Source organism: Protopterus annectens, chromosome 2.part1 (genome assembly GCF_019279795.1).
Source record: "Protopterus annectens isolate FY-2018-M chromosome 2.part1, PAN1.0, whole genome shotgun sequence".
NCBI lineage: Eukaryota > Metazoa > Chordata > Ceratodontiformes > Protopteridae > Protopterus > Protopterus annectens.
The window spans coordinates 917,314,687-917,386,775 of NC_056729.1; the positions used below are offsets into that span (position 1 = coordinate 917,314,687).

General features: G+C 40.2%; 1 long non-coding RNA gene across 1 annotated transcript; it reads right to left on the reverse strand.

Annotated features, from left to right (window-relative positions):
* Window positions 1-9,787: 9,787 nt before the first annotated feature.
* On the reverse strand, window positions 9,788-33,200 carry LOC122794758. Its single transcript, XR_006363689.1, has 3 exons — window positions 32,672-33,200; window positions 10,072-10,268; window positions 9,788-9,908 (listed from the first exon to the last, which is right to left on the reverse strand). It is a non-coding gene; the product is annotated as an uncharacterized LOC122794758 (long non-coding RNA).
* Window positions 33,201-72,089: the final 38,889 nt, after the last annotated feature.

Genomic DNA, 72,089 nt, shown 5'->3' on the forward strand with positions numbered 1-72,089 from the left:
AGTATGTTATAAATGTTATATGTTATAAATTAGGTTATACATTAGGTTACTAAAATGTTTTAACTGCTCAGCTTTATTATCATTCAGTGGCCCATATCCCCTGCCTAGCAAACCCCTTTAGTTTCCCCGGTTTTATTTTCTGATTAAATCCAAATGTCTTACTTCACACTCTCATGGGTTCCTTGCTGTTTTATTATTGGCTTGCTTTTCAAATTTTTTTCTCACTATTGACTGGCTTTTTTCATTCCAGTTTTAGGTATAGCATCTTTAAAATTAGAACTTATAAACCATTTTCTAAGTCTTTTAACCTTTTCCTTGCTAGACCCCATTTGTAGGGTTTTTTTTAGTAAATAAGCTTATTGTCCTCTGACTATTTTCTTGGCAACTTTACCTGCTTACTGGCTCCTCTCCAGTCTTTTTTCTCAACATTGGAGATAGTTTTCTAACAAAATAGCTTGCTGAGACTTGTGCAAACCTGCTCTGTTTGCCCTCATTTAGCTCGGGCTTACTCCACTCCCCTACCCTCCCCCATTCCCATACACCCCTGCATATTCTAAATTTATAGTTAACCCCCGTTGCAAAGACCCTCCCTTCATCCTCCCATTACCCAATAATCACATTTCCCGGCACCATATACACATGCCCCTCCTCTTTTTAAATCTTATCCTCTTACCTCAGACCCCAATCTCATTTTTCTACCTAACACAATAGAACAACTCAGCATTCCCCTCTGACCACTCTGATTGACATATTCTCACTTCTCTATACCACCCTCTCACTAACTATATTATACACTCTCACTTTTCTACACCATCTTCTCACTAACTATACTATACACCCCCCATATTCATCACTCTCCCTTCTACTATGTCATCACATCTTCTTTTTTCTCTCTTCACTATCTACTGCTTCTCATATATATCTTAATAAAATCTGCCCCACTATAAACAATTTCACTTCCCTCATCACTTACAAAACGCACATACAAGACAATAGCATGCTACTATACCTCCTCTTAATGCCCATCTTAGTCCTCCTCTCTGGGTTATCATCTTATCACACTATCCTACTATACACTCCAATATCACCCACACTTACCCACAATGTATCTCCCTGCTATACAACCCCACACTTCCCTGTCTCCTGCCTCCCTTTTTAATATCTCCTACATTCAGTTTCATAAACTAAAACATTTCAACCTTCTTCACTTCTCTCCCAAACACAGGCTCAAATCCACTACCTACTTTTCTTTTTTCGCCAAACTAACAATAGTCCCTACTAAACTCTTACTAGATGGGGACATCCACCCAAATCCAGGTCCATCCCCTCCCACCAACACTGCCATCTCTGCATGCCCACAAGACACCAACTCTTCTCCTCTCCACCCAAATACATATCACTCTATTCTATAAACCTACAAAGTCTTCCAAACAAAATAACAGAATTTCATGCTTTGGTTGTCCACCACTCTCCCCACATCTTAACTCTCTCAGAAACTTGGCTAAAACTGCATATTACAAACTTTGAAATTCTACCTACCAGATATAACATTTTCTGGCAAGATAGACATTTCTAGAAAAGGAGGTGTTACCATCCTATACTCAGAACAGCTTAACCACCCACCATCTCCTTATCACTCTCAGACTTCTCCCCAGCAGAACTTGTCTTTCTTAACTGTCATTTTAATCCACATAAAAAAACTGACTATAGTTTCTTTCTAAATATCTGCTGGCAACAAGATTTCAATTTTTGAAAATATCTTATCCTGGATCTCCCAACATATATCTTATGAGACAATAATGCTAGGTGATGTTAATATTGATTGGAATAAGGTGTCCCTCAACTTCCCCAGTTCCACTATTAACCTATTTGGCTTCAGTCAACTTTTTGTTTCTTTTCCCACTCGCATATACTAAAACTCAAGCTCTATACTTGATTGGATCTTAACTTCCAGCCCCAGTCAGTATCACAATCCCACCACTTTACCAGACTTTACCAGACACATTAAATGATCACCTCCCTATTTTGAAACTAAGACTACCTTCTCAACCTCCTAAAACCCTTTCTATAGAAAGTGCGGTAACCTGTCCATATTCAGTGCAGAAACTTTCAACAACCACCTCTTCCTGATCAACTGGTCTCACCTGTATAACTTTCCTCTTAATGATGCTGTTCCTGAATTTAACACAAATTTCCTAAACAGGCTAAATGCCCTAGCTCCCATAAGGAAATAAGGATCAAACCAAATCCTAAAGATACCCTTCATGAAACTTAGCGACAAAACATGGAAACAATGGTCTAAACCAGAATCTCCTTCTCGCCTCCTTAAATATAAAGAGCTCAGAAACATCACTAAAAACTTATTATTCAGGACAAAACAAAATTCTTTCAAGAAGCCCAATCCACCCAGTTTTCTAATCCCAAACAATTCTGGCACACTATGAACAGTATACTCCATCCTGGTAAACCCGCTACCCCAACCCCTTCCCTGATGACAATACTCATCTTGAAACTGCCACTCTTCTAAACAACTACTTTATAGACTCTATCAGAAAACTAACCCTCCCAGACAACAACCAAAAACTACCTCTAACCCCCTCAACCAGCCACCCCCAATCAGCCTTCTCCCTGAAATCTGTTTCCACTGCCTATATCAAATCCCTTCTGCTAAAACTGAAACCTCGCTCACCCTCTTTTGACAACCCCCCCCCCCACAATTTCTTAAACTTGCTGCCAACTCTATAGCATATCCCATCTACATTCTTATTAACCATTCTATCAAAGAATTCTCAGTCCCTGAGATCTGGAAATCCTTCTATACAACTGCACTTCACAAGGGACATACCTTCACTGAACCTACCAATTACTGACCAATAGCCATCCTCTACCCTCTATTAAAAATTATTCAGAAATTAATTTATAGGCAATGTCTGACCTATTTACATCATGAAAACCTCCTTATCCCCTCTCAGCACAGATTCAGATTTCACTACAGCACATCCACAGCCCTTCTATCTTTTACCCAGACAGTAGCAGAAGCAAGGAACAGCAATAAACTCGTATCATGTGTCTTCCTTGACTTCTCTAAAGCTTTCAGCATCATCTCCCACCCTAAACTCCTCTCTAAACTATCTCTAAACTATCTGAACTTAATCTCTCCACTCCCACTATCCTCTAGTTCTCCAGCTATCTCAACAACTGACAAAAATCTGTTAGATGGCAGACTTCCTACTCACCCTTCTTACCTATCCAAGCAGGTGTCCCATAAGGATCAATCCTTGGCCCCTTCTCTTTAATATTTTCTCTAACAATCGTTGCACTGTCCGCACCTCTTCATCACTAATTCAGGACACTGATGATTCTACCCTTATCACCCTCTCAGACAACCCCAATGACCTCCACTCCCTCACACAGACTTCCTTTAATACCATTAAACACTGGCTAACTGAGAGTCAACTAATCCTTAACCCAAAGAAAACCAAACTCCTTCTTTTCCTCTCCAAATCTTCATCCCATCTTAAAATTTCTTTCAGTCACTCTTATCTTGACAACACCATTATTTATGCAGACTCCACTATTAAACTTCTAGGAATTACAATTGATGACCAACTGAAATTTGACCATCACATCCTACAGACCATCAAAAAGATAAATCAAAAACTAGGTTCACTATATAGATACAAAAAAGTCTTGCCTAACACTGCTAGGACCTCACTCATCCAAACCTATCTCCTCCCCTGCCTATTCTACACTTCCCCTATATTCACACACATCCAAACAAACCTCTTAACCAGACATGAACAAACTTACAACCAGATAACCAGATTTGCCTGTAATCTCCCCTACAAATCCCATCACTACCTCGCCCTAAAAAAACTACAATGGCTCGAGTTCTCACAACTACTCGAACTTTCACAGCTACGAATAGCATGTTCTCTTCTCTACAAATCTGCAAACTGTCCCTCCCTGTCCACCCTCCTATCCCTTTACAAACCTGCACAATCTCTCCATAGCAGTGACCAAGCATTACTTAACACTCACAAGCCTAAAAAAACTATAGGCAGATTACTTTATAAATGCTCCATATCACAAGCCTGGAACAAACTCCCAACTAACGTGCAACATATCCAATCTTCTCTCCTCTTCAAAAAAGAATTGAAAAACTGCCTTGTCAACTCTCCCTCCTGCAACTGCCACCACCCCACCTAATCTGTTAACAAAAGACAAATAAATATATAAATAAATAAAAAAATTATTCCTCTGCACAAAGGAGGAATTTCAACAGACATTAACTTTAGATGGATAGCCATCTTATCTCCCCTTGTTAAAATAGTTGAAAAATGTATTCAAAAACAATTGCTAGATTTTTTTCCTTCAGGAAGAACTCTTATCCCCTACACAACGTGACTTCCATCCTTCCCATAGTACTAGCACTGCCATTCGAACCTATATAGATACTGTCAATAAAGCTAGACATAATGGCAAACTAGTATCTTTCTTATTTCTAGACTTGTCTAAAAGCTTCGGCACAATTTGTTACAGCAAGCTTCAAATATCCTTACTAGGCCTCTCTTAGCCCACCCTTCTGTGGGTCAAAAGCTACCTGTCCAATAGGTACCAGTCAGAATGGCACTCCATGCTCTCTCCTTACCTCTCAGTCACTACTGATGTACCACAAGGCTCTATCTTTGGACCACTCCTCTTTAACATTTTCACCAACACGCTCTATACTTCCACACAACAGGCCACCCTAATACAATACACAGATAATTCCACTCTCATTTGCACATCTGACAACATGGTATTCCTCCAAAAACTTACTCAGGAAGCTTTAACAGTCCTTGAAACATGGCTTTGTAACTCACAACTAATGCTCAATGCAAAAAAGACCAAATTACTCCTTTTTTTCCCAAATCCCTCTCTCATGAAAAAACAAAGTTTAAAGTCCCCTCTCTTGATAATACAGCCATTGAAGTCACTTCTCATAGCAAACTTGTAGGACTGATAGTGGATGATAATCTTACATTTGACCTGCATATACAAAATTGCATAAATGTTAGGGCAGAATGGCACAAAATACACTGAACCAACCGATATAGCCAACATCCTGGCAGACAGGTTCAGTGCAAACTTTACCCCCCCTCTCACCCCCAAAAGGGCCCATAACTATACCAGAAGAATGTAGTGCCCCTGAAATCACAGAAACTCAGGTTAAAACAGCCTTCTGTAAAGCCAAAAACACAGCATCAATGGGACCGGACAGCGTCCCAGGCTATGTCCTACATGAACTCAAAGATGAACTAACTCCTCACCTAAACACACTGTTTAAACTCAGCCTCTCCACAGGCTACATGCACACAGAGTGGTGCACAGCAATGGTTATTCTGCTCCACAAAGGTGGAGCCACAATGGACCCTGGGAACTATCGCTTTATAACCCTGACTAGCTTGGTCTGCAAAGCTATGGAGTGCATCATCATGGATCTCATTAACAGAGGCATTGGGAACCTCCAAACACTGAACCCTACCTAGTTCAGCTTTGTTAAGGGCAGATCATGCCTCCTAAACCTGGTGGACTTCTTTGAGACAGTTATCAATGCTATAGATGAGGGAAAGGTGGTCCACACAGCCTACCTAGACCTCGCAAAGGCCTTCAGCACCATTCCCCACTCAGGTATTATAGACAAGCTCACCGGTCTTAACATAAACCCCTATGTCATGAGATGGGTTGCCAACTGGCTCATTGATAGAACCCACATGGTAAGAGTTGCGGGAGCTAGGTCTGACTCTAAACCAGTTGCAAGTGGCGTTCCCCCAGGCTCAGTCCTAGGACCCCTCCTGTTCAGCATATACTTCTCAGAGGTACAGGCAAGCACTGGAAGACTATGGCTGACCAGGTTCACAGATGACTGCAAACTAGGGGCTATAATTGACTCTCTGGTTGACACAGACATCCTCCAAAAGGGTCTCACTGAGACAGATACCTGGTGTCAATACCATGGCCTCAAGCTAAATGCCAAAAAATGCATAGTCATCTCCTTTGGAAACCACAAACTACCACATAGGTGGTAGCCCCCTAAATATGGAAGACGTAATAAGGGATCTGGGGACCCAAGTAGATAGTAACCTCTCCTTTGATAATCACATTGCCAAAGTGGTTAGAAAATCCTTCTATGTGGTCCACCTAATCACAAAAGGGTTTGCATCCAGATCGAAAGAGATCATTGGGCCCCTCTATGCATCACTCATCAGACCCATCATAGAGTACAATGCCCCATTTGGGATTTACCTTACAAGACACTTGCAACAACTGGAAAGACCACAGAAGTACCTCACCAAGAGGATCACTGGCCTCAAGCAGATGCCCTATACAGCTCGACTGAAGAAACTCCAGCTGTACTCGGTTGCATACCGCCTACTCAGAGGTGATCTCTGCCTGACATGCAAGGCTATGCCCAACCCAGAATTGATGGACATGCTCCACCTAAAGAAAACCATATCCCCTCGAGCCACATGCTCCAGGTATCTAAACCTCACCACAACAATAAATAGGACGTGCTGGAGGGATAGATTCCTGTCCCAGTGACTTACCATGCTCTGGAACAAGATTCCAATCTACATTAGGCAGAGCTCCTCGCTAACCCTCTTCAAAAGAAACCTTGACGAGTGGATGGGAAACAGAAAGTTTACCCCAGGGATCACTTCAATAGCTCTGCTGGACAGAGGCACAGGGAACTAATCTAAGGGGGTCGCAAAATCCAACACATTCCAGCTAGGCTTATACATGCCTTTGGGCAGATAGCTTAGTACCTACCTATGAATCTATGAACCTATAAGAAAAACTCATCAAAAACTAGGGATACTTTACAGAACCAAAAACCTTCTCACGATGCAACTAAAGCTACACTTGCCACTATTTATTTCCTCCCCACTCTTCTTAAATAATAAATAAATATGTCACACTAAACTAAGATCCCAGATACCTGAGGGTGTGATAGCTCAAGTGGTTTCAAAACATCCCACAGGTCTTAATGAAGGAGGGAATTTTTCTGGGGTCCTAGTTAAATTTTACCGAGTCAGTATGAATACCATTCTAGGTATCCTTTGAAAATAAACAATGCCTAGTGAGACAACAATAAGTAACTAATCAAGTAAATGAATACAATTTTATATCATAACCAGGGATGCCTTTTTACTGCAGCTGTATTACTTCACAGAAAATTATCTGAGAATAGAGTAAGCATGTACTGACTACTTTTAACACAGTAAGCAGAGCCACCAAAAATGCAGAGAGCAGTTTCAGAGAAATTCTGTTAAAATATCAGGGAACTTGTGGGTCCTTCTTTATCTGTGACCATTTTAACTGAGCAGCCACATTGCATGTACAAATTAACAACTTTTGTTCATTCCTAATGTTTGCATCATATCTGTGCTATACATTCATATAGAAAATGGTAGTATACCTGAATTTGTATGAACAAGTTATATGAAGCCACTTAAACAGCTAGAAAACATCCCCTACTATAGTAGGGTCTATATTATTTCAGAGAACACTTAAAATAGCGAACGCTGTTTAATCGACCCATTAAAGTCAAAATCCCTAAATCTCGAACACATGGAAGAGTGATTTTTTTCCCAGTGAAAAAAAAAATGTTTTCCCCCCATCCCCTCTACTTAAATATACCAACTTTGGGATCACATTACAATGGAGGAAATGGCAAAGTCCCGAACACGGCTCAGTGATTTTTTTTCCTTGGGGAAAAAAAATCACTGTTCTGTGTGTTCGGGATTTAGGAATTTTGACTTTATTGGGTCGACTAAACAGCGTTTGCTATTTTAAGGGTTCACTGAAATAATATAGACCCCTATAGTACCCCAAAGCTTTCAACCTCTCAGAACAAAAACTCTGGACAAAGTCAAAAACAGTGTGGGGACAAAGCCCCCAAAATACAGTCAAATTGTAAATATTGCTCTTATAACCTTAGAAAGTTGTTAGAATACAAGGTCATGTGTTGCCATGCATTTTCTGAAGGATATGAAGTGTGAAACTCAAATGCCTGTCATTATTTAATGAATTAATTCCTTACTGACATGCCACAAAAATCCAGAAAATCACACATGTTATGTTGAACAGAATAAAAATATGAGGCAAAAATCTGGACATTCCGTGAAAATCTGGACAGTTGAGAGCTATGTAGCACTCTCTCAATGAGGAAACAGGTGGTGAATGCATTAAAATGTATTATGAAAAAAGATACAATAAAACTTGCGGTATAGCTTATTTTTCTTGAGAATTGTGTAGTAGTGTTTGACTAAATATATATATACATACTGTATATATATATATATATATATATATATATATATATATATATATATATACATATATATGCGTCTACCTGATAACACCGACACGCCAAAACACCGACAACGAAATAACCGACACGACAAAACCGAAAGTTTAAAAACATGAAACTTCACATGCCCGACAAACCATAAAACCAACAATCAACAAAACAAATAACTTTCCTGAAAAACACACACACAACACAAGCACACCAAAAACCTTACAAACCTACACTAAACCTTACATACACAACTATATATGCACTAACCTTAACCCAAACCCTAACCCTAAGGTCCGTCACTATTACACAGTTACCTTACTCACACCCTAACCCTAACCCAGTTAATCTGCCCCTAACCCTTAAGTCTGTCACTATCGCACACTTACCTTACCCGCACCCTAATCCTAACTCACTTAATCTGCCCCTAACCCTTAAGTCCGTCACTATCGCACACTTACCTTACCCGCACCCTAACCCTAACCCTAACCCACTTAACCCACCCCTAAACCTAAAGTCCGTCACTATCACACACTTACCTCACCTGCACCCTACCCTAACGTCCGTCACTATCACACACTTACCTTACCCACACCCTGACCCTAACGTCCATCCCTATCCCACACTTACCTTAACATGTCGGAGTTCTTAGCATTGGGATTCTCAACTGTCAGCCTTCTCTGGTGTCGATCTTCCGGTGTTGGTTATCTCGCTGTTGGTCATTTGCAGTTTTGGTTAGTTCAGGTAGACCCATAAATATATATATATATATATATATATATATATATATATATATATATATGTATATATATATACGTATATATATATATATATATATATATATATATATATATATGTATATATATATATATATATATATATATATATATATATATATACACACACACACATATATATATATATATATATATATATATATATATATATATATATATATATATAGACACACACACACACACACACACACACATATATATATATATATATATATATATATATATTTATATATATATATATACAGAGACATCTATATCTGTCTATCTCCCCATGTCATCATGTACTGCATTCTCACTTAAATGACAGTGAATGCATTCTAAATTAAATACATACCAGCAAAAAATGTAAGGATACAAGAAATACACACTTCTGCAAAGGATTATTTTCTCTTTGCCAATATATTAATGTTATTTCAGCCTGCAGACCCTTTACAAAAAAAAGATAAGACACTGAGGTTTTCAAATGAAATGCTTTAGGGAAATACTGAAACTCTGTGCTTGAAGAAAAAAAATGGCAACATTATACTAACAATAATCTCGCCAATTAAACATGCAATTAAGAATTGTCCAACATGTTTTAAGTGTCTAGCAAACTCCATAAAAATAAATATTTTAAAATAAAAAGACAGTATAGCAGTCTGGCATGTACAAATATGATTTATTTTGAAACAAGACACATTGCCAGTACAGTCCTGTTTGCTGTTTGTATTTATTTATTTCCTAAAAAGTTTAGGGAAGCTCTGCAATGAAGCTCGATTTCCAAAATCCTGAAGATTGGAGAAAGAAAAAAAGAATGAAACATTTATTTATCTATGTGTCTAGATATATATATATATATATATATATATATATATATATATATATATATATATATATATATATATATATATATATATATATATATATATATGTGTGTGTGTACAGTCATACCAGCTCAAAGAAAGAAAGGAGGAATCTCCTCAGAGAAGTGAATAATTGTTGGCACACAGTTAGAAGACTCACTAGCAAGGGTTTCCTGTGGAAAACAGAGATTCTGGTTATGTTCCTTGGCATTTTTTCTTTAGGCTTCATCAAGTTCCAGTGAATGAAGATTCATCTCAGCAAATTCAGCTCAGCAGGACATGAACCTGTTGATAAAAAATAAACACTTTTTTTCTTGTAGGGGTGCAAGCCTCTTTCACTTTCTGTGTAGAAACCAACCTTCTCTCACATGTCAAACAATTATATATACCAAAACCCACAGTCACACAAGCATTAGGAAAAGGTGCATTTTTAGAAAACAAAGGAATTACTGCTGGTACACACTTAGAATCAACTTCAGCAGTGATTTTCTATACTGCATGAGGAATTTTTCTTCGGTCATCTCTAGACGAGCTGCTTAGGGTGATGCACTGTCTTCTCTGAAGTACCTACTTGAGAAACACTACCTGGGCAGTCTGCTTCTGTTTAAAATACAAAGTGTGCTCATTCTTTTTTCAGTAGTTGCTCTATTATAATAACTGCCTGTGCTGTTCTGTTTTTCATGTGCTACACCAGGCCCCCATCATGATAACTCTAGATAGAGCTTTGTGGCTAACAGGAACAATACTGTCATAGGTTCATAGGTTCATAGGTTTATACTAGGCTATCTGCCATAAGGCATTTATAAGCCTAGCCCAAAGTTTTGTGGCTTACGCCACCCCTTATATTAAAAAATACTGTGCCCATTAGTTTGTTGTGCTTCTGTCCAGCAGTGACACAGAGATGATTCCCGGGGTAAACCTACGATCTCCCATCCACCGGTCAAGATTTCTCTTGAACAGAGCCATCGAGGTGCTCTGCCTCACATGGACTGGGATTTTATTCCACAGCATAGGGAGTCTCTGGGTGACAAATCTATCCCTCCAGCATGTCCTATTTATATCCGTGCTAAGGTTTAAGTCGCTTGCTCTAGTGGATCTGGTAGATTTGGATTTTTTGAGGTGGAGCATGTCCATTAATTCCGGGTTGGACATGGCTTTGTATGTCAGGCACAGGTCACCTCTGAGCAGGCGGTATGTGACTGAATAGAGCTGGAGTTTCTTCAGTCTGGCAGCATATGACAGATTTTGGAGTCCCTTTATCCTTTTGGTGAGGAACTTTTGGGGTCTCTCCAATTGCTGCAGGTGTCGGGTGAGATACATCCCGAATGGGGCATTGTACTCGATCATTGGTCTGATAAGTGAAGAGTACAGGGGAACAATGACCTCACTTGATCTGGATGTGAATCCCTTCATGATCAGGTGGGCAATGTAGAAGGTCTTTCTAACCACTTTAGCAATGTGAGTGTCAAAAGAAAGGCCACTGTCCTTCCCCTTATACAGCAGACAGGCACAGCCATGAATGAGAGTGGCTGTTTGATGTAAAACAATCTTCTAACTGCAGCAAGATCTTCATTCAAAATCTCTGAGTGCTTCTGGACATGCACATTAGGTGTTTCAATTTTTAAAAGTTTCAGCATTGTTGGGTTTTGTTGATGCTCATTTGCAGATTTGCAGTCTTTTCATCTCAGGTTCCTAAATTTCGGTGTTATGGTATTTCAGTCTACTGAAGGATATATATATATATATATATATATATATATATATAAATAAATATATCTATATCTATATATATATATATATGTGTTTGTTTGTGTGTGTGTGTGTGTCTGTGTGTGTGTGTGTGTGTGTGTGTGTGTGTGTGTGTGTGTGTGTGTGTGTGTGTGTGTGTGTGTGTGTGTGTGTGTGTGTGTGTGTCTATATATAGGTGTATAATCCAGATGCCAGGGTGCATGTATCTCACAAGTATCTATTTATCTCTCTCTTTCTCTCCCTCTCTCTATATATGTATATATAGATAAATAGATAGATAAGTATATGATTATATTGATTTAGATCAGTGATGAACTTTGATTGACAGTATATATGTTGAAGCAGTTCATCAGCAATCACTATCATCTAAAAGAAAAAACATTGTACATAAGTGATCACAAATGTAAACAAATATGCTCCCCTACCCTACTCCCATTCACACCGACACCCACTTTCCTCAAACTTATACACTCATCTTTAATTAACCACATCCCCACAACCACTCAATGTCCTCCTTCCAGCCAATGCTAGCTAACCAATCACTGAAAAATACCTCATCCACCTTATACTCTAATTAACTCAAAACTACCCTCACTTCTTTCACTCAACATACAATATGTTATTCATCCTACTTAACTCCCTCCTTCTACTCACTCTTTCCTACTCCACCTCCTATCACTCCCACTACCACCACTCCCACTTTTCTCCCTCTCCTTCAATCACTACCGTCCACTAACCTCTATAAACTTCTCAATAGCTCCCTCACTGTTTGCTCACTTTCAAACTCTCTTACATAAATTTAAAATATGTCTTCCTCCCTCTCCCCCCACAAAACCTTAACCCAAACTTCTCTTCTACAGTCCCCTTACCCCAGCTTACAAACTCTCCTTTCCAAGCCTTCTGCTGGCTGGCGATATTCACCCCAACCCTGGCCTACCCTCCAACCCAACCACAGGTACCCATACTCACCCCTTTAACACCTCCACTACATTACCTGACCATTCTCCCTCCTTGCCCCCTATAATCCCTATCCAAACTCTTCAACCTCACACCCCAAAACCTTGAAAATACTCTCCCTCAATATTCAAAGCATTGCTAACAAAGTTACTTCCTTCCATGCCCTTATCTCTTTCTACAACTTTGACATTCTCACCCTCTCAGAAACATGGTTGCAACCCCATATTGCAGACTCAGAAATCCTCCCCCTTGATTACAACATCCTCCACATAGATCGACATAAGAAACGAGGTGGCGGTGTAGCTATTGTATACTCTGACAAACTTTCTCTCAATCCTTTATCTACATCTCCAAATTTCCATCCAGCTGAAATTCTTATTGCACCATAAATTAAATAATCACAAAAACCTAGCCATAGCAGCAATTTATATCCCACCTGGCAGCAACATCCCTACCCTTGAACACTTTCTCACCTAGGCATCTCAATACATCTTTTATGAGACTATCATCCTAGGTGATGTCAAGATTGATTGGAACGCTCTTAATTTCTACTTTCCCAATACTAACATCAATCTCTTTAGATTCTCTCAACTCATTATCTCTCCCATCAGTATCAATAAACACACAAATAGCAGCATTACCATTGACTGGATTAATTGCCATCCATCTATCCTCAACCTCTTTTCCCAGTTTGTACATGGGGTTGGGGTGTCACTTCCACAGTGATAATCATCTCGAGCCAAGGTATACCCCGCTGGGTGGCTAGCTCTGTCATGGCTCCATTGACTGGATTCATCTCTAATCCAAATATGTATCACAATGCCACCACTCTATCTGACTCCCTCAGTGACCATTTCCCTACCCACGTGTTACGACAATCACCTCATCTGCTAAAACGTCACCAAATACAAAGACAGCCAAAATCTCTCTAATTAGTGCACAGATACCTTCAATAATCTTCTCTCCTCTATTAACTGATCCGTTGTCTATGCCCTCCCTCTCAGTGAGTCTGTCTCCAAATTTAACAACACTTTCCTGAATATCCTTAGCCCCCACTAGAAAAATAAGAACAAAAACAGACTTTGCTCCATGGTTAACCTAATCCACCTGTAAACCAATGCTTAAATGAGACAGCACCTGGAAAACCTCAAAAAAAAAAAAAAAAAAAACAACCAACCATCACCATCTCCAAACCTATAGATTAATAAGTTCATAGGATGATGGCCCGGAGGCCCATATAAGCCTAGTCAAGAATTTCGCTCATGTTCCCTCAAAGTCAGCACCTGTTTCTCCTGTCCAGCAGGGACACAGGTGGGATCCCAGGGGTATATTTTCTGTTTCTCATCTAGTTGTCTAGGTTCCTCTTAAAGAGGGCTAGAGAGGTACTCTGACATGGAGAGGGAGTCTTTTCCACAGATGGGGGATTCTTTGGGACACAGATCTTTCCCACCAAGTTCTATTAATGTCACATACCACGTTAAGGCCTTGCATCCTGGTTGCGTGAGTAGAGTTTGTCTTATGGATATGCAGCAACTCCATCAAGGCTGGCTCTGAAATGGCCTTGTATGCCAGACACAGGTCACCTCTGAGCAGTCTGTATGAGACTGAGTAGATGGACAGGGCTTTTAGCCTATCTGTATAGGATAGGTATTTGAGACTCTGGATTTTCCAGATCAGGATCCTCTGTGGTCTCTCCAACTGCGGCATGTGCTTGGCAAGGTATATGCCAAAGGGGCATTATACTCGATAATGGGTCTGATAAGGGAAGAGTACAGGGATGTTATGACCTCCTTGTTCCTGGATGAAATACCCTTATTTATGAGGTTGGCCATGTAGAAAGCCTTCCATACAAAGGTGGCAATGTGGTGGTCAAAAGTCAGGTTGTTATCAACCAGGGTGGCCAAGTCCCTCACGACTGATTGCATGCTTAGTACATTGTTATTAATGTGATAATTAGTGGGGATGACATTTTCCACAAAGGGGATAATGATGCACTTTTTGGCATTCAGTTTGAGGCCATGCTTCTGGCACCAGTCATTAGTTTGGGTAAGGCCCTCTTGGAGGATGTTCACATCACTAGGGGAATTTAAGATAGTGCCCAGCTTGCAGTCATCTGCAGACTTGGTCAGCCACAGATCACTGGTTTTGGCTTGCACCTCAGAAAAGTATATCCTAAACAGTAGAGGCCCCAAGACAGATCTTTGGGGTACACCACTCATTATGCATCTACTGTTAGAGGTGGTTTCCCCTACTCTGACTAAGTGGGTTCTATCAGTGAGCCAGTTAGCTACCCATCTGGTAACATACAGGTTGATGCCTAGCTGAGAGAGTTTATCTATTATGCCTGAGGGGGGAATAGTGTCAAAGGCTTTGACTAGGTCAAGGTAGATGGTGTGCACCATCTTCCCCTCTTTCATGGCTTTGGTGACCGTTTCAAAGTAGTCGACCAAGTTTAACAGGCATGATCTCCCTTTGACAAAACAAGAATTTGGAGGTGGCCAATGTCCTTGTTTATAAGGTCCATGATAATGCATTCCATGGTCTTGCAGATCAGGCTAGTTAGGCTGATGGGCCTATAATTGCCTGGGTCAGTGGACACTCCACCTTTGTGTAGAGGGATGACAGTGGCTGTCCTCCATTCAGCTGGGATGAAGCCGGTGCTCAGGCTTTGATTGAATTGGGTGTCTTAACAGAGCTGAGAGCTCATGCCTGAGTTCATGTAGAATACAGCCAGTAATGTTATTGGATCTCATGGAGATTGTATTCTGTGCCTTTGAGAGGGCATTAAGGACCTGCTCCCTGGTGATGAGGGGAGGAGGGGCAGGTGCTGGGTATGTCCTAGTTTACTGATGGGGAGAAATTAGGAAACTAACCAAGAAACAAGTCGATATGGACAAAAAAGCAATACTATCAAAAACCACTAGATAACCCCAACTCCAACACAAAAAAGTTTTTGAATAGCATCAACAAACTCATCCAAGCAACCCCTCTGCCCCCAGTCCCTGACCTAACAGCTCACCAACAGACACTGCCTCCTTTCTTAATTACTTCTTCATCGACTCTGTAAAACAGTTAACTAAACCTGACAACACCTTCTCCCCTTCTGATCTCCTTCCTTCTACCAAGTCCACCCAGTTTTGTCTTAAACCTGTCCCTACTGCATATATCAAATCTCTTCTTACCAAACTGAAAACCTGCTCCTCCTCTGCTGACAGCTTATCTCCTCTTTTCCTTAAACTTGCAGCTAACTCTGTTGCACATTCAGTCTCCATATTAGTAAAAAGGTCAATTCAAGAGAACACAGTCCTGACATCTGGAAAAAAATCCCATGTCATACCTCTCCACAAAGGTGGAAATTCAGCTGAACCAACCAAATACAGACCTATCGCTATACTATCCCCCTTATCTAAAATTCTAGAAAAATGTATTCATAACCAGCTTCTCAAACACATCATACAAGACAACCTGTTAAATCCCACCCAACACGGTTTCCATCCTCACCACAGCACCTCTACAGCTCTCATTTCATTTACACAGAATATTGCCAAAGCACAGGACAATAACAAACTAGTCTCATGCCTCTTCCTTGCCCTGTCTAAAGCCTTTAACAGAATACAACTTATAAATGAACATGTTGGATTACAAAAGTAAAATTGAGGGTTTCCCATACCATACTGCTCTCAAAACTTTTTTCCCATAACCTCTCCTAGTTTACTATATTATGGTTCTGCAGTTACCTCTCCAACAGATTCCAATCCATCAAATGGCTTTGCGCCTCCTCCCCCTTCCTCCCAATCCAAACAAGTGCCCCCCAAGGGTCAATCCTTGGACCGCTCTTTTTTAATATCTTTACAAATAACCTACACACTTCCTGTACAAACTCCTCACTAATACAATATGCACATGACTCCACTATTATCTCATGTTCTGATAACCTTCCCTGCCCAATAATCAACTACTTCACATTCCTAAAAAAACAAAACTTCTACCATTCCTCCCAAATCACTTGTTTGTGTCTTTCGGCTTTTCCCAGTTAGGGGTCGCCACAGCGGAACTCCGGTCCGCTAATGATTGGCAGTAGAGTTTTACGTGCTGGCGTGCCAGGCCTAACGCACAACCTTCAATGAAGGAATGCCCATTCACGCATGTCGCCACACAGAAGACGCTCTAACTGAGAATCGAATGGGCAACATCTAACTGTGAGGCGACAACGCTACCGCAGCACCACCACTGCAGTGCAGCAACAGAAGATACCTTCACAGTATCTTTTCTTAATAATACACATCTCTTTTGAACCACATACTAAACTTCTGGGTGTAATCAGAGATGACCAACTAAAGTTTGGTATACATATTCAGCAAGCCATCAAAAAGACCCATCAAAAAACTAGGTCTCTTATACAGACATAAAAAATATGTCACTATTGACACCAAATGTTCTCTAGCACAGACATTCCTTCTCCCAACCTTACATTAGGCAGCCCCTATTCTTATCAATATACAATACAATCTATTAGCTAAACTTAGAACTACCTACAGCAAAATAGCCAGATTCTCTGCCAACCTTTCCTATCACTCTTACTACTGCATAGCTTTAAAAAAACTACAATGGCTTGAGCTACATAACCAACTCAGTCATCCTCATCTCCACCTCACACACACTATCTTAAAGTAATCCTCCCTCTGTCCTGCCCTCACGTACCTCATCACTCCCTATTCTCCTAAGCATAACCTACACAGCACAGGCCTACACCTCTTAGACATCTACAAACCCAGTAAACTATTGGCAAACATTTATACAGCCACTCCATTGCCAATGCCTGGAACAAACTTCTCCTTCTAATAAGAGCAAACAGCAACTTCCTTAACTTTAAAAAACTTCTAAAGGACTTATTTAGTAATTCCTGGACCTATCCTTGTCCCACACCTACCTAAACTACTCCATCTCCTCTTCCCCCTCCCCTCTCAGCTCTCACACTTTACCACAACTACTCATTAAGGTCTTTATATTCTACCAACCTTTAATTTCTCTCTGATGGTAATTGTTAGATAGAATCTAACTTTTTATATTATATTTTATATACTTAATATGCACCATGACTGTTTAAACCCTCAGCATTACTTTTGTAATCCAACATGTTCATTTATAAGTTGTAGTCTGTTTCTCCTGTAGATAAAGACTTGTATGTTAATATTAAATGATGTTTTGTTTTTGTATTTGTTTATCTATGGAGATTTTCTCCTTGGGTCTCTGCTGAAAAAGGGCTCTGCAGCCCAGTCAGACTAACCTGGTTAACAAATGTCAAATAAATAAAATAAATAACTAAATAAATGCTACATCTGCAATCACCTAAAAGAACTACAAACATTACTTAAACATAGGCGCCCCACTCCCCACACTGCCCTAACATGAGGACTCTGCCCCCACACCCTCAGAAATGAAATATACTAACTTCTTGGTGGTGTCACTGCAGATAATGAATGTAACTCCAAATAGTATATTACAGTCAAACTATTGCAGTTTAACTGAAGTATCATTCAACTACTGTAACCACAGATGAAAATTACCAAAGTAGCAGCATGCGATGAATCTGTGCCATGACCAAACCCATGGCACCTATATATACATAGAGAGAGAAACAGAGAGAGAGAGAGAGAGACAGTGAGAGAGAGAGAGAGACAGAGAGACAGAGAGAGATGGAGATATCAGCTAGCCTGCTAGATACATAGATTTATAGCATTTTAATGTGCATTTCTGCATGTTTTGTGAACACACAGATGGGACACTTAAACATGCATGAAATTACTGCCTAATTAAAACAACAGTACCAGAGTATCTTGTGCTAAAAGCTGAAACAGCTAAAAACAAAATAGCACCAAAACATTTGGAAGGCCGACAATGAACATTTACTAAGTGCTTTTGTCTTGAAATAACACTGTCGCAAAATCATTAGATCATGTTCAGTGTTTTACCAAAACCATCTAACTAGCATTAAATGGTACATAAATTAAAATCCTTTCAAGAAGTATTTATAATAAAACACACTCTAGTAGCCTTACAGAACAAAACATTGTAGCAACTGTGTTGGCAGGGAATATGGGAGTATTTTCACCTCTTATTAGGCCTTTTGCTTAATTCTCTACGGCAGCAACAACTTCTTTGTCTGTGAGCAAGATGTTCTGAATCATTGTCAAGAATTTGGTCATCAAGTTTAGAATAAATTATTTAAATACTAGTTTAGCAGAGGTCTTCTTGCCGTATACTGAATATTATAATGTGGTCATCTCTTGGTCGAGTTACATGAATATGTATAACTAGTTTACATAATTTTAGTAAAACATAAGTATTATGAAAAACTGCAGAAAGTATGGATTTTGTGTGGAGACTTATGAAAATTGCAGAAGTTATAGGAAACATTGTGAATGCAAATTTCAAGTGGTCTTGCTGGTGTGATAATTTCCATTATGACATGGCATATTATTTTATCATCTCTGAAATAAGAAACAAGGGCAATACAACAGGAAACTACCCGTTGACATGACCTGCTGACTATCCTATTAGAACACTGAAATAACGTGTTGTAATGTGGTACTAAACTATAGACTGCTTGCTCACTAGGTGGAGATATTGCTTATTTCCATTCAGAAAAGTCTTCTGATGTACACATGAATGCTATCTAAATTGGCAGAATTGGACAAATGCATTCGCTGACTGAGTGAAACATGCATTCTGATGAAATGCATATCACATTTCTTCTTATTTCATTGAGAACTATTCCTCATTCAGCATACTGTATCTGTAAGCAGGAAAATATTACCCAGTGTGCGTCACTTAATGCAATTGAGATGAGATGAGGGATTATAGCACATTGTAATGAAAGAATGAATAGCAACACATTCAATGTAGACTAATGATACTTTAATACCACTGGATGTATATAATGTGTAATCTAAATGTATTTATATGAAACCATCTGTTGTAACAAAATCTGTCACTAAACTATTATTATCAAGATGTTACTGGTAAAATTATACTTTTGCTCACAAGCAGCACTAATAGCAATCAGAAAAGCACCAATCAGAGCACGGCAGTAGCACCAGCTGTTAGGGGCAGAACACACATTGCTAAGTGAGCTTTATGACCCAGTGTACTCATTATCTTCAGTTACTTCTGCTCAATACAGTAATAATATTTTGGTAAGTTTACTTGAATATATTATCAGTCTGTATAATCTTAGAAAATATATTATAGGAATAAATTGTACAAAATATGTATTTTTTTGTACATAATGATGAAAACTGCAGAAAAAAACAAGCTTGCAGACAGAAATTCCAAATGGTCCTGTAGGTGGAATATTTATAATTATGACATGATGCATTATTTTGTAATGTCTGAATCAATTACTTAAGTGCAGTGGAGTAAGGCTTAAAGCTCCTTATATGTTGTCCTGTATTCATAGGTTTGTTTCCTTCAGTCCCAATTTACTTACTATGTGACCCTAGGAAAATCGCATGACTAGACATTGATGTTACACTGTTCCTGAAAACAGGCATGCTACCTAGGGGGATACCCAGTTAAAAATAGAACAAAATATATTCTTCTCCATGTTTAGGTTTGTCATGAAGTGAACTGTTACTTTGATGTCACATTTTATAAACTGCTGGTCAGATAAACACCAGCAGGACATGACATATTGTTCTACATTTCTGAAACCTATTTTATGGAACTCCCATATCAGCAAACTCAATAAAAAAGAAAAAAATCTATGACTGCCTCTAAAAGATATCCATTTTGCTATTATAAAATAGATTTAAAATTTGTTCCTCAAACTTACCTTTAGGAAATCCAAGGCCAGCTATGACCTTAGGGTTGCAACTAATATAGAAGGTAACCATCAGATCTTTTTCGGCAATATTGGGAAGCTTAAAAATAATGAACAATTCTATACTGAACTTATCACAAACAGTACCTCCTTCCAGCCTCTCCAGTTGTATAGAGGGATTGAGGCTTTACTATAACCTGGGTGACCCGGGATCAATGAGTGACTCAGGTGACTGACAGAGTGGCATAGAGGGATGGCAATGGTCATTCTGGGTGGAAGGGTACTTGATGATGCTTACTTGGGGGAGGAATGGTCAAAATGCAGAGTTGCCCTTAGACATAGTTGACAAGAATGGGGGTGAGGAAAGGGAGTTGGTAGGGCATATAAAAAGACCACCACAGAAGGAAGCACAGACAACTGAGTCCTTAAGATCCTCAGCCATCAGCAGCAATAACTGTGTGTGGTGTACCTGAATACATACCTGCATATCAACATGGAATTCATCCTACATATGACATACCCAGCTTATTTGTTCCCAACATGGATGCCAAGAAGTTCTGCTTGTGAGCAAAGCATGTGAGGTGATTCTTAGTATCCATGTCAAGAAAACATAATTACGGGTTGCGACTGATAACCTGATCATAATTATTTGTAGTGTATAGAGGTTTATCTACTCCATGAACTACCAAATAAAAAAACAGAAAAAGTGAAAGTGCACAAAGCATTTTACTTGCTTTCAAAGCTTTTGAAATCCAATAAAGCAGTTTGCACTCTCAGACATAAGGCAGAAAAAACACCCCTCTTGTAAAAATAATGGCTTTAAACATTGTTAGACAATTCATTTTGCCATGCTTTCTGTTTTTTTAAGTGTATCAGAGTGAAGTTTTAACAAATTTTAAAAGTTGTTTTACTTTCTGTTGCAATTCGTTGCCACCCAGCACTGTCCTCTGTTAGTCTCTAATGCGAGACCTGATCTTAATAACACTTAGTTGTGTTTAATAAGTTTTTGTTGTGGGTCTCTCACTAGGGATGTGCTTAACATGTTCATCATTTTTTCCAGTTTTGGAGTGTAATCCACATTTCAATATGCTTACCGGGCATGCATAACACTCATAATGCAACTGCCTACATAGGAGTAAGGTCATGGCATTTTGCATGAAGCAAGAATATCATATAATGGCAAGCTAGAAACAAAAGGATTAGTAAGGCTATATTAGTTTGGTAACCCTCTGAAATGTCAGGACCTGCTATAAGTCCTGAAACATGGAGACTGAATGGCTCAAAGATCAAACCTACATATACGAAGTACAAGATGTCATTTCTGCTAACCATTTTCTCTGATGTGTGGTAATGTCGAGTTGATATATATGTTTAGGGGGTTTGGGGACTTGTTCCCCCCATGAAAAAGAACTTTTAAGGAGAAAAGGGATTTTTGAAATTCACTCTTCCCCTGTGTTTTCAGTCTTTATTTTCAGCTTGATGGCACTCAGCATTTTGAGTGTTGACATTTCAATAGGGAGCTATATAGTTTATTAGTCATGTTACTGCATGAACAAAAGGTAAAATCTGCATGACTGGTAAAATTTGAAAATAAAACTATGCAGTGCTTAAGAAATACACCATAGGCATAGGCACATGACATTTGTGTGTACTTGTGTTTGTTTGTTTTGTTTTTACTATCCATTTTGTCAGAGTTGAGAAGTAATGAATTGTGCCTATGAAGAAAAAAAAAGAAGAAAGAAGAAAAAAGAAAAGAAGATAAAGCATATAAAAAGATCAATGGAAAATCCACAAAATAGTCACAACATTTCTAATCTTACAATACAATTCAATGTATATTATCAAATGTTATATTAGTGTTGCGAGGTGGTGCAAAGCAACTACAAATAGTTTGAAACAAGGATGTCGGGAGGTGTATGCACTGTACTGATTTTAGTACAACTTCTATGGAAGAGGGGGTAGCACTAGAACCACAGCCATATCCAGCACTAAGAGACCAATGCAGACCCTAGAGCCCGCTGGCTGGGAGAGAGCTTGGTGGCTAGGAATTATTTTTCTTTTAATTAAAAAAAAATGTATTTTTAAAGGGCATTCTTCTTTAAGAACACCCTTTGCATCCGTTCGCACATGGCTGTTGCATCTGTGTCACCTGTTTACATCTTTGTCTTTTGCTCACATGGAATTTGAATACAGGAAAACATCTGGACCGGTGACCAAGGATGGACAAGTAAGAGGTGTGTGTGTGAGTACGCGGGTGTGCAGGTGTAAAAACACGTGTGAAATCTGCATACGAGAAGATGTTTGGACCGCGGACCATGGACAGACAAGTGAGAGGTAGTTGTGTGTGTGTGTGTGTGTGTGTGTGTGTGTGTGTGTGTGTGTGTGTGTGTGTGTGAGTAAAAGGTAGGTAGGTAGTATGCCTCTCAACTGTCCAGATTTTTGCCCCATATTTTTGGTCTGGTCCTCATAAAATTTGTGATTTTCTGAAAAATCACTGGGGGTGGAAGTTACTAAATAATGACAGACATTTGAGTTTCAGACTTCATGTCATTTAGAAATATGCATACTAACACAAATCCTGTTATTCTAGCAACTTTCTAAGTTCATGAGAGCATTATTTAAACTCTGTCCCTGTTTATTTTACACTTTGTCCAAATTTCTTGCACTAAGAGGTAGGTAGGGGTGTGTATGAGTGAAATACCCTAGTTAGAGATAGCATATGGTTAGGAATTTGCTCATGATCAAACCCTGTACCTTACTTAGAGGAAACAAGAGCTTGAATCCTCTACCCCAACTACCAAGCTGCATTTTTCAAAGAACTGACTTTCACATATATTTTCAAGGAGTTTCAAGTGAATTTTCAAGGAATTGTAAGCTTCAAGGGAAGAAAAGTTTACTGTTGCTCCTGCTGTCTATTTACAATGTGCAACTGTTTTGTTTAGCAAATGGAATCACTAGTGTGATAAAGATTTGAAAAACTCAGTAGCACAACAGGCAGCATGCTTGCCTATAATGCAGAAGGCTAAGAGTTCTACACCATCAGTATGTAGATGGATTGCTGACAGTACAGTATGTTGTACTTTAAGTGGGTGGGGTGTTGAGTATGTTCTCCTTTCTATATGATGCCCAGTAATTATGAACCTGTTATCAGTTTTGCCATACATTCCTTATTGCAATATTACCAGGTTAACATTTTTTAATGTAACTTGGGCAATTTATTCTTCAGGGGTAGCAGGCACTGAATTTGTAGATGAACACTGAACTATAACGTTGTTTGCTAACAGCAACCTTTTCATTAGTTACAGATCTCTTTAATGTGGAATATGCAGATGACTTTTACTTTTGCAGAGATTGTGCATATTGACTGATATCGGTGTATTGTACTGACAGGGGTTTGAGTGGCCTTTATGGTTGAAATGTTCTGAATGTGGGCAGTTTTGTCATTGTTGGTTCATATGTTTTGTTTCATTGCTTACTGGAAAATGTTCAAAACTGTAAATTTAAAACATGCTCTGACAAGCAGTACTGTTTTATACAATATATATAATTTAATACAATCAGGAAGGTAAATTAAAGAGCTCTTGCATGGTCCTAAAAATGTGTACAAGGGGCCTATGATTTGAAAATAGTCCAAAGGTAAACTTAATCTGCTACTAGGAAAATGTTTTTTCTTTGAATGTGGTTTTCAATGAATGTGAGTTTTAAGGGCAGAGAAGTTTTAAGGCTGCTTTCATTGTGAGACTGTATTGCTTTGTTTAGCAAATATCTATCAGTGGTTGTGCTATAAAATTTGAAATTGAAGTTTTAAATTAAATCCAAATATCTGTAATCATTGTAAAAGTAAAGCAGAAAACAGTATGTACACGGAGAGGTATGAACTGGGTTTATGGTAATTGAGGAGAAAAAGCCAAGTAATGGGCTACTGGAATGGCTGCGGGGGGGGGGGGTTGTGTATGGGGGTGCCCTGATCCATTACCCTGCTTAGAGCCCCATTTGACCTTGAGCCACCTCTGACTAGGAGAAAACAATATTCGAAAACAAGGATTTGAGATTGCACTGGCATTTGCTTTTCAATGGGATTTTAACAAATGGTGTATTTTTTCACACACGCCGCTTAATCAGCCCTTAAGTAGGTGATAATGAGCTGTAAATTACATTAGAGAATGGGCGATATGTAAATTGGCACCCTGACTGGAGAATAAACATTCAACAGCTGGGTGTTAATCTACAGGTAATGCCCACTGAAAAATGAATCCGCTGCTTCACAGCAGCATATCAAGCTACTGTGGAGGTCAGACTGAAAGTAACATACTGGCCGCCATCATTCTATGCTTGCTAAGCAGCGCTTTTGCTGTTTAGTGAGTGTAAAGTAAAAAAAAACAAAAATTAAAAACTAAAAAAAAAAGTCTGTGTGTGTGTTTATGTCTGTGTGTGAGAGGGTACGCATGCATGACACAGAGTGAGATCGATCGAGCTATTATTTTACTCTCGCTTGGCAGTACTTTCCTTGTTTAGCGAGTGTAAAAACAAACAGAACAGAAAAAAAGTGTGTGCATATTTGTGTTTATGTTTCTGTCTGTGTGTTTGAATGTATGCATGCATGTGTGCATGAAAGTGGAAGTGTGTGTGTGTGTGTGTGTGTGTGTGTGTGTGTGTGTGTGTGTGTGTGTGTGTGGGGGTGTGTGTGCGAGCAAGAGTGTGTGTGAAGAGTGAGAGTGATAGAGCAGTAGCAGCAGCAGTTAAGAGGTTTGCGTACCTCTTGACCACTTTGCTCAAGAGATCTGCATATAGTCAAAAGTAAAGGGGGAAGAAAGGCTAAAAAATAGAAACATATTTCAAATATTGCTATCATGAAACACCAAAGCTTCTTGAATAACAGAGTTTGTGTTAGCATGCATTTTTGAAAGTGTGTGTGTGTGTGTGTGTGTGTGTGTGTGTGTGTGTGTGTGTGTGTGTGTGTGTGTGTGTGTGAGACACAGAGTGAGATCGATTGATCACTGGCAGCATCAGTCACGAGGTTTGAATACCTCTAAACATCTTAGCTGAAGAAATCTGGATAAAGCCTAAAGTAAAGGGGAAACAAAGGCTCAAAAATAGAAACAGATTAAAATATTGCTCTTATAAAATTACAAAGTTGCTTAAATAGCAGGATTTCTGTTAGCATGAATTTTCTGTAGGAAATGAAGTCTGAAACTCAAATATATGTCATTATTTAGTGACTTCAATCCCCAATGACTGGCAACAAACTACACATTCTAGGAGCAAGGGACCAAAACTTTCATATTTTTATAGATTCATACAGTTTCACTAGGCTAATGACCTGGAAGGCCTTTGTAAGCTTAGCCAAGTTTCCCAAAAGAATAATGATGTCTTGTATCCAAATAGGATATTGAGGACCAGGCATTTATAAGCTACTTCTGTCCATAAGGGACATATGTGCCAGGTCCAGTGTAAATTTCCTATTACCCATGCACTGGTCTAGGTTGCAATTACACTGGGTACTAAACAAACTCAGCTTCACATGGATGGGAAGCCTGTTCCATGGGGGGGGGGGGGCAGTCTCTGGGATACACAGCTGTCTATCCAGCATGTTCTGTTTAAGTCACAAAAGTCCCGACTGCAGCCAAGGTGACCCAAATTTAAGCAATTTATCTGCTTGATGGGGTTGGCAAGAGGGAGGAGCATGCCTGTCTTGGGGAGGAGGGACATTGTTAAGTGTCTCTCTAGGGGAGGATAGATCTTGTTGAAAGATTCCATGCTTGGGTGGGCAGGAGGACAGCAGTAGGCAAGGCCACTTGGACCTGGGGCTGGACACACATTCAGGCTACTTAACTTTTCCTGCGCAATCTAACACTGATGTTAGTATTTAAGAGAATGGCTTAAGACTAGAGGAAAAAATGGCCATCTAGGATGATGGCATCGGTCCCAGAACCTACCTCACGTCTCAGCTGAGTGTAAAATCCAAGACACAACCCCCCATAAGCTGAGACCCTGGATATGAATGAATAAATGAGTCAACATATCAACAGGAGGGTGGCTTGACAGTTAGTGGGTGCCAACTGAAACAAAAAGAGAAAATAATTTATATGAAGCTATAGCTTTGTTGGGGAGGGTAGTAGTCTGAGAGCTGTGAGTACAAATTTAAAAATATTAGCTACACCCCTGGTTTGAAAGATGTAAAAAGCATGCAGAACAGGGCAGAGTATATATATATATATATATATATATATATATATATATATATATATATATATATATATATATAATTATTTTTTAATATTTTGTTATTGTAGGGAAAAATAATAAGTGCTACTTGCCTAGTCGATGGGGAGGGAGGTCATGACTCAGAGCCTATTAAATACATTTAGGCCCTCTAACCAATTTTAGCTAGGCTTAGGCATAGTTCTTTAAGGCACAATGATATTATCTCCAATCTAGGAAAGCAGGTCTAATGCTTGATTCCGATAATAATAAGTGCATCTTAACAGGGACCTAGGGAAAATACTTCACTGATTTAAAATGTTACATATAAATTTGATGGATGTTCACACCTAATGATGCAATGAAGAAATTTTCAAAAGGTAAAAATGATGCAACCATGGGTACTTTTATTACAAAAAAAAACAAGCTGAATGTTAAGGAGGCATGTAAATTAAAAACAGATGGAGACCACCAAACAAGAGGAGGGAAAAGGGGAGTAGCAGTAGCATTGTTGCCTCACAGCAAGAGGTTCTCCGGTTGGATTCTCGGCTGGAGTACCTTCTGTGCGGAATCTGTATGTCCTCCCTGCATTCATGTGGGTTTCCTCCAGGTGCACCGGTTTCCTCCCACATTGCAAAGACATGCATCTGGAGCATTTCTACCCAGGTCTCTACTGAAAATTGGCTTCATTCCAAGTCAGACTTTCCTGATAAACAAATGTTAAATAAATAAATAAATAAATGTTATCTTATGAGGTCATAAGGTCACAAGAATTTTATCAATGTTTAGGCCAATTGGCTAACAAGGAACACTGATTCTGTAATATAAGGTTCAAATTTAATATCTCTTTCCAAAGCATCCATATTTTTCTTATATCTGTCTAAAGTTGTTGACTGACAAATTTCAATAATTATGTTATGCCATAAAACTGACATGTAGTTTGCAATAAATAAATAAATATATATCTTAACCTGGATTACATAAATAAATCTTAAATTTCATATTATTGTGGATTAGAGATTTATCATTTTTGTACATCTTCAGTGGTGCAGTAGTTAGCATTGTTTCCTGACAGTAAGAGGTTTTCCGGTTTGATTGTCAGCTGGGGTGCACTCTGTGTAGAGTCTGCACATTCTACCTGCTTTCATGTGGGTTTCCTACCAAATTCCAAAGACATGCACCTGGAGTGCTAATTCTTGGACCTCTGCTGAAATGGGGTCTGTCCCAGTTGAACTTTCCCTGTAAACAAATGTAAACTAAACAAATTTGCATTATATCGTCATAATAGATTTTATATGCTAAAATAAATTTTTCTCTTATATACCTATAACTTAAAGAATAAAAATGTAGGTATTCATACCTGTCTCTGTATACAAGATCTTTTTATCACAGTGATTCTTTTAGTGAATTTACACTAAACACTCTCATGAGATGTCATGTGATTCTTACTGCAGATACAAAACATGCTGTTATGTTCTGTGATAGTCAAGTAATCTGTATCTCTGACAGTGGCGGCTGGTGACTTCAAATCAAAGGGGGGCTGCAGGAGACAGCTGAATGGGTGGGGTCAATAGGAAGGGGTGCGGCCAACTAGAAAGGGGAGGAGCTATGTTCAAAACCACAAAAAATAACTTTAATTAAATACGCTGTCCTGGGTGCCAAACCATCATTATGAGAGTCCAATCAAGACAAAATGAAGTGTAGACGAATAAAAATATTTCAGTGCGTTGGCTGCATGACAGCTTACTTAATATCTAGATGGAAACAAAAAGGTTGTGAGGCATGAAAAAATAAATTACTTTTTAAATACATTACTGGAATGCCAGTCAAAATAAGTATAAGAAAAACATGCAGCACTCAACTTAAACCACTTCGCCTTGCACTGCAGTTCTAATTATAATTTATATTCAGCTTTATTAAAGTACCAAGTAACACGTGATGCCCCCACTTGTAAAAATGCTTCTTATCCAAAAAGACCTGCTGCCTGACAACTATCTACTTGTTTCATGGGGAAAACATGATCAAAGTAAAAAATGAAAAGCAAACAAGAAACAAGCTCAAGATACATTGCTTAAAGGATTACTGTACAAGTTAAGGACCACACATGATTGGCATTCTGTTTAGTTCATGTGTAAAGCCTGCAGAGATGACTGGAAGTCTCCAACAAGTGTAATGAGCTTCTTAATATAATGTAATCCTGTCCTTTATTACAAATATTGTCATATGCATTTCAATACCCAAGGCTTATACATTATCTAGTTAAGTATTCTCTGCATGGCAACAACAGAAAAGCTTTCAATGTTGGCAATTCTTTAACAGTATGCTTATTAAAGCTTACCTGCATCTTACGATCTCAGACAAGCTTACCTAATGGTTATTAAAGCACTGCTACTTAAACACAGAGCAACAGGCACTTTGAGTAATAAGCATAAATCAGACCATTCTGCAAAATCAAGGACAGATGAAAAGCCACTGTAGTACTTGTGTCTACCTTGGATGGGGGGATACTCTGCATATTTACACTGCATAACTACTCCTTGCCTTGCTTGGACACATCCAGAGTCACTACATAGGGGAGTGGGGTGCAACAAGTATGTCACAATTTGAAATATCTCTGGCTGACTGTGATGGCCCTGACACATTTGTCATACCTCTCAACCTCAGAGCAAGAAATCTGGACAAAGTCATACATAGAAGTGGGACAAAGGCCCAAAAATATTTTAAATATTGCTCTTATAAACTTAGAAAGATAATAGAATAGGTCTTGCATTAGTATGAATTTTCTGAAGGGTATGAAATCTGAAACTCAAATTTCTGCCATTATTTTCTAACTTCAGTCTTTAATGATTTGTCACTAATTTGCAAAAAAACCCACAATTTTATGAAAAACGGACCAAAAATGTGATGCAAAAATATAAAATAGCCGCACGATACAGCTGGGAACCTGTCAAAGAAGGGATACTTTAATATTAGTACTGCTAACTTGAGCAGCTGACAAAATAAAAGAATCTACATGCATTTCTGAAATAAAAGTAATCTATAACTGATTATTACAGTTATTTCTTAATTGTAAACCTTCCATGTTTTCTTCCAAAATTGCTATTTTGTGGAGGGATTATTAGAGGGAAGAGCAACATTTTGAGCCAAAATCAGGGACAGTTGAGAGGTCTGGCTATCCCTAATTCTATAAAGCAATTTATTTCCATGTACCTCTCAACCTGCTAATACAATAAATCTGGACAAGGCCAAATATTTTGGGTGAACATATAAACAGTACTAAAAATTGCTCTTGTATAAACTGAGACAGTTGATAGAATACCAGGTGTTACTTTAGCATGCATTTTTCTGAAGGTTATGAAGTCTGAAACTCAGTGTGCCATTATTTAGTGACTTAATTACTAAATGATATAGGAGGAACAAACCAAAAATAAGAAGCAAAAATCTATTCATTCTTTGAAAATCTGGACAGTTGGGAGGTATAGTTCAGCTGGGGCTGTGAGTTTGCTGCCCTTCCCCCTCACAACATGGTCAAATGGAGCCTCCCCCCTGCAGCCATTCCAATGATCCATTACTTGGCTATTTCACTCCATTTACCATAAACACTAATGTGCATGCTGCTTTACTTATATGATGATTTGGACTTCATTTCAACGTTTTATTTTGCATTTTACAGCACAAACACTAAGACATCTGCTAAACAAAGCAATGCAGTCTCACAATGAAAACAGACTTAGCATTAAAACTTCTCTGCCCTTGAAACAGCATTAAAACCCACATTCAAAGAAAATACATTTTGCCAGTGGCAGATAAAGATTAATTCTGGGCTGTTTTCAAATCATAGGCCCCTTGCATATGAAACATACATGTGCTCTTTGATACACCTTCCTGATTGTACTAAATTATATTCCTTGTACAATACAGTACAGTTGTTAGAGGGTGTTTTAAATTTATTAAATAATGAAACAAAACGCATGCACCAATAATGACAAAACTGCCCAGTTCAGAACATTTTCATCATAAAAGTCTACTCAAACTTCTACAGTCCACCATAATCAGTATATGCACAATCTCTGAGGTAAAAGTCATCTAAATAATTCCACATTAAAGAAATCTGTAACTAATGAAAAGGTTGCTGTTAGCAAACACTTTTATATTTCATGGTTTCATCGAAAAATAAAGTGTCTGTTGCCCCTGAGGAATAAATTGCCTATATTACGTTAAAAAAAATGATAAGCTAGTAATATTGCAATTGGATGGCAAACTGATAACAGGAGCATAGGTAGTATCTTCGCCAAGGAAGACATTCTTCATATGGCAGCATCCACCTTGTGGGAGTAGAATCCACAGCCTTCTGCATCAAAAGCAAGTACACAACCTGTTGTGCTATTAACAATGCAAGCAGACTTTGCATAAGCATCACTAAACTTCTCTTCCTCTGCAGCTCTCAGCTCCTTGTAAAATCTACTCAATACTAAACTGCATCTCAACTTCGCAGCACAAGAACTCTAGAAAAAGCCAAAATGTATGGGGGGGGGCTAAAGCCCAAAAACCAGGGACACATTAAACATTGCTTGTAGAATCTTGGAAAGTTGCTAGAATAAAATGCTGAGTTACCACCATACATTTTACTGCCAAGGTCCCTGTACAAAACAGTCAGAGCAACATACCACTGCGCCAAATCAGCTGCTTTGTGGAAAAGCGGAAGACTGAAACTTAAATGGCTATCATTTAGTGAATTCAGTTCTCACCATAGCTGTCAACCTCTTAGCAGAAAACACCAGGACAAACTCAGTAATGAGGGAATACAGCCCTCAAACATATTCAGTGAATTCAGTTCTTGCCATAGCTGTCAACCTTAGCACAAAAAATCTGGATGAAGCCAATAATAGGGGAATACAGTCCCAAAAATAGGGACAAATTTCAAATATTCATCTTATAAACTTAGAAAATAGGTTGTGTTACTATGTATTTTTTGAAGAATGTGAAGTCTGAAATTCAAATGAATGTCAGTTTCACTTCTGATGGAACAAAAACAATTTTCAGCAGATGCCCAGGGAGAAATACTGCAGACAAGTCTTTGTAAAATGGCAGGACACCAGAGCAAATCCACACAAACACAGGGAGGAGATGCAGACTCCACACAGAAGGCACCCCAGCCAAGAATCAAACCTGAAAACTTATAGCTGTGAGGCAACAATGTTACTACTGAACCATCAAATATGCAAGGAATTAAACATTCAGAAACCTGAAGTCTGAAATTCAAATGCCTGTCAATTTTATTTAACATTTGTTAACCAGGACAGTCTGACTTAGAACAAAAAAAACAATTTTCAGCAGAAGCCCAGGAAGAAATAATGCAGACATGTCTTTGTGACATGGGAGGACACAAAAGCAAACCCACACAAACACAGGGAGAAGATGCAGACCCCACACAGAAGGCACCCCAGCCAAGAATCAAACCTAAGAACCTGCACCTGTGAGGTAACAATGCTACCTCTGCACCATCAAATATCAAGCATTTAAGTATTTAGAAACCACAGATATTATGAGGAATATTATTCCAAAGACATGCATCTGGAGCATTTCTCCCCGGGCCTCGGCTGAAAACAGGCTCTGTGGAACCTAGTCGGACTTTCCCGGTCAACAAATGATAAATAAATAAATAAATAAATAAAATAAATAGAACAGATCAAATATGAGGCAAAAGTCTGCAATTTTTTTACAAATGGTGGTGGGTAGGGAATTCAGGCCCTTAACACCTGCATACAGGGTTCAAGCCTGAGGTATTCCCTACCACACCATCATGAGTTTGCTCTAGCCACTGTGGCATTTTACACACGCACACACACACACACACACACACACACACACACACACACACACACACACACACACACACACACACACACACACACACACACACACACCAAAAAATAGAAGAAAACATTTTATTTCATACCAGTTTTTCTTCCTGAACAAAAACCTCCCAGCACTTCAGCTTCAGCTAACAGTCTTCTAGGGACAAATTGATCACAAAATACACCATGCTTACATCTGAAGCAATAACAATAATTTATAATAAGACAACAAACTGGAGCAAAATGACCTCAGTAAAATGACGTTTCCAAAGGCACACAAAAGAGTTATTCAACTCAATAAAAATAGCGTTCCAAAGGCACTGAAAGGTTATTCAACCCAGTAGAAACAAAAGTTCACACTTTTCCAGTCCAGTAACCACGCACAACGACATATAATCCAAACAAAATATTTATTTGAGCTAGCAAACAGTAAGCGCTTTCACCATAGGGCTTTTTCAAACTTCAACAGTAGCATTTGAGATTAGGCAGCTTATATACATAAGGGAAGAAGTTCATTAGTACAATCAAATCAAGTTAATTGATTAATTAGTTAAAATCCATCTCATTTGAATCATTTAAGGGCAAACCAAACCTATCCTTATAAAGCATGTGTTGAAACTTGAATAAGGTAACATTTATACATACACAGAATTCTTGTAATACTATTTAATTCAGTAGCCCCTATAACTTTATAACTTCAATTCATTTCTAATCATAAATATCTTTAATGGTAATACAATAAATAAATAAGGAAAGTATAAAATATATATAATATAATATATAAAATTCATATAAAAAATACATATGAAAATCACAGTTAAAAACACAATACTGAGATATGAGTAGTCATACCAATAGGGAATAAACACATATGATGAAAATGTATTCCTAGCTCATATTTAAAAAACTAAGCAGGTAATGAAAAGTGCATATAAAAGTTTATGCATAATGAGTAGGCTGGAAGTGTGTGCATGTATATATAATGTGAGCATTGGAGCATAGACAATAAACTACAACTAAAGGTCTAGGGAAGCGGACATAGAGAGATTCAGACCTAATAGCCTATATGTCCCCTCCCTACATCCAGTACTAGATACTTTTACAAGAATGGTAGAAAATGATATTTATAAGTACTATGAAAGTAAGGATAGTAATACTATAAGGAAACGTCAGTTTAATTTGACTTACTTACAGAGACAAGCATTGACTAATCTTAAAAATGACCATTCCATAGTTATAAGACCAGCTGATAAGGGTGGTCCTGTGGTTATTTTAGACACTTCTTGCTATGTTGATATTATGACCACTATGTTGAGTGATGAACTATTTTATGCTAGTATAACTCTTTTAGAGGTTGGTGTGAAGGTCTTTCAAGTGTATGACACTCTAGAGGATTTACATAAAAGTCAAATTATCTCTGACACTTTATTCGGATATCTCAAAGTAAAAAACCCTCTTATCCCGATCATACAGGGGCTGCCAAAGATACATAAATCTTTGAACACCCCTCCCATGAGACCAATAGTAGCAGGGCAGGGGTGGCTAACTGAGCCCTTTTCTATTATTTTGGAATTCTTTACGAGACCTTTAGTAGATGTGAATAAGCATATACTGAGAGACAGTAAACATTTTTTAGTTGATTTATATGAATATACTAGTACCTTGGAAGATAGGGAACCCTATTTTCTTGTAACACTTGATGTAGTAAGTCTATTTACTAAGATCCCAAATGAAGAGGGTCTAATAAGGTTCCAGAGGTATGTTCGAAACCATTCAGATTTTAATGAAGGGACTGTTGACTTACTTTCATTGTTTTTAGAAATTGTCCTTGAGAACAACATTTTTGTGTTCGAGGAACATATTTACATACAAAAAGATGGCGTAGCTATGGGCACTTCATGTGCCAATAGCTACGCCAATATTGTGATGGCCGACTGGGAAGAGAATTCTTTATTTGTTTTATCACAGTTCCAGGAAAATATTGGTCACTACAGACGTTTTGTAGATGACCTTTTTTTCATCTGGAAAGGGGATGAAGAATCTCTCTTGGATTTCTTTGAAATAGTTAATGGACTCTCAGATTTTTTGAAATTCACTATTAATTACTCCCAAAATGAAGTGTCATTTCTAGATATACATATTAATAGATTACCTTCTGGTCTTTTGAATACCTCTATATACAGGAAAGCATGTTATAGGAACACACTATTACACCGTCAAAGCATGCATCCAAGGTTTGTTTTTGATAACATTATGAAAGGTCAGTTTACTAGAGCGTCCAGGCTGAATCCTTGCCATATGGGGCATTCTAAAGAAGTTAATGCCCTTAAAAATAGATTATTAGAAAGGAAGTACCAAGTGAAAGAGATAGATAGGAACATAGGATTAGTTAATAAGTTGAGGGAAACTGTGGCCAAACCATATTTCTCTGAGAAGGAAAGTCCACATGTAGCATCTGCTAAGAATGACAATGATAATATTAGGCTATCCCTATTCTTCTCGAGAGATGTAGATAGTATCAGGGAAATTGTTCGTAAGCACTGGGAAATCCTTGAATTGGATGATGATATATCTAAGATAGTGGGTGATGGTCCATGTTTTTCCGACAGAAATAAATCTAATTTGAAAAGGACATTATGTCATCGTCCTTTAATTAGACAGGGCAATGTGCCTATGAAAGATTACAATACTACACCATGTCTAGAATGTAATCAATGTCAATACATAGATAACAGTGATAGATTTATACATCCATCTACACAAAAAGTCTATAAGTTTAATACTGGGACTAGTTGTACGAGTACTAATGTAGTATATATTGCTAAATGTACGTGCTGCCCAGTATTTTATGTAGGCAAGACCTGTAGGCAACTCAGGGAGCGTATTAGAGAACATGTATATAGTATTAGGACTGCTTCTGAGAAAAATGCCTTAGCAAAACATGTAAGGAATACAGGACCAGGTCATCTATTTAACTTCAAGGTGTTACAACAGGTTAAACCTGGTATTAGAGGTGGAGATATAGACTCTTACCTGCAGGAATGTGAACTTAGATGGATTGTCCGCCTAAGAGCTGACAAGTTTCCAGGCATAAATGATAAAGTACAAGTGAAACCTTTACTATGCAGGAAAAGGTTGGCTAGGCCTAAATCATGAATTAATCTGCCTTATAGCCCTCTATCACTAGCTTTATATCATCAGACCCTAGACCTTTAGTTGTAGTTTATTGTCTATGCTCCAATGCTCACATTATATATACATGCACACACTTCCAGCCTACTCATTATGCATAAACTTTTATATGCACTTTTCATTACCTGCTTAGTTTTTTAAATATGAGCTAGGAATACATTTTCATCATATGTGTTTATTCCCTATTGGTATGACTACTCATATCTCAGTATTGTGTTTTTAACTGTGATTTTCATATGTATTTTTTATATGTATTTTATATATTATATTATATATATATTATACTTTCCTTATTTATTTATTGTATTATCATTAAAGATATTTATGATTAGAAATGAATTGAAGTTATAAAGTTATAGGGGCTACTGAATTAAATAGTATTACAAGAATTCTGTGTATGTATAAATGTTACCTTATTCAAGTTTCAACACATGCTTTATAAGGATAGGTTTGGTTTGCCCTTAAATGATTCAAATGAGATGGATTTTAACTAATTAATCAATTAACTTGATTTGATTGTACTAATGAATTTCTTCCCTTATGTATATAAGCTGCCTAATCTCAAATGCTACTGTTGAAGTTTGAAAAAGCCCTATGGTGAAAGCGCTTACTGTTTGCTAGCTCAAATAAATATTTCGTTTGGATTATATGTCGTTGTGCATGGTTACTGGACTGGAAAAGTGTGAACTTTTGTTTCTACTGGGTTGAATAACCTTTCAGTGCCTTTGGAACGCTATTTTTATTGAGTTGAACAACTCTTTTGTGTGCCTTTGGAAACGTCATTTTACTGAGGTCATTTCGCTCCAGTTTGTTGTCTTTATATATTAACACTTGTTTTGAAACCAGGAGCGTTCATCTCTTAACAGGAGTTTTTTACGTTGTTTTTACCAATAATTTATAATACAAAGAAACTAGTTTAAAAACAACCTATACAATTCAAGTTCAGTTATAGTCCTCAGATTTTGACTGTCCAATACTTCAGGTCTGGTTCCATGTTCAGTCCATTGAAAAATAATGCACTGAATTTTTAATAATGTATTAAACATATAATGGCTCTTGCTTTTTCAAAGTAATATTAGACTCTTTTTCTTCCTTTATAGTTTTAGGAATATATTTGAAAATGTAAAGCTACAGAACTAAGCACATTCATTTTCTTAATATTGGTAATATATTCCCAAATTCCTAATTGAATAAAGTAATCTGAAACATTCCTTCCTGTAGTTAACAATGTCATAAGTTCTCCTATCTTCAAGATTTAAGAATATAATGATAATAACACACCTTTGCTAACCTGGACATTCCCTTTTCAGGGGCAACATGGGAGCAATGCCTTGTTAAGTGATCCGCTCAAAGCCACACAATAGACTGAAAGAATGAAACCCACTACCACAGAAACTACAGCTCTCAACCTTAATCTCTGCAACAACTGCTAGACCATCCATGTTAAGTAACCACCTGATTAAACAATATAGTACACTAAAGCAATCAAGCATGTCCAGCTAAAAGGGCTACCAATAAACATAATAACATAAACAATGACAATTAAAAAAGATGCAGTTGGCTGGGACAATAAAAAATAATATACATACCACCAAGAAGAAAACTCTCTGTACTCTACTCTGTTCTTCTTCTTCTAACTTGTTGTACTACTTATTTCTTATCTTCAGTAATTCTTCTTCACCTTCAGCACAGCTGACAAAATATAGGCCGCCCAAAAAAAAAAAAAATAGAAATCCAATAGCAAATGAATGCTAAATACTAGCTAGGTAAATCCTTACCCGAATCAGTCCAAAACTGAAAGTGTTTGATTCTCGCTCTTTTCCCAACACATAAAGCCCGGGAAGAGAGCGACAACCAATCAGCAGCATTTAGCCCAAGCACATCATGTACATGCCTGCGGACGTTGCAGTCCGAACCCCTTCCAGTTCTATGCGGTTTGGAACCGCATAGACTGCTGAGCATCACACTGATGCCTTAAGGTCCTCACCGGGCTGCAGCAAAAACAAACAAAAAAAGTCTTTATTTAAAACCGCCGCAACCTGAGGCGATTAAAGTGCGCATGCGCGTACTTGCCGAGGCAGAAAGGAACTTGAAAGACGAGTCGCAGCTTGCTTCAGACACAGTAAACAAAAAAAATACGCTCACTACACAAAAAGGTACTTTTTTCTTTTTTTTGTTGAGGGGGCTGCAGTCCGGCAGTCCGATGCCACGAGCCACCTGATCTCTGAAGGTTAACTTCTTCAGTATTTAGCACATCAGTTTCAAAGCTTTTGTATTGATATAATTTGCATGTGTTCTAAATGAAAAATCAGAATAGGTGAACTTCAGTATGTTCTACTTTGCCTAAGTAAACTGGATTTCCTTGTATTTTTTTGACTAAAATAAATTATATTACATTTGTCTGAACAGCATTTTAAATCTGTAGCAGAAGCCAAGCTATCCACTGACTTCATGCTGACACTTAATTCTTCAAAATCTTTATTCTTTTGTATAACAAATCCTAACTTAAAGTCATCTGCATACTTATGAATCCACAGAATTCTATCTTTTGGCAAGGTTGAAAAGGACACTGATTCCTGTGGAACTCCTGCTGATACCGACAGATAACCAGATTATGTTTTTGTTTGTCTTTTCGGCTTTTTCCGGTTAGGGGACACCACAGCGGACCTCTGGTCCGCTAATGATTGGCAGTAGATTTTTATAATGCTGAGTTGCCAGCCCGATGCCCAACCTTCAGCGAAGGCACGCCCATTCACACATGTCATTCGGAGGCCACTCGACTGCGGGGAGGACATGCAGACTCCACACAGAAAGCACTCCAGCTGAGAATCAAGCAGGAGAACCTCTTGCTGTGAGGCAACAACACTACCGCTGTACCACATAACCAGATTATGTATTCCAGTATTTAACACACTGCCTCCTGTCCTGTAGCCATTCCATTATCCATCTAATGATGTAACAGTTAGTATTCAGTATAAACAGACTTTTATAAATGAATGAGAATGATAAACAGTCAAAGGCTTTGCCTAACTCCAGAATATTACACCAAGAATAAGTCCTAAATCTAAGGCTGCTATAATTTGTTCATAAAACTTAATAAGTTTCTTAAAGTAGATCTCCCTTTTACAAACTCATGTTGTGGCGTATCAGTAATGACACTACTAGCATTGGTTTTGTTCATTAATCAATCATACATATTTCAACTACACTGACTTCAAGCTGTAGGCCTATAGTTTTTAACTCCTTCTTTCTCACCCTCAGTGTGTATATATAGTGTGCTTCTCAGCTGATAAGTATTTCTTTTTTGCACTTTTTAACTGTTCAGAGTTGAATAAAACAACAATTGAATTCAGTTCAGAATACATTTTGAATAAATTGCATTTATTTAAACTGTATCTGCTTTAATACTGCTACACGATCAAGTGTGCTCTCTTGCACTGCACTTTCAATTGTTTCTAGTGCAGTTTTATCTGCTTTCTGAAAAAAAAATTATAAGTTTGTTTCCTGCCTGTAACTAGTCTAGTCCAGATACAGATTTGCTCTATCAAGGACTGTTGGTAAGCTTCTGAGACCCCCAAGACTTTCTGTGTCGGAGGGAAGCCTTCTAGCTTATCAGTGAGAGTGGTAAGCACTAGGTAGCCTAGCTACCACAAGAGAAGTGGTTTCTGGCCCAGAAATTGTAGTTTATTGGCCGTTTGGGCAGCTTTTTCCATCTCTTTCAACTTTCTGGTTTAAAAGCCTGCGTTTGCACTTTTCCCACCTTTCTTGTAACTAGTCTAGACCAGATACAGACTTGCTCTATCCGAGACTGTATGTAAGCTTCTGAGCAGTGCCAAAGTCTGCTCTTCAGTTTTTCCTTTAGATCTGCTAGTTCTGTCCTTTTCTACACTTTTACTACCTTATTAGTTTTGCACTTTACCAGACTTCTTGTAGCAATTATTGTAACACACACAAGTGCTACCAGCACTAAACATTCTACAAGGAAACAGCTCCAGTACTTATTGTTAATGCCCACCCCTCCAGGCATTTCTAAAGGACAGTTCCCTTTACTTTCTCCTAGTAACCTGGTGAACTTGGGCATCCTGAGGCAATGTAGCAACTGCCTCACGTACACTGACAACCCTCTCCTCTTACATCCCAACACTCAGACTTGTGAGAGATGCACTTATATATCCAAATTGGAAGCCACGCACTCTCCAGCCAAGACCGGAGTAGCTGGTCAAGAGGAGAAGGTCAACAATTGCACCACATCACATGGAACACATAGCCTTCCAGAACACACACCAGTACTGCCATCACATAAAAACACAAACCACACACCCACCTTCGTGGAGGCTCTCAATAAAAATCTACCCAAACAGCAGAAACCTCCAAGGCAGAAACACACGACCTCCACAACACAACACTAATCATGAGACACATAACTCTCCTAAACAGTGTGCTACTCAACCAAAGCCCCGAAGGCAAAACAGCATGCCCAACATACTAGTCATAGGTGACTCGATAGTGAGGCACACTGATGTCCCACTCACTAGGTTGACTAAGAAGAAAGTAACAGTCAACTGCCTGTCAGGCGCCAGGATCCACCACATAACGCATGCACTCAGGTCACTCAACAACAGGTACAAATATGACTCTGTCATTGTACATGTGGGCGTGAATGACCTGAGACATACCTCTCTGGACTACATGAAAAGAGACATGGAGGCACCTCTCGGATTATGTAGCCCAGGTGGGTATGTCCCTAGCCCTGAGCAGCATCCTACAATCACCAAGAATGATACCACAGTACAAGCAGAAAATGGCTGAATTCAACAATTGGCTAAGTTTCTGGTGTCATTCTAAGGGGATCCAGTATCTATCTGCCTGTGATGACATGATTGACACACCTTGATGCTTTGCCAGAGATGGCCTGCATCTGTCACCTCTGGGCTTCCGGATACTGGCCAAGGCTCTTGCCACCCCTGTAGTACCTTTTTAGGCGGTTTTCCAAAGACCAAATTACCACCGTTACAGCTAAAAACAAATGCAATATGAAGGTCATGCTGCTCAACACTAGAAGTCTAAATCTCAAAATGCACTCACTCGAAGCACTCCTTAAAATGGAGAACATTGACATTTATGCTGTAACAGAGACCTGGTTCAAGGCAGCAGAAAACACCCCTGCACTACCAGGCTATAACTCATTCCACACCTTTCGGCCCCAGAACTTGGACTGAAGCTTCAAAGATGGTGGTGTTTCCATATTCATAAAGGATGCACACACCTCTAGATTAGTAGCCTAAAATAATGCATCTGAGATACTTCAGGTGCAGCTAACATTGGGTAAGACACCGATTCAGGTCATAGCCTGCTATAGGTCCCCAATCATGTCCCAAGACTCTCACGCCACATTCCTATGCACTCTGGAGAATATTAGGGTCTAGCCTAACACTCTCATACTGGGCGACTTCAACTACCCCTCCATTAACTGGCAAAACTACTCATGTACTAATACACTTGCCCAATGTTTCCTGGAATTCATTAAATCCAATGCCCTGGACCAGCTCATTCTTACCCCCACTAGCGGTAGCAACATCCTTGACCTGGTTATTACTAACATGGGTGACTGTCTACACCAGTAGTCAACTCTTCCCTGTTTAGATCTGACCACAAACTAATCACCATGGGAATCCACATCACTCCCACCCCATCCCCCCTGCATAGGTAACCACCATGAAGCTAACTTTGGGGTCCTTAAAACAGAGGTGGCTAACTTCATGGCACCCATGGAAATGGAGAATAGTTGCATGATCACTGAGTCATACACCAATGCACTGTATGAACACGTACACAAATGCATAGATCTCACCATACCCAATAGAACCAAGATGCTCTCCTCTAAAAAAAGGAAACCAATCTGGTGGTCCCCTGTCATAAACAAACTCTGCAACAGAAGGAGTAAACTGATGCAGAATAAAGTAAAGTCCCAAGACTGGAAAAACTCCCTTATCAGCCTCAACAAAAAGTTGAGATCCCTCATCAAATCCTCTAAAGCTAGCTATGAAAACAGAATTGCAGCAGATAGTAAGGACAACCACAAGGCCTTTTATAGTTATGTAAATAATCTCCATAGCAATACCCAGATTTGCTCTGAGCTACTGCACAATAGTACCTCCTATACCAAGTAAACAGATATTGCCAATATAATGGCAGTCAGATTCAGTGCCAACTTTACCCCTCTCTCCCCTCCTAAAGGACCAATCACAATACCAGTAGATTGCCAGGCACCCAGTATTACTTCTGCACAGGTTAAAACAGCACTGTCCAAGGCAAAGAATACAGCTTCTATGGGACCTGACAATATCCCTGTCTGTGTTCCACATGAACTACAGAGTGAACTGGCACCTCACCTGTGTGCCCTGTTCAATCACAACCTCACCTCAGGCTTTGTCCCTACCAAATGGTGCACTGCTACAGTCATCCCTCTCCACAAAGGATGAGTGACTACAGACCCTGGGAACTATCACCCCATTAGCCTGATGAGTCTGATATGCAAAGCTATGGAACACATCATCATGGACCTAATAAACAAGGAAATAGGGAATCTCCAAACTCTGGATCCTACACAGTTTGATTTTGTGAAGGGTAGATCATGCCTGCTCAACTTGGTTGACTTCTTTGAGTCAGTCACCAGAGCTGTGGATGAAGGCAAGGTGGCTCATACAGCCTACCTTGATCTGGCCAAGGCCTTTGATACCATTCCCCACTAAGGAATCATAGAAAAACTCATTAAGCTAGACATCAGCCCCTACATCACTAGGTGGGTTGCAAACTGGCTCACAGATAGAACCCACAGTGTGAAAGTAGCTGACTCCAAGTCATACTGCAGACCAGTCATGAGTGGAGTCCCACAGGGTTCGGTCCTGGGTCCTCTCCTGTTTGGTATCTACTTCTCTGAAGTCCAGGCCAACAAGAAGGGACTCTATAATGTTCACAGACGATTGCAAGTTGGGAGCTATTATTAACTCCCCAAGTGATGTTGACATCCTATAGAAAGGCCTCACTGAGACCAACGACTGGTGTCAGAACCATGGCCTTAAGCTCAGTGCCAAAAAATGTGTCATCATCCCCTTTGGGAAAAACCCAGTTCTCTTGAATTACCACATTGATGGTAGTCCACTAAACACAAAAGGCATTATAAGAGATCTGAGAACACAGGTTGACAGCAACCTCTCTTTTGACCACCACATTGCCACTGTGGTCAGAAAGTCCTTCTATGTGGCACATCTCATTACTAAGGGTTTTGCATCCAGGAAGAAAGAGGTCATTGTCTCCCTCTACTCTTCACTCATTAGGCCAATCATCGAGTACAATGCCTCATTTGGCATGTACCTCACTAGACCCCTACAACTGGAGAGGCCACAAAAGTACCTCACAAAGAGGATCCTAGGCCTTAAACACTTGTCCTATATGAATAGACAAAAAAAAACTCAAACTATTCTCTGTCTCATATCGCCTACTTAGAGGTGATCTCTGCTTGACTTACAAAGCGATGTCTGACCCAGCTTTGTTAGAAATGCTACATCTAAAGAAATCCCAATCCCTCCACATCACATGCTCCAGAGACCTCAACCTCATTACCACAATCTACAAAACATGCTGGAGGGACAGGTTCATAACCCAGAGACTGCCCATGCTCTGGAATAGACTTCCTATACATGTCAAGCAGCGCACCTTACTGGCCCTCTTCAAGAGAAATCTTGATGAGTGGATGGGAATTCGAAAATTCTCCCCAGGGATAACTCCACTGGCTCTACTTGACAGAGGCACTGGGAACTAAGGTCAGGTGGCACAATGCCAGGGTAATCCTATGGGCTAGGCTTGTAAAGGCCCCAGGGCCATTAGCCTAGTGCACACCTATGAACCTATATATGTATATATATATATATATATATATATATATATATATATATATATATATATATATATATATATATATATATATATATATATATTCTATGGGTCTACTTTGACCCATCAAAATTACAGTTCACCAGACTACAATTTCCCCAAGTCCGTTTTTGAGAAAGTACATTTATCCGAAAATGCACATTTGCGAAAACTGAGTCACTGAAACAGAAAATAAAACAAAACACAAATAAACTAAACATATGTATGTAGGGGGCAAGCCCCCCTGCACCGTCCATGTGGGGAGCTGTGCCTACCCCCCCCACAACTTATATATATTAACTCTGAGATCATACTACAGTGGGGAAAAAGGAATATTCCCTTATCCTCACTGTACCATGATCTACAACAACAAGCTTGCCTCCCCTACACCACTGAAGAAACACCGTACCTGCACCACCACAGGATCCCAGAACTGACAACCTCTCTTCACTGAAATGATTTTTGCTAAAGTGCATTTTCAGATAAATGTACTTTCATGAAAATGGACTCGGGAAATTGCAGTTCAGTGAACTGTAACTTCGATCCGTCAAAGTACACACACACACGCATATATATATATATATATATATATATATATATATATATATATATATATATATATATATGTGTGTGTGTGTGTGTGTGTGTGTGTATCTCTCTCTCTCTCTATATATATATATATATATATATATATATATATATATATATATGTGTGTGTGTGTCAGAGGAATGTGTGAAAGTTTTCATGATTTAGGAATAGCATTATTTTCTAAAAGCATATTAAATACGCTAAGCAATATTGCGATAATAATGGTTTTAATATTAACTAATAGAGAAGATGGGATCATATCTGAGCCTATCAATGTTATCTTGTTAATTTTATTTAATGATTCTTTGATCATGTTTATAGTAAAACTGTGACATTAACCATACACTACAATATGAATTTTAGCGATCTGATGTTACTACATCTTCAATTCGTATACAGGGAGACAGTGTAGCATTATTAAATGAATTAGCATATTTATATAAAGTTTTTTACATAGGGCAGCCATAGTGGTGCAGCGGTTAGCATTGCTGCCTCACAGCAAGAGGTTCTCCAGTTCGATCCTTGGCTGGGGTGCCTTCTGTGCAGAGTCTGCATGTCCTCCCTGTGGTCGTGTGAGTTCACTCCGGGAGCACTGGTTTCCTCCCACATCTCAAAGACATGCTGTAGGTGGATTGGACACTCTAAATTGGCCCTAGGTGTGAGTGCATGTGTGTGTGCCTTCTGTGGAAGGTTGGGTGCTGAGCTGGCAACTTGAAACTGTAAAACTCCACTACCAATCATGAATGGATAGGTGATCTGCTGTGGTGACCCCTAACTGGGAAAAGCTGAAAGAAGAAGAAGAAGATAAACCCCAGGATTCACGAAACCTCCGTGTAAGACTAAATAAGTCTTACTCAGGGGCTGCAGTTGAACGGTATGACGTCAGCATGACATGAATATTCATGAAGGCATGCTGACTCTACCCCAAGTCTAACACGGACCGTGCAGGCAAGCAGGGGGCGTGTCCGACTGCTAAGCAGTCTAAAGGTCCACGCCCCTGCAAGTGTGTGAAATGCAAAATGTCAACACACAAGAGCGAGTCCGCTCAAATGTTCATGTACCCAACACCACACTCCCTGACATTGTAAATCCCCAGCACAGTTATAAAAAGTAAAACATTATTTTTTTTTCTAATTCCCAATATAGCTGCCCGTATTTGCGCTTGTGTGCGCGGGTGTGCCTCTTGCTTAGCTGCAGTTAGCAATCTCGACATGGAAGAGCATAATAAGGAATGTGTATGCAAATTATGCCAAATAGTAATAGCGTAGTGGTAGAGTGTTTGCACAAAGAGGAGACATTCATGGTTCAAGTCCCGCCACTCCCCTTCCTATTTTATGTTCAAAATGAGTATATGAAATAATTCCTGACATATATGATTAAACTTTTACTAAAAAGCATTGAAATGGCCTATGTATCAGTGAACAAAATGTATATTTATAAAGGAACCTGAAATATAATTGTCCGCAGTTAAGCAACGCTTTACCCAGCGCAATATAATTGCCCGCAGTTAAGCAACGCTTTGCCCAGAGCAATATAATTGCCCACAGTTAAGCAATGCTTTGCCCAGTGCAATATAGTTGCCCGTAGTTAAGCCGCACTTTACCCAGTGCAATGTAGTTGCTCATAGCTAAATAGCGCTTTACCCAGAGCAATCGGTTTGCGTGGAGGTGCGCCGTGCCAACTAGTGCACCGTCGGGCAACGTGGAGCAACGTAGAGCAAAGTTACTTAAACACAGCCACACCCCCTAACCTGTCTGGACAGTACTAAAATATAAAGCAATGGCAAGGTTCGAACCCAGGACACTGTGCACCATAATCAAAGTACTGAACCACTAAGCTACGACAGCTTAGGATAAATAACATATATATACTTATAAATGTTAGATTAACCATTGCTAAGCAGGTCTGCAGTAAGCCGAGAATTTTCAAAAATGGCCAATCACAAAAAAGTGTGGGAAATGCAGCATATTTAAGCTCCATAGGTGGGAATACTCGCCATAACTGATTGTAGCTCCCATCTGCAGTTAGAATGTCTGGTGCTGGAGAGGGTACTCGCTTTAGAGCGCAACGCTGGGTCATCAAGGAGTCAAAATACATGGTTTGGCTCCTAGGCCATCATCATGAGACTCGACTCCTGCAAGGCCAGTTCCAAGGGACGGAGTATAAGGCAGAGGCTTGGAACCGGTTGGCTCATGAACTCACCAGTGCCACAGGCGTCCCTCGGACTGGTGAGCAGGTCCGTCACCACCATTCAGACCTGAAGAGATGGAAGCAGGACCTTCTGAACCAATGGATCCAGGAGGCCCGTCATATGTAAGATGCCCTACTACTAAGTAGGTAGCCATGGAATGCAGTATGTAAGACATGCTAATATAGTCTAAATAATGAATAGGTATGTCTCAATATCCCTTCATTTACTTCACAGCTGCAGGTGTCCGTGCTATGAATCAGCAAGCCTATGCAAATAGGCTGCTAAGGCTGCGCCACCAGGCAGGTTAGTAATTATTCTGCATGTATTGTTATATAATATATGTGAGGGAGCATGACAAAAGTGTTGTAGCCCAATAATACAGCAATAAAATTCCCTGAATAAATTCTCTGCATGTGCTGTTATATAACATAAGTCAGAGAGCCAGAAATAGAGTGTACTAACCCAGCAATAAAGGTAAAATAAGTCTGGAATACTATCTCTGCATGTACTGACATATAATATAAGTGAGCAAGCCTGAAAAAGAGTGCTGTAACCTATCAATAAAGGTATAATATGTCTTGAATAGGTCTTCCGTATGCACTGTAATATCAAATAAAGGAGAGAGCCTGTAGAAAAAAAGTGTTCAATGTAATTAATAAAGGTATAAAACTTGGAGTGTGTCTGTGTCACTTACTTTGAAATGTTGTTGTACCCTTGCAATAAATGAATATTACTGTTGTATTAGGTGCTGTCAACCCACAGTTGTGCAGTCCCATATGAAGTGGATGAAGGAAGTGCCATTAGATGTGAAGCATATAACATTTATTCCCTGAATAAAGTCTCTGCATGTACTGTTGTATAACATAAGTCAGAGAGCCAGGAATAGAGTGTAGTAACATATTAATAAAGCTAAAATAAGTCTGGAATACTATCTCTGTATGTACTGTCATATAAAATAAGTGAGCGAGCTTGAAACAGAGTGTTGTAACCTATTAATAAAGGTATAATATGTCCTGAATAGGTCTTCTATATACACTGTAATATCAAATAAAGGTATAATACTTGGAGTGTGTCTGTGTCAGTTACTTAGAAATGTTGTTGTACCTTTGCATTAAATAAATAGTACTGTTGTATTAAGTGCTGTTAACCCACAGTTGTGCAGTCATAAAGTGGATGAAGGAAGTGCCAGTAGCTGTGAAGCATATAACAGTCATCAACAGTTGTTAAATGGCTGATATGCATAGGTAAATCTGGCACACGAGTAGCTTGTCAAAGAGTTCCCCAGAAATGTGAGTGTGCTATATGAAATGTAGGGATCTGTAGAAAATCAAGTGGAAATGTCATGTGAACACATCCAGATGTGTAGATACATGAATATAAAAATAAAATACAAGTATGTAGCAGTAACATCTGCATCTTGGACAGTTACTATGTCAGATATAGGTCAGGTATATAATGAACTAGCCAAACCCATTACATAATCTAATGCATGTTGCCTAGTGTAACAATACATGTAGGGGATATACACCTGCAGTCAATAGGAATGTAGTGTAGAGTTAAAGTACTAATACAATGTTAATGGTGGTTTATGTTTACACCCTACTCCATGTGCATAAACAATGTAATTCCACACCTCAATGGGTATGTCTAATCTCAAAATATTTGTTGGGACGTATGTCCTATTGATCTATAAAACCTGCATTTACTTTGATGCATGTCCCCTGTTAAAACACCACAATCTTAGTGGCCTGTTGCCACCAATCATCCCTGCATGCTATTGTAATGTCCACTGTCGTTCAATATATGCATGTGTTATGCTTGCTGTTCAACTGTTGTAACCCTGGTGTGTTGGGTTAATGGGAATATTACTGCATGCTGTTACAACTAATTTGGAATGCTGTTGTCTATGTTGTAATTAAACACACATAATCACAGAACATATGGGAAGACTGGTCCCAGTGGACCCACCTGTCACTCCTCAGCTGGTGATTGCACCTGGCATCAACAGGTCTAGTGCCCAGCCCGGGCTACCTTCCTCCATTGGTCCTGTGCCACCTTCGGGTGGAAGCGCTACAGGGGATGGGGCTCACCCCCCCTGCAAGGGTGGGTGGAGAAGAGCCACCTGTCACCCTCTGAAGGGTCCGGGTTGTGGTGCGTAGGGAGATCCAGCATTTAGTCGCTGATCCCCTGCACCAGCTCGAGGCGAGAGTGGCATGACTCACGGGTGATCCTGCCCCTCCTTTGCAGCCTCCAGCACAGCGACCCTTGGGTCTGTGAAGGTTCACTGGTGACTGCCCATGGGTGAGGATCTCAGTCCCACTGTTACCATCTGTGGGTTCATGGGCTTGCGATTTCCAAACATCCGTCCCCGTCAATTGTGTTCACCCACCCTATGTGTCATACTCCACCCCTGTATGCGTCTTGTTTATCTTGTCTGTTTACCTCCCCTACCTACCTCCCCAAATATACCTACTTTCTCTACCCCACTTTCCACTCTCACCTGAAAAAAAAAAAAAAAAAAAAAGGGCAATCTGTACCCACAAAAAAATTACGCCCCATACATAGCTGCCCATTTCGCACACATGTCTGCTGGACATGTAAACTGATAATTATAATTGGCAGTACAACATACTTTGTTGTCCTCACCCCTCTCTCATGGGTGGAAGGTTTCAAATTTCAATCCAAATTTGCAACATATGCACAGCTGTTGCTGGTAAAGAAACGGGGGGCAGCTATGGACTTTCCCTACACCCGTCCTGCACATCCTGAGCTGATTTTCCTACTGTATTTCCCTCTTTGTGCCCCCTTTTTCACCACTTTCCTATCTCCCCATTTTCTTTTCTTTCAAAGAAATTAGCGCAGGGATTAGCGGGAGTAAGCACTTTTAAGCAGTAGTAAGCGGGTTTAAGCGAGTGTGCGCATGTGTGTGCTTAGCTAAGCATCGCGAAAACCTGCTTACAACTGCTTAAAAGTGCCTTAGTCACTCTATTTCAGGGCCCTTGTTCTGCTCAGCAGCAAAATAAAATACCTATGTCAGTCTCGAATCCCAGACCTTGGACACACTAGACTGCATGAAGTACCACTAAGTCACAACAGATATACAATAACTTGGTGCTGAAAAAAATATATCATGCATTACAATGAGTGAATGTAAAGGAAAAATAGGAAGGCCATAACACAAAGCTTGTTCTGTGGATCTTTACCAGCAATTGTTGTAGAATTGCATTACATGAGTGTGATGTGAGAAGCAGCCATTCAAGCAGCAAATAATGTTACAGAGGCACTTTACAACCCCCACACAGAATCATAGCAGGACAAACACTGGCATATCTGAGTAGGGCAGAGGCCATGCCTCCTAACTGTGACAACTTTCCAGGGATGTCCCTGATTGTGAAGCATATTTTAGCTGTGTCCCTCTGAATCCCTCAGAAAAGTACTGACGTCAGTAAGAAAGGTGGGCTATTACACAATGAATACTGACAATAATAACAGTAGACACTGCTTGTATGAAAGGAGTACTAATCCATATGCACTGCTTCACTGAAGTCTACACCTACTGTCCCTATTATGTGTAAGGTGTACCTCACTGTCAACTACCTATCCCTGACTCCATGCAAATATGTATCTGAGTGTTCCATAGGCCTGGCAGAGGCACAAACACACAGGCATATAAGCTATACTGCTGTTACACACTCTGCAAATAGCTTTGGTAGGACCTCCACAAGCATACCCTTATGTAGGAGTACAACACAGAAATAACAAAGGATGTAGCCATGTACTGGTAGCAACTGACTGTAACAATGCCATTGTACCAGTCCTGAAAACACCTGTGAGTTGCACAGACAAAGTATGACAGTGTAACCTCTGGCTATCATCTGGATAGGTTCACAGTTGGGAACTATGCAGATAGACCACCTGGCTTGATAAACTGACAGGTACACACCAGTCCTTTAAGTCCGGTAAGATAATATTCACACATTAATACTCTGGAAATATGAAAGGGCTACGCCTACATACCTTAGCAATTTATAGCATTGGGTTGCTATGACAGTGAGTACTGCAATGACCACACAGCAGGCTGTATGCATTTACCAAATGCTGGGCGACAATTGGTGCAGAGGGCATCACATGCACATGCAGAGATACCTATAAAAGCAGATTGTACTTGCTATCCCCACATGCAATCATTACATTGCAAATGTAAGCAACTGTACAGCTCCTGCAGAGTATTGTCAAACAGTAGCACGTAAGAAATAAATATATAATTAGGTAACAAATATACAGACCTAATTAAAAACTAAAGTTATTAATTAAGAAAAAAAAAATTAATAATCACAAACTAAACTTAAGTAAGGATCTCTACTTAATAAAAAAAAAAAAACTGTCAAAGCATACAGAGACGGACCTAAAAGGGACAAACAGGTATGTAACAGTTTGTAGTTACCGGCAAGTAGTAGATGTTTATTAATAGTACTGTACATCCTCTGAAACATGCATATGTGGCAGCAGTAGGTATGTATGCACTGATGCCATGCATAACTACTGCCATGGAGAAATTGGTGTGTGGCTGTGTGTGCAGTGGGACATAACTGTGACATATGTAGCTCAGCATTATATGTCAAACATCTGAACATGTTATCTATGGTCTGTACAGTACTGCGTTTAATGGCAGTTTGAGGGAGTAGTGCAAACACCTATATAAACTTGGATGTCACAGAGTAAGACATGCATTATAGTCACATAATGTGTAGCTTAGCATTGGCAACTGCTGTAGCAGGCTAGTATAGTAATGTATCATTTGCAGCTATATATACTCTTGTACTATTACTGTATGCACACATGTGACAACTGTCCATGTTGTAGCAAGGCCCAACAGGTCATCCGTGAGGTGTATGGACTTACAACAGTGTGGACCCTGTGTCTGTATGGCACACACATATGGCGAGATACATATGTGTCTGATATATTAGCATCTGATCATGTGCATAGAGCAAGGGACATACTGCAACTGTTTGTGAAGGGTTGACATTTATATGTTGGTGCAGGTTGTTATGTGCATATCTATATGTAGGTTGTAGTGTGTGTCAAACAAGACAGCATACAGTGCTGGCATATGACATGAGTTGTTCAAATGCCGTGGGTATGATTTGTTAGGTTTTTAGTCTTCCAGATAGGGGGTCCTGCTAAAGATACATGGGCTGAGAATACCTTCCATGCCTTCTGCACAAAACTGTGCAATATCATTACATAACTGTATCCCTCTCAACCTTTGCATAATTGGTATTCCCACCATGAAAGGTGGACTGTATATGTGCCGATATGTATATCTATGTGTACACCACTGGATGTTCATATGTATGCTCAAGCTCAATGTTGTACACATATTACCATCCCTGTTGTTAAAAGCCCTGTACCCATGAACTACCACATAGGTGGTAGTGTACTCAACACCAAAAGTGTGATAAGAGACTACGGGACACAGGTGGCCAGTAGTGTCCCTTATGATAATCACAGTGCCACACTAGTCATGTAAACTGAGTACAGACCACATGTCATCAGTAAAGGTGTGTCATCCATGGAAAGAGAGGTCAGTGTTCCACTCTACTCATCAGTCATAACACCCATCATAGAGTACAATAGCACCTGTTGGTATGTACCTCAGAAGACATCCACAGCAACTGTAGACGCCAGACGCATACCTCACAAAGAGTATTACTGGACTCAAACAGATGCCCTATGCTGACTGTCTTACAAAACCACAGCTACACTGTGTCACATACCGCCTACCCAGAGGCTACCTCTGCCTAACATACAAAGCTAGGCCAAACCCACAGGTGTTGGACATGCTCCATGTAAATAGATGAAACTCTATACAAGCTACACACTGTACTGATCTAAACCTTGTAACGTCAACAAGCAGAACATGCTTGAGTGGCACATTATCATCTCAGACACATACCATACTCTGGAACTAACTACCTGTCAATAGCAAATGAAGGTCCTCATTAGCAGTTGCCATGAATAATCATCAAATAAGTGGTTCAGGTCAGGTACAGCAAGATAGTTGCCAGTGCGACATACATTAGTGGCCTTGAGTGACCACATGATGCTGCCTGATGATGACTCATGGTACTACACTACATCCAGCTACAGTACCTACAGTACTACACATAGCATTCATTGTTATACACCTGACAGTTGTGTGCATCCGGCCATGGTATGTATACCTATGAGTGATGGTGCACAGGACATTGGAAAGCGTTTCAGACTTGCGCTGCAATGTTGTGTCCATGTACACATTGTGTTCCAGGGTGAGGACAATCATTGAACAACACACATGCATCAACAACATGTATACTGTTATCAACAAGGAATCCCTACACTCGCACTGCATGCTGTGGAGCAACACACATCCTGCATGCTGACACGTGTGATAGGACTCTGGCTTGTGATACTGTACTCCACCATCAACCACTAATGAATATGTTCCATATTGCTGTTGGTGTGTGCATGTGTGTGTGTGTGTGTGTGTGTGTGTGTGTGTGTGTGTGTGTGTGTGTGTGTGTGTGTGTGTGAACTTGACTGAGTAGTGTATTTGTGTGCATGTGTGCATGTGTTCATGTGTTCATGTGTGCATGTGTGCAATTGTTCATGTGTACATGTGTGCATGTGTTCATGTGAGTATGTGTGCATGTGTTCATGTGTTCATGTGTGCATGTGTTCATGTGTTCATGTGTTCATGTGTGCATGTGTTCATGTGTGCATGTGTGCATGTGTGCATGTGTTCATGTGTGCATGTGTGCATGTGTTCATGTGTGCATGTATGCATGTGTGCATGTCTGCATGTGTGCATGTGTGCTAACATTCTGTACAGATGGTAAAGTGTGTTTCCTGTCTCCCTCTCACAGGTGCTAAGGTATTGTTGGATGAGTGCAGCAGGGAACCTGAAGTCACTGCCACAAATAGTGAACATGATGATACATGTGTTGTGGCACAGGCAGGTTTGACAGGGTCTGTCGTTGGTCCACCAATCGACAGTACACAGCTTTCTACCCCATCTATGCGCACATACATACTGCCAATACATCCTTCAACACCAATGGCCTTAGGTGAGGAACAGCATACGGTAGGCATTGACCAGGACAGTGTGGTATCTATGGCACATGCAACCCCACACAGCAGCCTTGCCCAGACACCCGAAATGGTACCACATAGGCATATGTCCAGGGGTTCTTGTGGGAGCACCACTGGTCGTAATGCCCCTGGCAGACGTGCCCGCACAGGTCTCACAACCTCAGGTATGTTCCGGGCTGTGATGCAAGCACAGGCATGTACTGAACAGTACACCAGGCAGGGACTAAGGGTGCAGAGGGCTCATAACACTGCTATCAATGACAGTATCCGTGACCTTGCCGGTGCCATTTGTAATTACACCGATGTCATTGATAGACGTTGGGGGGAGACACTAGATGTCCTCCGCAATGTAATGTCCATGTGCCAGGACAGTGCAGGATGGCTGGGATGTCAACATGGATGTATGCCAGCAACATCATCAGCTGGCAGTTGTCGCGGATGACACACAAGTGCCAGCCGCTCCTGTAGTGGCAGTACCAGCCCCAGCAATGTTGTGGCTGGGCTGTTGGTAGACCGTCCAAGATGACCACGTGCATGTGGCTCTGGCCAGTCCCAGCAGGGACATTGGTCCAATCAACATCCTTCTGCCTCTGACGATAGTACCCAGTCTGGCTTAGTACCTGATACTGTTTGTGTCAACCCTGCCAGGCACAGGTACTGGGTCTGTGGCAGGAAACAGTGATCTGTACAGCCTGGCAGGTACAGTCTGTGCAGCCTGGCAGGTACAACCTCCCATATTTGGCAGCTACAAGGAGATACTGTGTGCATGTAGACACACACACATAATACCAACACCTAGGGCTAACACATACACACACATATTACATCAACACTGACCAATACTGTACTGTTGTCCCTCACACACACACACACACACACACACACACACACACACACACACACACACACACACACACACACACACACACATACATGTCGATTGGATGGGTCATTGTCGGGCTCTGGCAAACCAATAACACACCCTGTGCATATGATGAAACTGTGCCACCTCCTGTCATCTGTGACATTGATGCATGAACAGGCTAACATGGTGCTGATACACAGGGTGACCTAATAGCAGTGTAGCAATGTTAGCATGTTGTCAACAGTAAAGTGTAATGATATCCTTGTAGGTATATCTGAGCAGGCATGATGCATCAAAGCTATGATTATCAATGTAGTATTGTTTACACCAGTGTTAATTCCAAACATGGATTGCCCACCCATGTGCCACTTGGCTGATGTGTGTGGTACTGGCAGCATGTGTCGGTGAGTGGATGTTACGTGTGTGATGTGTGCAGTACAGATTTCAAGGTGTACATTTGTGAACATGGTGGAGGTGCACTGTCTGCATGTACATGCATGGTGGACACATGGGAAGGGTGACATGCCCTGTATTACACAGTGTTAACACTTCATATTTCCTATTGGTGTCCAGTATGCATTTTACTACACATATGTCACAACTTGGGTACACATGTGTGTATGACATGGTATGACACAATGCTGTGGGTGATACTGTTAATATCGGTCATTGGTTTGCATTCTGGTAGTGTACATAACCTCAACAGCCTGATTTTAACCAATCGTTAGATGATGTCTTGACAACTGACACACAGCTGTAGGATACACAGTAGCATTTGAATCATTCCGGTACTGTACTATACCAGTTGCCAGTGGTATTGACCATCACACATTCCCGTGACCACTTCTGTTTGGCATGTGGCCGTCCTAGGTACGAGCAGACACACTAGGGATATATCCGTCCACATCTGGTAATGCATACAGTGGCCTACAATGCATTCTCTGGATTAGACACTTATCCTCCACAAGGGTATCATACAGACAGATACCTGTTGACAAACCCATGCTGTGAAGCTATGAGCCAACTATAGCATAGTCATCCACATTTACTACACATAGTATCCTGACAGTACCACATTGGTAGTAGCCCACAACATGTAGCAGGGGTACCGATGTGTACATACAGCCACATATGATGTCATCTGTCCTTTGATTTTCACATTCCCAAAGGTATGCTGATGTCCCTCAGTGTATCACATAAGCAATAAGGGGTCTGTATGCATATCCACAGAGTTGTACACCTATAATGAATGCCCATTATTGACAGAATGTGTTGTGTTTGAACATGTCTGAAATATGCCCCAGGCATAAACCCTCACTCACACTATTCTATAGAAACTGTCATGTGTGTGTGTGTGTGTGTGACACAGATGACCTAGGGCACAGATCACTGCAGTGGCTGGACTTGTCACATACATACATATGTGACCTATGGTCCGAGAAGCAGCAGCATCAACTGGCAATGGTAACAGATGTAGTCATGTTGAAAGCAGCCTTCACACATGTACATATATGCCTTGGCCACACAGTTACCAATTGAGGTCACATGTACATATGTGTATTTGCCACACAGATACCTGAAGTGTGCAATGCACATACTGTTGTTTTACTGATATGTCATGCAGTAGTAAAAGCAAAACCCACAACACATTGATCAACAGTGTCGCACACACATTCAGCAATTGCAGATTCAAACCCCTGCCTAACTATGCTATGATACTAGAGAGATATGCATCACCACGACATGCTATATGCTTTACTGGGAGTTTTCATTTCCACTGCTGTATTTGTGGGATACTGACATCATCAGACTTGCCAAAGAGGAATTCACCTCTTTTAATGTGTTTTCACAGTCTCCAAAATGGCCACTCCGCTCAAACGAAATCACACACACACAGCAATTGCAGGATTCAAACCCCTATCTAACAATGCTATAACACTTGAGAGATATGCATTAACACAACGTGCTATATGCTTTACTATTAGCTTTTATTTCCACTGCTGTATTTGTGGGATACTGACATTATCATACTTGCCTAAGAGGAATTCACCTCTTTTAATGTGTTTTCATAGTCTCCAAAAAGGTCACTCCTCTCAAAGGAAATCATACACACACACATACACACTCAGCAACCACAGGATTCAACCCCCTACCTAACTATGTTTTGATATTAGAGAGATACACATTAACACGGAGTGCTATATGCGTTACTGGGTCATTTTTATTCTCCTGCTATATTTGTAGGATGCTGACATCATCAGACTGGACATGGTAATATGTGTGAACTTTGTTTTATGCAATCCCAGGAATGAACCATGTGGGTCAGCAGGTGTGAACAGCTTGAACAGGACTCCACAATTCTTAGCTTGTGTGATCTATCTGTGGACAAATTGCAATTTCTTCATATGACAATGCATATTTATGCACAGATTGTTGGTTTTGTGGATATGACGTGTCTGGGATGTTGATAAAGGGCTATTCAAAGTCTATGTGGGATGTGTGTAGCTCCTTTCAGTGATGTATGTCCTGGGTGGCTGCCTTGGAAAATGTCTAGCAGGTTTGGGAAACATGATCTGCCCATTAGCATACCACAGTTGGTTGGGTTGTGTGCTTGTCGGCTTCCAATAGCTCTGTTTCTGACTGCAATCATGATGGACTCCATGGCCTAGCAGTTCAGACTTTATAGGCTTATAGGACTATAGTTCCCATGGTCTGTTGTGAACCAGCACTTGTGGGGTGTGCCATATGTTGCTGTAACACATTCAACAGTTTAAGATCCTGTAGAGAGGGTGAGGCTCAACAGACTGTTAAGGTGCAGGGTCTGTTTGTTCTGTAGTTCACTTATGACACATATGGGGAAACAATGTTATCCAAGTGATGCCATTCATTCAGCTTTGGGAGGAGCTGTTTACCCATTCTACATGTGATATCTCCTGGTATGGTGATAGGGCCTTTTGTCAGTGGGAGGTGGGTATGTATGTATGGGCCTGTCTGACAGGATGTCGTCATTGTCAGTCAGATTCAGTTGACCCTGACTCAGGACATATATGAGTGTACATTGCTATTTATGACATAGCTGAAGGAGGTGTCATGGTTCTGTCTGTACTCCTTCGCAGATAATCTTTCCAAAACACTGACAAACCTGACCACTAAACCCCTGTTATACTGTTTTACACACTTAACACACTACTGATCCTTTGTGATCAGTCAACAGAGTATGTCATCATAATATCCTGGCATGTCCAAAGGTCAGTTTCATGTGTACTCTGCAATCCAGCTGGTGCATATTGGAATTTTGATGCAATGTTACAACTGCCTTATGTACACAGACAACCCTGTCCTCCTCCCAACAAACTCAGATATGTGTGAGAGATGCAACTATATAGACAAAAGGAGGCTGAGCTCTCTCGACCCATGACTGGCACAGTCTATCAGGTGGTGAAGGTAACCACACACACCACAAATCCAGTCTCACATAGACCTATAGCGACAGCAAACCAAATACATTACCACACAAAAACATACTCGGAGGCTCTAAATAAACTCTGCCTAAGCAGCAGAGACATCCAAAGCAGACACCCAAACAACTGCTAACCCACAACAATACCCACATATCACATAGTTCACAAAGTCAGTGTGCCACACAGTCACTGCCCTTAGGGCTAAACAACACACCTAATACACTTGTAATAGGTGACTCTTATTGTCAGACACACTGACGTCCCACTCACCAGGCTGAACAAGGAGAAGGTCTCTTTGAGCTGTCTGTCGGGTGCCAGGATCTGCCACATAACACATGCACTCAGGTCACTCCAAAGCAAGTACAAATATGGCTCCATCATTGTCCATGCTGGTGTGTAAACCCTCAGACGTTCCTCCCTGGACTACATGGCAAGAGACATAGATGAGCTCTCTGATCATGTAGCCCAGGCCAGTATGACCCTGGCCTTGTGTAGCATCTTACCCTCACCCAGAATGATGTCACAGTATACAGATAAACTGATTACTTTTAACAGTTGGCTAACATATTGGTGCCATTCAAAGGGGATCCAGTGTCTGTAAGCCTGGGATGACATGCTCGACATGCCACGTAGCTTCGCTATGGACGACTTGCACCTGTCACCCGTAGGCTTTCAAATACTAGCTAAGGCTCTTGCCACCCCCATAGTGGCTGTTTTAAGTGAGGCTCAGAAGACAAACCCACCTCCATAGATGTTACAAGGTAAAAGAAACTAAGGGTAGTGCTGCTCAACAACAGTTGCCTAACCCTCAGAATGCACACACTCAGGACACTACTCAGTATGGAGACTGTTGATATCTGTGCAGTAACAGACACCTGGTTCAGGCTCCCAAAAGCACACCAGCATTACCAGGTTTTACTTCATACCATGCGTTTCGGACACAAGACTCGGACCGGCCAACAAAAATAGGGGGAGTATACATATACATCACACATACACACACCTCCAGGTTAGTAGCACTGCACGAAGCATCGGAGACCATACATGTGCAACTAACAGTGGCCCAAACTGAATTTCAGTTTGTAGACTGCTACAGACCACCTTCCCGAACTCAGGAACACCACTCGGTATTCCTGGGAACACTAGAGAATATGAAGGTCTCTCCAAACACCATTATATTGGGTGACTTCAAATACACAAACATTGACTGGGAATACTACTCAAGCACCAACACCGTCGCACAACAGTTGCTAGGATTTATGGACTCAAATGCTATGGCACAACTGGTCACCACACCCACAAGAGGGGAAACCATGTGGGACATGATCATCACCAACATGGGGACTCTATGTTCCACACCAGAGGTATACTCCTCATTGGTAAGGTCGGACCATACATTATTCTCACTGGACATACATATCCCTTTCCACACACCCATCCTAGGTAATCTCAGTGAAGAACTTCTCAAAAGCAAATGTCACACTTCTACAAACCGAGGTGGTATCCGTCAAAGACCGTGGGACAGTGGTAATTACAGCTCAGACCACTGAATCCTTTACAAACGCATTCTATGGACACCTACTGGAATGCATGGATTGTGCTATCCCAAATAACAACAAGACTCACTCCTACAAAGGCAGGGGACCTGTCTGGTGGATCACGGCCATTAATAAGCTATACAATGAAAGTAGGAGGCTACTACATGATAGAGCACAATCCCAAAAAGGGAAGGCATCTCTGATTAGTACTAGCAAAAAGCTATGATCACTCATTAATTCATCTAAGGCCCGTTTCTAATGGACACTTGCAATAGACACTAAGGACAATCACAAGGCCTTCTTTAGTTATGTCAGGAACCTGGGTGGAAACTCCCAGATATGCTGTGAGTTACTGCATAATGACAAAACATATACAGAACCCACGGACATTGCCAACATCCTGGCGAACAGGTTCAGTGCAAATGTTTCCCCCCCATCCCCCCTAAAGTGCAAATGTCCATCCCAACAGGGTGTAGCCTCCCTGACATCACAAATGAGCAGGTGAGTGCTGCCCTCTCCATAGCAGACAACACAGCATCAATGGGACCAGACGGTGACCCGGCCTGCATCTTACACGAGCTTCATGATGAACTTAACACTCACATTAAGTCACTGTTCAATATCAGAGTTACTACAGCATATGTACCCAAGGAATGGTGTACAGCAACAGTGTTCCTGCTCCACAGAGGTGGTGCCACAAGGGACCCTGGACAATATCGCCCTATAAGCCTAACTAGCCTGGTCTGCAAAGCTATGGAGCATATCATCATGGAACCCATACACATAGACATCGGGAACCTACAGACACTGGATCCTACACAATTCAGCTTTGTTGTGGGCAGATCTTGCCTCTTGAACCTGTTCGACATCTTTAAACAGTTACCAGGTCCATAGACATAGAAAAGGTTGTCCACACAGCCTACCTGGAGCTCACAAAACAGTTCAACACAATACCCCCCTCAGGCATTATACATAAGCTCACCGGCTTCGATATCGACACATATGTCACAAGATAGATTGCTAACTGGATCATGGATAGCGCCCACATGGTCAGTATTGCAGGTGCCATGTCTGACTATACACCAGTTACACGTGGCATCCCACAAGGCTCAGTCCTGGGACCTCTCTTGTTCAGTATATATTTCTCAGACATACAGGCTAACACAGGAGGAATATGGCTGACCATGTTCACAGATTACTGCAAACTGGATGCCATAATCAACTCTCCAGCTGGCACAAGCATCCTCAAAAAGGGTCTCACAGAGATGGATAACTGGTGCCAGAGCCATGGCTTGCAGCTAATTGCCATTAGATGCATAGTCATCCCCTTTGGTAATAACAACATGCCCACACATTACCACATAGGTGATAATCCATCACATACGGTGGGTGTTATTAGGGATTTGGGGACATGAGTAGTTAGTACTCTCGCCTTTGACAATCACGTTGCCAATGTGGTTAGACAGACCTTCTATATAGCCCACCTTATACCATAAGGTTTCACATCTAGATCAAGTGGGGTCATTGTGCCCCTATACTCATCAGGCCCATGCTTGGATACAATGCCCCATTTCGGATGTACCTTACCTGACACCTGCAGCAACTGTAATGGCCACAAAAGTACCTCACCAAGTAGATCTAGGGACTCACACAGATGCCCTGTGCAGTTTGGCTATGGTAACCCCAGCTCTACTCAGTTGCTTACTGTCTACTTGGATGCGATCTGTGCCTATTGTTTAAAGCCATGTCTATCACAGAATTAATGGACAGGCTCCACCTCAGGATATCCAAGTCCCTTAGAGCTACACACTCCAGGGACGGAAACATCAGCACTGATATTAATAGGACATGCTGGAGGGGCAGATTCCTATCCCAGAGGCTTCACTCACTCTGGAATGAGATCCCAGTCCCGCATACGCAGAGACCCCCAGTGACCACCTACAGGAGACATCTTGACAAGTGGATGGGTGATCGTATGTTTAGCCCTGGGATATCTTCTGGGTCCCTGCTAGTCAGAGGCACAATAAACTAAACATAAGTGGGCTATCTTGTATGACCTACTATTCACAGGCATAGCCTACTAATCTAACAGGGTTGCGAAAGCCAAACACACTCTGGCTAGGCTTATACATGCCCTAGGGCAGATAGCCTAGAATCAATCTCTGAACCTATGATAATGTTCGGGATGCACATTGTTTATTGATGATACTGACTGCAGGTTTTGTTTCTTCTTTGCTTTCCCACTTTCTATGAACAACCTAAGTATCTGCAGAACATATTTGATTATGACAGGGTTCCACTATATTATATATGTGTCTGTTGTCATATAACTGTGTGCACAAGGCAGACTGGTGAATAGTGAGAGGTTCCTGGGTTAACACATGCAACTGCCAGATATGTGTGGCCCACTGCTGTACTCAGACATGGCCTAAGTGTGTGAGCATGCCCAGTTCGGCCTTTCAGTGTTTTGTTGACTGACATTTGTCTCATTTATTTAAGTGTGTGAGCATACCCAGTGTGACCTTTCAGTATGTTGCTGTCTGAGGTCCACTACATTTGTTGATGTGTGTGAACGTTACCAATATTAACATTTATACTATATGTGAGTTGAAAATCAGGTTCTATTCTTACTGCAGGGCTCACCGTTGTGTCTTAACTCGACAGGGATTATGCTATGCCTGTAGGGTTTCCATGAGATACTTTGCATAGACTTATCAACATTTCTTCATACAAGCTGACCACTGACATACTGTCATGATTTAGTGGTTCAGTACTATGACTATAGTGCACAGTATCCTGGGTTTGAGGACTGTCACTGCTTCATATTTTCATACTGGGCAGAACAGACTGCTTCAAGAGCAGTGAAGCAAATATCACCATGTTTACCTGCTTTTGCTGAACTATGCCCAACTTTGACCAAACTTGCACAGCATTGCTCAATGTTAACCAACATTGCTGAACGGTGCCCAATATTGCTCAACATTGCCTGAAGTTGTGCTACTTAGTGTGTGCAATTTTGTTTACATATACTAAATAGTGGTAAGAGCTGTTTAGCACTGCTTTATATTGCTTAACACATGGCAATCATGCCTCAGGTGGTGCTGCAAGGCTGCCTATGTCGGATGCACATATTACACTCCCTATACATGTTTGTTAACAGGTAGTGTCAAGTTAGGCATCCTTTTTACTATATGTGCGAGTCGGAGAGAGGTATCATTTTCAGGGTTCCTACTGAGCCAGTGTATATGCTATGCATTGCTTCTTTGCTAAGGCCAAAGCATACTGGGCACACCTCCTTCTGCTTACTGGGGCGGGCTCAGGTTGTTCCTCCTCCGAGTCACGCTCTGCCTGTGATGGCCTTGGCAATGGTGGGGGGATGTTTGGCCCGACCCTATGCTGCTCCTGCTACAGCTGTTTTCGCAGGGTCATATTATGTAGCATAGCACATACCATGACTATTTGGGTACATGTAGTTGGTGAGTACTGCAAGGCTCCACCAGATGTGTCCAGGCACCGGAACAGTGACTTGAGCAGCCCAAACACACACTCGATTACATTTCGTGTTTGTGTGTGTGCCTCATTATGGTGTTCCTGTTCAGGTGTGTGTGCATTTCTGATGGGTGTCATCAGCCACGGCTTGAGTGCATATCCAGCATCCCCCACTAGGTGACCATGACGGATGTCCCCAATGGCAAATGTCTGGTACAGCTGTGTCAGGTGCCAGATATGGGATTCATGGTAGCTTCCAGGGCAGCCAGCACACACATTCATTATTATGCTCTGCGCATCACACATGACCTGGTAGTTGATGGAAGGGAAACCATTGCGGTTATAGTAGACCCTACCCCGCTCACCAGCTGGTGATTTTATGCATATGTGCGTGTAGTCTATTGCACCCACTACCGCAGGGTATTCCGCTATTTTCTGGAAGAGACGCATATTTTGGCCAATACCTCACGGGAATTGGGGAAATATACATGATCACCGACATGTGCTGACATGGCATTCAGGAACTGGTGCAGTGCCCTGGATGCTGATGCCTGTGAAATCCCCATCATATCACCAGTTGTTCTCTGGAAGGTACCTGTTGCTAGTATTCTTAGGCCAACACATACCTTGGTTTCCACTGGGATGGTTTCCCCTCTGTTTGTTCTGTGTGTGAGGTATGGTCTGCACAGCTCAACAATTTGCTGCATGAGGTCTCTGTCCACTCTATAGTGCTCCACTATCTCCAGCTCATGTAGCCCCTGGTAGGTTACCCTGGGCCTGTACACTCTTCTCCGTCTCCTCACTGTGGGTTGCTCAGCAGCATTCGCATTGTCACCACCCTCAGAATGTTGCATATGTCGCCTTATAACAGCAATGGCAGCCCCTAACATTTCTTTGTCTCAGTAAAGCTTTTTCAGTTTTCACTTCTATTAGCTTACTGCAGTGTTGCAGTGTCTCTGAGAAAAACATAGTGGAAAGTTGTTTGCTGAGTTTTAAGTGCTGGGCTAGGCTGGGCTAGTGTACTGCCTGTGTAATTGCCTGATTCTGATTGTTTTCACCTGTTAGCTCTGCTAGTACTCCCTGGTTAACTTCCTACTATTTGTTGTGCTTCCTTTTCCCTTTCTATTTCCTCAGGGGAGCAGTGCCGTTCACACAAGTGCAAACATGCGCACACCAGCTCACACGCACGCACACATGCTTACACAGACAAAACTTGCTTATTCTTGCTAAAATGTGCGCACACAGGTGTTAACGCGCTTACACGGGTTTCATCATCCTTACACTTGCTTACTCCGGCTTAAATGCGCGCACACGCGTGCACACAGGCTTACTCAGTTTTACAGGCATGCACACATGTGCATACACGTTGCAGGCACTTCTACAAGAAACTTTAGTGTTGTTCACGGAATACCCCTTCATTTTCTTGCCTTTAGCTAGGGTACCTGTTGACACACCTCTTCCAGTGATGAGTAACTGACAGCAGGCACATGCCACTCTACTCCAATGAGCTTCACGTCTTTCAGACATACCTCCCTCATGATGTCACCTATCTTCTACTCTGATACTCTCCTTATCCTACTCCTACACTCCACTGACTGCTCTTTTGCTATGTAAACTTGGGATTCACTATCCTTACCCTCATTTGCATAGGATTACCTACTAATGCTTGTTTACATCTCTTAGACTGAGCTTCCCCCCTTAACAACCTCTACTCGGTAGCCATGTTGTCTTCGGACTGCCATTCCCTTGCATTGTATATTAGGGATTACTGTAAAATCCACATTTGTGGATTTTAATTATTGGTTTTCTGGTTTTTAGAGTGCAGTGCGTTTGCACGTCGCTGCACTACGCTTAAACATCGGGATAAAAAAAATTATTTTATTTTAATTTTGCATCAGTGAACATTGCCAATGGTCATATTTTTGGCCATTGGCATGCTTCCTCAACTGGATGCATCCTTTTTTTGGAGCTGTCATGGCTCCGTTTTGCTATTTGCAGAACCATACTCAGTTGTCAACGGAGTACATTTCTGCAAATAACACTACTTTTACTCGGACAGGTTAGGGTTTCCTGAATCACAAATTGACCTCATTTGCATACCTTTCAGCAGCAAATGAGGTAATTTGCATAACCTAGCCCTGTCCATGTAAGAGGAGTTTTAGGAGCTCTCTTGCACGCCCCTGCCGGCTGTTCCTGGATTGTTTGGTAGACATGTTGGCTGCATGGAGTCTTACTCTACTCTTAGACTCCGTGCAAGCCTTTGTGAATCCGGCCCATAAAGTTTTTTACATGTAGAATCATTCAAAAGCAAGAAGCAAAACTGGTCCTACAATTATCCTGGACCAGTGCAATGAACTTCACTGTAATAAGCTGTACACTTAAATATATAACCCCTCCCCCATCTCTTCCATTGACAACAAAAAACAAAACAAAAGCAGAGTTTTACTGTCTATTGGCACACCACCCAGGTGGCCCACTGCATGTCTCACACACACACACACACACACACACACACACACACACACACACACACACACACACACACAGTGTTTCCTGTCCCAGTCATTCAGGTCCCATTTCTATGCATTGCACTGAACCCTCCTTTAACATATTTTATAATTCAAATGTCAAATATGGCATGTATACTTCTTTTAGATTTATCAAACTGCTTGCTACAAATGTGGCAAACGGTTGCTACAATTTATACCCCACCGGCATGGGACTCTACAATGTTCATGTTTTAGTAAAAAAAATATGTATCACATAGGCTATTAGGAATTCTTTTATTCATGCTAGTGGGATATTTATTATAAAGATTATACTTTTCTTTTCTTCTTCTTCTTGAATAATTTTGCTAACTCTCTATTTCACCACATAGAATAGTGTCATGCTTCCCTAATTTCATGTTCAACAGCTAATATTCTAGTGGACATAATTTCTTCAAAATTCTTATAGCCATAATCTAAGCAAGATAAGATGACCAGTCCATAACAGTTTTGCTTTCTATTAGTGAGCAATTATCGAGATCACTTATATTAAACTTTTTAAATCTTTTTTATTTATGAATAATGGAAGGCTAAGATCAAAAGTCAAAGAATAGTGACCAGGGCATTCAAGCAGAGGCCCCATTTTAAAATCACTTACACTTTCAGATATTGCAGTTAAAACTAAATCCAATATTTTTTTGAACCTCTAGTCACTTCTGAAACCAATTGTATCATTTTGACAAATGTAGTCATGTTAATAAATTATCCTTCAAATACAGATTTTGTTAGACTATCATTTCATAAAATTATTGCGTAATTAAATATCCTAAGAGCATAATATTCTTATAATGCAAACACTTTTCTAACTAGTTCAAAAAAAAAAACAGTGGATTAAATTATCCATGGAGGATGGTTGATAACATAACAATATGTGTGTTGATCTATTTGTGATGATATCTTAAAAACATAAAAAGTGTGCTGGAAACAGTTGGGAAGAACCTAAGTCCAAAAATGTAATAGTAGATACTTTTATTAAAATCAAACACATCTTTAATGCTACAGCTCTTCAAAGCATTTTTGGTTGGCACTCAAGACTTCCTTAGAACTAATGGGTTCAGTACCACTTACTGAATTTGTAGGTCCACCAATGATTAACCAGTAAACCAGTTAGGTATTTAAAAACCTGAATTCAAGCAGAACCATTGGCACTAAATGTCTCAAAAAAGTATAAATATATAAAAATAAGATACAAAACATAGGGGAAAAACCCAAAAGTTACAATTACTTTATATCATCTAGCTAATGAAATAAATAACTTAACAATAAATGTTTAAAAAAATGTTAACATTGATAGTAACATAATTAACTCAAGTGAACTTGTGTAAAATGTATAACGTTATGTAAACAGTTAAAAAAATGCTTATATTAAATATTAAATGTGTATTCTATTAAAATACATTGCAGATTTGTTGTACATATAAAAACACATAAAACCTACACTATAACTTATGTGCCCTCAACTTTAAAACACGTAAAACAGATACATTTTCATTAATACTTGGAGGGGTTTTGGCATTTAATTTCAACTGCCAATAAATTTATTTATTTTATATTTGTTGACCGGGCTAGTCTAGCTGGATACATATCCATTTTCAGCAGAAGCCTGGGGAGAAAAGCTCCATGCACAAATACATTAAGGCATTAAAAACTTAGAGAAAATGACTAGCTTAAATTATACAGCATAATATGTAAAGAAAGTAAATTTTGTGAATACTGTACTGAGACATTAGAGTAGATTTTGGAGATAAACATGTCTTAATTCAATAGAGGGGTTACAAATACAATCAGGCAACAGTTAAGCATAGTAATTAAGCATCAACATTTATTTGAGAGAAAAAATAAAAACCAATAAGTAAGAAAAAGAAAAATAGAGACTAGGAAGGACAAAATGCAGGTAAGAAGGGGTTAGTAGTTGATAGTCAATGACTTTCAAGGTGTGGTATTTGTTATAAAGCATGAGATGAGGGGGGGGGAGTGAAGAGTATTTTTCAATCAGGCTTTGAGCAGGGACAAAGCCATTGTCTTTTTAGGTAATCTTTGAGGTGTTTCTTAAAGAGTTGTGTAGATGAGAGAGAAGTGAGTGTATTTGGAAGCTTATTCCAGATTCTACCAACAACATTGGAAAAGAGTGAATCTCCTGCTTTGTTATTAGATATATTGTTGGCAATCTGTAACTTATTAGCTAAGTGTAGTGTTGTAAGATTTTTGTATGGGGAGATCAGATTAGATAGGATAGGGGTGTTGTTGGGGTGGTGCAGAATTTTTTGTGCAATCAGCAGTTGATTGTATTGTAGTTGGTTTTGTAGTTCTAACCAAATGAGTTATTGAAGTTTGAGACAGTGGTGGGTTCTATAAGGGGAGCCAGTGGCAAATCTAGTAATATTATTGTAGCTAGTTTCCAGTTTGGAAAGGTTAAGCTTAGATAGATTGGTATAAATGGCAGATGCATAGAACAGGGTAGAAGTAAGCTGAGTCTGGGCAATAGATTTCCTAGCTAGTGGGGTAAGGAAGGGTTTTATTCTGTACAGGGAGCCTAGTTTTTTATTGATGGTTTTTATAGTATTGTTAACATGGACATCGAAGCTGAGGTTATGGTCAATAGTTATGCCGAGGAGACGAGCAGTAGAGTCAGGAAATACAAGTACCATTGTCAGAGGTAATGGTAAAGTGGATATGTGGGGATTTTTGGGTGGGAGTAAAAGTAAAATTTTGTTTGGGGGTTAAGAAGGAGGCAGCGTTGGGTAAACCATTTTTCTACTTTGTTAAATACAGTTTGGGTAAGGGTCTGGAGGGAGGAGGAAGACTTGGCAGTACAGATAAGCATAGAGTCATCAGCATATTGTATACAGGAGGTTTGAGGAAAAGCAGTGTGGAGATCATTAATGAAAATGGAAAAAAGAAGAGGTCCTAGGATAGAGCCTTGGGGTACTCCAGTGTCCACTGGGAGGGTGGGGATAGTTTATTGTCCCAGAGTACTGCTTGTTTTCTGTTTTCAAGATAGGATTTAAACCAAAGGATTGCTTGTTGGTCAAGATATTGGGCTTTTAGTGCATTGATAAGTAGGTTATGATTAACCATGTCGAAGGCTTTTGATAGATCGATAAATAGAGCAGATGAGAGAGAGTTGTTGTTTCGATTCTTGTTAATACAGTCAGTAAAAGTTAGCAGGGCAGATGTAGTGCTATGAAAGGGCCTAAAACCGTGTTGGCAATTAGCAAGCAAGTTATTGTGGAGAAGGTGCTGAAGTAGTTGATGGTGGATACATTTTTCCATGATTTTAGCTAAAGGGGAGAGTAAAGCAATTGGACGGTAGTTGGAGATATCAATGGATTTACCTCCTTTGTGTAAGGGGATTATATGGGAGATTTTCCATAAGGAAGGGATGTAACCTTCTAAGATAGTTCTGTTTATAAGGATAGAAACAGGGTATGTGATGGCTTTAGCAGCAATGTGAAGGTATTCTGCTGGGAGACAGTCAGCAGAAGGGGTGCAGGGTTTAAGTTTTTGAAGGAGTTTGCAGATAAAGGTAGTTGTTACTGGTTGTAAATGAAAGGGGGGCAGAGAATCGTTGGTATGTTGTGTAGGAGTGGGGGTAGGGGGTGATAGTGTTTTAGTAAGGGTTTGAATGGCTTCAATGAAGTAGTTGTTAAACGCATTTGCTATTTGCAGAGGGTTGTTATGGGGAATAGAGCTGGGAGAAGGAGTTCTAGCCTGGCCTGGTTTGAGAAGTTTATTAATGCCAGACCAAAACTTTTGAGGATTTTTAGAGTTTGAATGTTGAAGATGGGAATGATAGTTCTTTTTATCTAAGATTATATCTTTTTTGACGGCATTTCTTAACTGTTTAAAGTAAAGGTGATCTGCTGGGCATTTGGAGGTTCCCCATTTTGCCCAAATTTTGTTCCGTAGGAACATTTTTTCTTTGGTTTGTTTTGTAAGCCAAGGAGCTATTTTGGTCCTGACTCTGGAGGAGTGAATGGGAGCATGGCTATTTAGAACTTGAAGGAATGTAGAATTAAAGAAGGAGATAGCTTCATCCAGATTGAGTAGTTTTAGTAATGACCAATTGCAGGCTTTTAGTTCATTAATAAAGTTCTCAGATTGGAAGTGTTTTTTATATCAATACATGATACAATTTTTGTCTTTGGGGATAGATTTCTTTTGCTTAACTATGTAGGTTAGAATATGGTCACTAATGTCATCTGGGAGAGATCCTGTCAAGTAAGTTTCAGGGTGACTATTAATTAGTATCCAGTCAAGAGTAGTTTCTTTAGTACTAGGCTTATGGATTCTAGTGAGGGTATTTATTGTTTGAGTGAAACCAAATAGATTTATATGGGTCTTAGGGTTGGAAGAATTGCATAAGGTCCAGTCTATATTAAAATCTCCTAGTACTATTGTTTCTTGAGAAAGGTGGGTGGATAGGCTACTAAGTATGTTTTCTAGGGTGGTAATATTATTTCCTGGAGGGATATATGAACAGATTATATAGATTGATTTAGAGCTATGTATTTGGAGTTGAACAGTAAGGGTCTCAGCATTGGTATTTGAGGGTAGTGCTACATCACAGGGAGAAACAAGGAGTTCAGATTTGAACAAGATTGCTATGCCGCCGCCCTTTTTTGAAGTGTGGTCACATCTAAGGATATTGTTTCCAGGTGGGATTATTTCTTGGTCATGAGTAATAGGTTTTAGCCAAGTTTCTGTTAGACAATGAATGTCGAATGCATGGGCTTGAAGGAGAGCATGCAGTTGGCTAATTTTGTTGTTGATACTATGAATATTAAGATGTGCTATTCTGAGGGAGTTATCTAATCTAGAAGAGGAGGAAGCATTGTTATGCAATTGTTTTTGTAGATTGACATTTAGTGGGGATGGGCCAGGATTAGGATGAATGTCTCCACCTGTTAGTGGTGTTGGGCCAGGATTAGGATGAATGTCACCACCTGTTAGAATGTTTTTGGATAGTATCAAAGAAGTTTTTAAGATTTTATTAAGTTTGGGTGAGCTTAACCTATTGAGGAGGTAAGTAACATGAGTACATCTATGGAACTTAGGATGCAGATAAGCTGAGGTAGAGGTAATGTTACAATGAGAGAGGCAGTTGGGAAGTAAGGTTGGGAGAGTTTGTAGACTGGACACTTTATGGGCCAGCACATAATGTTCATAGGCAGTGAGGGTATAGGTTGAGGTTAGAAATATAAATAATAAACAAGACAGAAAAAAGTATGTAAGCAAAGGTTTATGTGAGTAGGCCATTTGGAATGGCAGAGTAAGGTTAATGTAAAGTCAAAGGTGGTTTAGAATATAGTTGAAGTGTAGGATAGGTTAATTGATATGGTATAGAAGGATAGTTAGAGTAGTTAGAGGGGTAGTAAGAATATAGTGATAGATGTAAGACTAATGGCTATAGCTGCGGAGAATGGATAGAGGAGATGAGGGAGTGTGCTAAGCAGAGGAGTAAGAAGGAGAAGCTATAGAAGAGTAGGGTAGGTTAGTGCTGATAAGGTATAGAGATAAGGGGAGGAGTTTATAACTATGTAGTTGTGGTGTTGTGATAGGAAGTATAGTAGGTGTGGTTGTTAAGTATAAATGTAACAGCACTGTGGGTGGGTGGGAATTGGGGGTAGGGTAGGGGAGCGGAGTGAGCCCGTAGGGCGAACGGAGCGGGATACAGCAAGTAGTGAAGGAGACAATCAGTAAGCAGAGCACCCCAGACAGAGAAGATGAAGCAGGTGAGTGGCTTCAAGCAGAGCAGGTATAGTTGTAGACCAAGGATAGAGAGAGGAAACAAAATTGCATACTAGTCTGCTAATGGTAGACAGTGATAGGAGTAGAGGTTAGGGGCAGTGAAGGAGAAATATAGGAGTGATTATGCAAGAGGGTAAGGGAGGAGAAGCTGGAAAGAATAGTGTACAGGGGCGAATTAGAAAAGATGGAAGGGGGGTGAGGGTAAAGTCCTGGTTAGACTGCCACCTGGTGTTCAGTGGTTGTATAACAACAGGTGACAGAGGGCAGAAAAAACTAGTAGGGAAGGCTAAGGAAAGCAGTGAGTGAAGGAAATAAATAGACAATACTGGACTTGGAGAGGACTCTGGCTGCTAGCATTCCTGACTCAGGGGCCAAAGGTAATTCAGTACAATTGCAAAATACAGCTGTGAGTAATTATCAGTAAGGGTCATGTCATAGGACGTACTTTGTAAAATACTGCACAGGCCATAGTAAGGTATTGGGACAGCACAGCAACTGGATCCAACTAGACACGGCTTGAAATTGTTGAGGGTATCCTTAATGGCCAGGTAGGTTCCTTAGTACAGAGTAGTGGATGGGGGGGGTTGTAAAATACTGCACAGGCCGTAGTAAGGTATTGGGACAGCACAGTAACTGGATCCAACTGGACATGGCTTGAAATTGTTGAGGGTATCCTTAATGGCCAGGTAGGTTCCTTAGTGCAGAGTAGTGGATGGGGGGTTTGTAAAATACTGCACAGGCCGTAGTAAGGCATTGGGACAGCACAGTAACTGGATCCAACTGGACACGGCTTGAAATTGTTGAGGGTATCCTTAATGGCCAGGTAGGTTT